Genomic DNA, 60,948 nt, shown 5'->3' on the forward strand with positions numbered 1-60,948 from the left:
TGATCCATAAGGTATCTCAGTCTTAATGGGACAGTTTGCTGAGTCTTTCAAAATTCAGTCTAAACTGTGCTAAATAGTAGTTTAAGAAGCAATAATGTTCCTTGCACAGAAGTTTTTGTCTTTATTTGCTCTAAAGTAAACATAAATCTAATTTTATCAGTAAGGTTTTTTTAGGCTATTCTAAGAATTTCTTAAGATACAAACTTGCAAGCTGCAAGGTGGAGAATATTAAGCAAATGCCCAAGTTTATTAGCAATCTGTGATGTTTTTGTTTTACTTGACAACTATTATCTGCTGATATCAACAGCAGACTGTCTGTTGCATCCACTACTCTTTTACATTCTTTCTTTTTCGCTTGAGTGAGGCCACCAAAACTAATTCCTTTGGGACTGGAATTTTTTGTGTAGCAAACTGAAAAAGAAGGAGAGGGTAAATAATGGGAATGTTTTCATGTGTGCTAACAGCTGCGTATTTGAGGTCTCAGTAGGCAAGTATCTATGTTTTGAGAAACACAGACCACACTTCGAGCTAACTGACATAGCTAAGTTCAGTCCTGTGTGTGCTTACTCTCACCAAATGGGCATTGAAGGTAAAACAGATAAATCTGAGTTCTCTGGGGTGCTTTGCTGATCTGAAATCTAATCCTCTTTTTATGACCAAATCCTGCTACCAGGCCAGTCTATCTCCTTGCTGTATATGCATGGAAATTCAGACAATAATGAAAGGAAAAAAATAGTTGTGGCATTCTTCATGTACTTGGTGACTACGTATGCCACACTGGTTTGGAAACTCAATGTGAGACAGTCCCCACCCCACCAAGAGTGGATGAAGCTTTCACTTATGAATGCCTATTTAAAAAACAAGCAAACAACAACAAAAAACAGGGTTTTGTAGTATAATTGAAAAACAAACAAACAAAAAAACACCTTTTAAGAATTGTTCAGTGTGTCAACAGCGGTTACTGGGGGAGTAGATAGGGTGGTTGTAGGGAAAGTGTTCTCTTCAACATCCTGCAGAGGGCTCTCCAGTCACATGTGCCCTGTTTATAGCATGGAAAATAAAGTTGCTTAGCTCATGTAATTAACACAAATCTGTGAACTGATGATCCTGTGCTTTTAGGAGGCACTGACTTAAAGACTGGCCAGCACTGATGGATGTCAGCACCTTCAAAAGCAGTTTCTCAGGGGACCTTGCTAACTAGCTCCTTGAGCAGCCTAAAGTCTCTTCTCCCCATACCCAGGGCTGAAGTTTTGGTGGCAGTTTTCCTTCTGTCGCCAAAAATTTTAAACTCAATCGCTTCATGGTCACTATGACCAAGATGGCTGCCAATTACCATGTTCCCCACAAGACCCTCTGGAGTCATCCTGGCCAGGTGGTCTGCAATAGACTCCTTAGCTTATCGCTGGCGTGCCTGGTTTTATCCCTTTTCCCCTTTGACTCTAGTTTAAAGCCCTATCTATCAGCCCTGCTAACTCCTGAGCAAAAATCCTTTTCCCCCTCTGAGAGGGGTGTATCCTATCTGGTGCCAGCAGGCCCGGTGTCATGTAGACTTTCCCACGACCAAAAAGCCCAAAGTTCTGCCAGTTGCACCAGTCCCGAAGCCACACATTAATGTGATGAGTCTGCCTGTCAACATTGATTCCCCCCTGCTGGAAGGACAGAGGCAAACACAACTTGTGCCCCTGAACCTTTAACTTGTCTCCCCAAAGCCCTAAAGCCCCTTTTGATTGCTCTTGGACTTCTCCTTGCTACCTCGTCGTTACCAGCCTGAAAAATCAGTAGCAGCTAGTAGTTGGTGGGCTGTACCAGTTGAGTGACTTTCCTGGCAATGTCTCTCACCCGAGCCCCAGGAACGTAAGAGAATTCCCTGTGGGTTGGGTCCAGTTGGCATATTGGGTCCTCTGTCCCTTTCAGAAGGGAGTCCCCCATGACGATAACCCTTTGTTCTTTCTTGACAGATGTAGTGATGCGGGGCGTAGGTTGCCTTGCCTTAGGCATCCTCTCCAACTGGGATGGGCTTTCGTCTACATCATTATTTTGACTGTCATGTTCTAGAGCCTCATAGCTGTTATATAAGGGTAGATGGGAAGGTGAGGTGGGCAGGGAGAGGGCTTGCCTACCACCCCAAGCAGGAGCCTGCTTCCATTCCCCCCCTTGTCCTAGGTCCCCTGCTACTGCCTGGCAGGGTGAGGGAACTTTTGTATTCTGTGTAGCAGGAGACACTTGTGCTGTGGCAAGCTCACAAGCCTGTCTCAGGGAGGGTAGAGTATGTGTCCACCAGTCAATTTCCCTTTCTGACTCCCTGATGCTCCTCAGCCTACTCACCTCCTCCCAAAGCTCCGCTACCAGGCCAAGCAATTCTTCAACCAGGGCACACTTCCCACAGGCATACCCCCTGCTGCTGCTGTCAGACACCGACAGAAGACTCGGGCACACCCTGCAGCCCAAGTTTTAGAAACTCCAAATCTACAGACAGACTTGGTATTAGGAGTTGTTTAGTCTCAACCCCAGTATCTGTTGTTTACTTATGAATTATTTGAATAATGAGATGCTTGAGTAACTGAAGTATACACAATATACATTCTCAGGACACCCTGAGAACAATTGTATACAAAGTGGTGTTAATTTGCAAGCTAACATAACAGTTACAGTTGAATGAGGTGTGTTAACAGACATATTTAGTGGTAACATTTGGCTCACCACACAGGCTCCTTTACAGCCGTATATTTTGGCTATGGCATTATGAAGCTCCACAGTAAATCTGGTAAATGTAGGATTTATTGACATTAATGACGAATTCAAGCATTACAGGCTGCTGATAGTGCTTCAGTTTTCTGAGAAGGTCAGAGAATATTTCCTGCAGAAGAGCAGCCAACAGTCTTCCTCAGATTTCTCTTATGACTAACCCCATGTTCAATAAGCACTATGGAAAGAAGTTAAGAGTTTACTTTATCCAGTTCCTAATGCTCTATGAAGGAGGTCATTAATATATATATATTTGTTATATTGCCATCTCATTTAACTGAATAACAGACTCCTACATTATCTTCCTAAAAGGTTTCTGCTTACGTATATTTGTCTTCCATGATGTAGCCTACAGGTCTTATGAGTAATTAGATCTTCCAATGGCAACTAAGAAAGGGCAAGAAGAAACAGCTTTTATTTAAGGGTGTGTCAGAGTTTGGTGCGAACATGAAAGAGGAGGGAGCTATGGAGGGGTGGGGAATTACCAGCCCTAGAAGCATGGGGAGTGGTTACCAGTGGGACTGTATAACGGGTAGGCTGGCATGGTTCACCTGTCTGGATGCAGTGTGGCAAAGCTTAGACTAGTTAATCTCAGTGCTGAATGTACATCTGGCTGCGCAGATGGCTCCACAAACTGGCTCCACTGAAAAGGAGGCAAAACCCATTTCAGCCTTTCCACAGCATCTCACTTGGGAAGAGATCAAAATCCACAATGGCCGTGGCCAAAGTCAGCAGCAGTGGCTGGTGATTGACAGGAATGTTTACGATGTCAGCACGTTTTCCAAACTGCACCCTGGAGGCAGCCGAGTTATTAGCCACTATGCTGGGCAAGATGCGACGGTAAGATGTAGGGTGACAGTGGAGAAAGGTGGTGCCATTGCAGGATGGCATGGTGGGACTGCAGCAGAGAACACCTGGGCTGGTTGGCATTGTGCTTGGTCAGATAATGTAGTGGATATGTCTGTGCTGTCTGTAAAAATACCATTCTGGTTACCCTCAAGGTCAGAGTTACTAGCTATGCAAATTGTAAAGCTCTTTGGGTGCATTAGCTGCTGATGTAAACAGCACATAGCTGTACACGTTGCCTTGCCACCAGGCATGATCAGGCAGGCTGTCTTCCAGGTGCCTGAAAAGTGTTCCTGTTGCAGCGGTGTGAACGGGAAGAGGGTGGGAGGTGGTATGCTCACTGTGGACTCTGAGCAGTGTTGATATGGCATAAGCAAGTGAAATTCAAAGAGAGAGGAAGGTGGTGAATAAGGAGGAGGTAATATTCAAGCATAAAGAGAAATTAATTTGAGGGGGGGCAATGGAGTGAGAAAAGCAGGTCATCAAGGGAAGGACGTTTTTTTTATACTGGTGGGTGATGGAAAACAGAGTCTTGACGAAATGTCTATTTCAAAGGATGGAAAAAAAGAAGTAAAATACAGGAAAAATGACCAAGAAATCAATAGAATGACATTTGACTGCATAAGATGAGGAAAAAAAATCTACAAATAATTATCAGAAAGTAGATTTTCCAGAATTATTTTCAAAAGCCTTTGATTTACAGGATTTCTCTAATTTATTGTTCACTGACAGAAATAACAAATTTTAATTAGACTATTTGCTAAAAGTTGATACTGAATTTCTGAATTGTCATATGCGCATTAAAAGCATGACCAGGATTAGGACATAAATTTACAGTATGGGAACCCAGATTTTTTTCTCGTCATGAAAGACTTTCTAACTCAAGAAAGATGATTATTCATCAGTTTTCAGTTTGTAAAATAGGATAGTATTTCCTAATTCATAAACCAAAATGGATCAGAGCAGTTATTACTCAAAAATCATTCCTTTCACCCTAGCTGAATATGAGGCAGAAAAATACTTATTGTTCTTAAATGAAGAAAAACTTCTGGGTCTCCTTTGTTTTTTTTTTTCTCTAGCTCTGGTAGGTTCACAGGCTGCCAGATACAGCATTGATCTAAAAGGAAGGTTGTTTGTCCACTGTCAAGCATCTGTATAGGATGATGTGAGGTTGCCAACAGTACTGCATCAAAAGCTGGCTGAAGAAGGGGCACCAATCTTGCCCACCAGCCTCTGTCACCTCTCTAACCAGCCTGTAATCTTCTCTGTCATTCTTTTCAAGTAAAATTTGTGTACCAACTCAATATAGTCTTTAAAAAGAGTTAAGCATGCTGCCCATGCTAAAAGTCTTTCTTTCCACAGAAACTGTGTTTTTAAAGATTAATATGCCAATTTTAAATGTACATAACCCTTCCAGCTGATGTTTTGTGCCATGCTGTAATGAGCTTGCTGCAGCAATAGGGACAAACGTTGAGGCTGTCAGACTTAAGAACATAAGACGAAACAGACCAAGCCGCTTTAGTGATCCCTGTTGCTGTCTCCTGCTGTTTCCTTTACTGGACTTTTGCAATAGGAATACACCCTTAGGAATACGGAATACTTAGAATGCTTTTTTCCCCAAGCTGTGCGCTCCCAGCTTTTACAGCCACCACTGCTAGGGACCTCTAGCTCAAGACTGTGTTTAGATTATCATGATTTATAGACACACATAGGTGTTATCAACAGTGAATTTGTCTGGTACGAATGAGTTCAAAGAATGACCCTTGATCTTGTGGTATTTCTTGTGACAATAGTACAATCTGTTTTTTCCTCATTGTGCCTCACTTTCGTACATTTTAAACCCTATTCCTGATCATTTTATGTTTTGAAATTGTGAATATATTTCCATTCTTTTCTCAATGCTACTCATGATTTTGAAAACTCTTTAACCTGTTACCTCTTTTCCAAGGTAGTCTTCCAGTAAGAAAGCTGTTCCAGAACTCTCACCATCTTTGTTGCCTGTGTATAGTTATACTACACTGTTTTGAAGACAGAAGGACCAGAACTACATGCAGTCATCCAGCACCATGGATTTATTAATTTTGATGACATTCTGTCATGTTTTTGATTTTTTTTTTTATTCAGCTAAACTTTATTATTATATTTGTTTTTAAAATGCTACTGAATCCATTGTTCATATATTCTGAGAAATATACACTTCTACATAAAAGTAGGACTGGAAATGTCTCAACAGTTCATCTAGTATATGACATTGCCTAAAGTCCAGGGTTTTTATTTATTTATTTTTTTACCAAGTACTGTTGACCAATACAGTTCATAATCTTATATGCATGGTGAGAATTATCTTCCACTATATGCATTACTTTGCATGTATAGACAATATGCTTTGCAGAGCATTACGTGGATGTCAAATGTTGGGGGTCAGGTGCCTTGCCAATGATTTCCTAAAAGTTAACCTCTCATAAGATGTTAATTAGAACCCAAGAGCAAAGAGGATAAACAACATGTTGCAGGATAGAAAAACTTTAATTTCTTTGATACAGATCTGTAATAATGAAATTGTGTATAGGAGCTTATACATAAAAGGCCTCTGGCACCTTTTTTAAGCTCCCGTATAGATATTTAATGCTTTATTCAGTTTTAGAATTCCTGGGAAGAGGAACCTACATAAAAACATACAAAAAACTGCAGGATGAAGAGCACAAAAACAACAGAAAGATTTCCCCAGACCTATGGGTCTGGACAGGGTTTCTGATTATTCAACTTGACAAAGGGCCACTAGGTGTCTGTTGAAAGCTCATCGGTTCAAAACGTCACTTTTCTCTGACTTCTAGACTATAATGCTCAAAGATGGGCCTTATCTGAATAGAGAGTCAAGAGGAATGACTGCATGAGGGAAATCCTATTCTCGTCCAGAAGTGTGCAGATTTGTTTTTGTCCTGACTAACCAACCACCCCCGTTTATTATCAAAGCTAAAATAAGCATGAGCATGGGTGGTCAGACACTGAGGGTTTTGCTGTAGCTACTCTTTCTGGAAGATAAAGGAGTGCAGTCAGTGTCTTCACTTTTCTTCCAGAACATTCACTGAGGAGATGAGTTACAGAAGAGCAGTGGTTTGTTTGGAGTTTCCTGTGATTTTTTTTTTAATTAATATTCTATATTTTATATTTCATTTTGAAACTGGTACTACGAATGGTTCTTGAACAGATCAGTTTGCGTCACTGGTGTAATTCAATTGCCCAGGATATCAATTATCCTGAAAAGAAGGAACTGTAAGAGATAACCAGTTATTCCTGCTGTGTATGGAACTTCAGCATACATTTCATTTGGCCCTAGTGTAATAAAGACAGGATTTCAAAAACATCATTGTATTCTAAGCATGGCAAAGAGACACATCATTCACTGATGTGTTTTCATATTCCTGAGTCCTATCCATAGGGCAGGGCTGCTGGCTGAAGCCTTCTAAGGAAGGACTGTGTTGAAACTAACAGATGAAAGAGCATGTTCCCTCTGCAAATAGTTTTTCATCAAACATGTTCATGCTTATTAGCAGCCTCACCCAGATGATTTTATGCCATCTAGTTTCTTGAAACTTTTCCAGCTTACTTGGACCTAGCTCCTGTTGATGGCAAGGAACTAAAGGAACAACTATCTGAAGGTCTCTGAAAAAAAAAAAAAAAAAAAAAATGAAATCAGGATCATGTATTATATCACTGATCTGGAAAAAAAAAAAAAAAAAAAAAAAAAAAAAAAAAAAAAGCTTAGCATCTGGCATTTAACAGTATACCTTTCTTATTGCATTTGTTTGTGTATTTATCAGGATGCCTTTATAGCATTTCACAGTGACAAGGCTCTGGTGAGAAAATACTTGAAATCGCTGCTGATCGGGGAGCTGGCACCAGATCAACCCAGCTTTGAGTCTAATAAAAAAGTGAGTGTCCTAGAATCTAGCTGTGGGAATGGATTGCGGTTCAGGAGGGGAGGAGAAACTGAAAAGAAAAAAAAAAAAAAAGAGGAGTAGCAGATATAATTTCTGAAACGGCATAACTGACACTGTGCCATAGGCTGGGTGGTGGGGAGGTAGCTGCCAGTAGTCACGCATGGAAACATGCAACACTGTTCCAGAAAAGCTAGATTCACACCTGGGTGTGACAAATGGCCAAAGCCTTCTCAGTTCTTGCTACTCTGATGTCTCACTAACAGAGCCTGTCAGCAACTTGTTTTCCAATTCCAAAGCAAAGCTGATATCTATTGATCTTGTGCTCATTCTTGCGCAGAGACCCTTCTGGTAGAGATCTCCACTGAGTTCCATTGCTACTCTGGGATTCTTGTGTCTGCTGCATTATGTTTTTAAAGTAGCTAGTCCATTAATACTCGCTTTACCCACAGAAATCACTTTTAGAGGACTTCCGTGAGCTGCGCTGCACTATTGAGAAGATGGGACTTCTGAAGCCAAATTACACCTTTTTCTTCATGATTTTTCTTCACCTCCTGGTATTGGACATTGCATCCTGGCTCATGATCTGGTACTTTGGGATATCCTTAGTGCCCTTCCTTGTTGGCATGGCATTCTTCACCATTGCTCAGGTAAAACACTGACAGCAGTTCATCAGCGCAGATATGTCATTTATTCAAGATGGAGAGAATTAATGAAATAGATTCCAGTCATCACTTTATTGCCTCCTCTTAGATCTAATAAGCTGTCTGAAGACAACAGCCATGTTCTACATCACAATTTTCATTGCTTCAAGCAAGTCTAGGTTTGCTGACAAGCTGCTCACCATGGCTGGTGGGGTGCTGTGAGGTTGAGCTGGCAGTTTCACAAGATGAGATGAGCTGATCTAATCACTCACACTAGAGAGAAGAGGCAGCATTCATTCCCAGTTCCTTTTCCGGCTCCATGCTCTGATTATTGTCTGATGGCTCTGGTGTTTGTTGGGTCCTTCAGGAGCTGACTCCACTTGCTAGCCCTGAAGAGTTTTCTGCTGGATTACTAAACTAATTCAATTCATAGAAAGGCATGAAACATGCCAGGGTCAGAGTAGGAAAGGAGGAAACAGGACTCTATGGCCCTTGGGTGAGAGAAGTTGGAGGGTGAGAGGAAAGCAAGACTTCCTTAGTAGTGCTGAAACCCTCTGTTTGTCCATCCATTCATGAAATGAGTGGAAGCTCTGGATTTAGAAAGTCTTACACTTTCTAGATGGTTACTTGTAAATTGTATATATTTGCAACGGTAGTCATATGCATATGCTGTAACAGCCATATTAATGTAATTATTTGTAATGTAATTAATTGTAATGTTGCTTTGCTGCTACAATAAAATCCATATCTGGCATTGAGCAGCTTTGATGGACAGTGGCCAGAAAGGAAGTTCTCAGCACTGAGCAGATAGGACTGCAAGTGGTGTTTCTTCCTCAAAGCAGAAGGGAGATGAACCAACGCTGTGGAGTTACAGAGGCTCCCATGAGCAAATTAATACAACACTGCTGTGATTCAGTTTCTCTGGTTATCCTATTGTCTTCTAGATCCAGATGGGCTGGTTCCAACATGATCTGGGACACTGCTCTGTCTTCAGGAAGCCTAAATGGAATCGTCTGCTGCAGATCATTGTGATAAATGTTCTGAAGGTATTGCCTCACTGTGGGAATATTCTCTGGGGCTAATCTGGTCGAAGCAATGAATGGGAGTGTCCCTGCTTTCAGGCAGCACTACTTGTGAGGAAAGTGCAGTGCAACATTCAATAACAGGTGAATAAATAGTGATGGAATTGCTGATACTGTTTGAATTTGAATTCCTGGTCTTTGACTTTTCCTGCAGGGGTTACCTGCTAGCTGGTGGAATCATCTCCACAACCAGCACCATGCCAAGCCCAACTGCTTCCGCAAAGACCCTGATCTCAATATGCACCCTCTCTTGTTCAGCTTGGGAAAGACACTCTCAGTGGAGGTGAGCGTGGGGGAATCTGGACAATGCTAAGTTATAGCCTGGAGAAGCAAATAGTCAAAAAGACTATGCCATAAAAGATTTTAAAGACAAAGCTATAGACTGAAGTATAAAAACATGGATTAAAAACATGGATAAAAACACGGATTGTCACTTTCTGCCTAAACCTGTGATAATTTCCAAAATGTTTGAAGGTCTGACAGTCTCATGGTCTATCCGTTCTATCTGTTGGTCTATCCTTCATGCCAAGGTTCCAGTTTGATGTATCTAACTTAAGCACCTACCTCAGACCTGGTTATCATGGTGCTTAGGCACTAGGTCCTGGGAAGTAAAGTCTTAAAATCAGTACTTAAGTTCTCTATGTTGCTAGAAGAGTATGGTAAGCACCTTGAAACACTTCCAAAGAATGAATCAGTCCACTTGATTATTGTTAGATGTTGTCAGTGATATTGTAGATAGTCAGATGTTCCCTTGTGGTGGTCTTTTTGGTTGTGGGAGCTGCTTTGCACCACTATAGCAAATTCTTTCTTAATAATAAATTTTTTACTTTCATAAAAATTAAAAACATGAACACTGCTCCCCCTCATTCCTGTGATTTGAGATATCATTGGGATAAATAAGGTCTCTTTATCTTTTCTTTCCCAGCAATTCTGTTTACTCACAGGGCGAAGAAAGGACCTCTTGGTTAGCTAAACTTAAAACATCCTCTTTAAATTATGTGTCTTTCTCCTTCAGCTAGTAATAAGCAAAGAAATTGCAGTTCTCCAATGCATGTAGAAAATTCCAGCTCCACTGTCTCAGACAGGCTCCTGGGAAGAGAGCTTATACAAAGTATTTATTCATAGAAAACTGTTAGCTGAAACCTGGAAGAATTTAGTCAGTTATCTTCTGAAAGATCTCTCATGGCTGTATATTAGCATGAACATGCAGTATCTAGAATGAAAGTGTAGGAAATTAGTTCTCATCTCTTTCTGCTTTTAACAGAAATGAGTCAGACACACTGTGGATGGGCAAAATGGATTTCAGTGGTTTAATTTAGTTAAATTTGGTTGGTTTCAGTTGCTTGGATCTAGTGTAAATATTTTTGATTTTTTTTCTCAGTAACAGGGGAGCTATGGAAATAGTTTGCTCTACCTCATTATTTTGTCCTTTGAAGAATAAGGAGCACAAAAATTGCAGATGATGTCAAGAATTCTTTTGTGTGAATAGTGGAAGAAAAAACACTGTGAAGCAATAAAAGTACTTATGCTATACAAATATTTAATCTCTTTGCTGTTTCATGAAGTTAAAATATTCGACAAAAAGGCAGATGCCTTTATAGAGTATTTACTACTTGGATCTTGTAGAAATGATTTTAGTCATTATAGGATAACATCCTAATTCTTATGTATTTTCTGACCACTATCTTCTTTACCACTCAAAAACCTGGGATGTTCATCAGCATCACCAAAAGCTTCCCTTGCAAAGTTCAAATGCCTTCTTAGCATTTTTGTTATTTTTGAGTATTTTTCTATCCTATCATGAGTTTTGGAACTCTTCCTAAAAAAATTGCTGTGTTCTGACATCTGCATGTATTGATATCTGGATGTAGAGGCTCATATGAAATCTGTTTCTCTCCTGCTGAGGTACTGCTTTGGAAGTTCAGTACCTACTTTTCAATAAGAGAGGTAGGATTAGGCAGATTTAAGTGGTATGTTAAATAAGTTTGTTATACAGGAATAAGGAATATCTCATGAAGTGTCTCAGTTCTCAAACTAGCCCACTACAATGTCTTTCTTTTTTTTTTTTTTTTTTCCCAGCTTGGAAAAAAAAAGAAGAAGTTCATGCCTTACAATTATCAGCATAAATATTTCATCTGTGAGTATTTCTGCTTTCTTGGAGTGCTGTAGGAACCCCACCCAATAATCACACCTGCATTTCCTTCCCAAAATTAAAGATACTCCCATTAAAGTCACAGCTTCAGGGACAATCACATTAAGGACACTTCATGTAAGGAGTAACTGCCCCTGATTATGTGATGTTGAGTACCATAAAAGGGTTAATCAGGTGTGAGGAAGAAAGGGATGGGAAAGAAAACTGGATGGGAAAGAAAAGAAGAGGTGATGGATGCTGGAATGAGAAGAGGAACAGCTTATATAGGAACAGAAAGGTTAGCATAAATGGGAGAAAGATCCTTCTTTGCAGTGAAAGAAAAAATGCTTTCTGTAAGATTTATGATGGAGTGTTATAAAAGATTTTCTGCTTTCATTCTTTCCTTCAGTACTGGCCCCACTTGCCCTTGTACCCTTCTTCCAGCTGTCTATATTCTACTTCGCAATCAAGAGGAAAAAGTGGTTGGTAAGCACTGCTTGCACTGACTAGAAATCTTTCAACCAATGTTGCCACTTGTACTGTATTTGATTGGGATGGAGTTAATTTTCTTCATAGCAGATCATGTAGTACTGTGTTTCAGATTTGTGACAAAAATGCTGATAACACACTAACATTTTTAGCTATGGCTAAACAGCTTCTGCACAGCATCAGGGATTTCTCTGTTTCTCAATCTGCCCCTCATCCCCCCACACCCACCAGTGACTAGTGCAAGATAACCAGGCAGATCACCCAAACTAACCAAAGAGATATTCCATGCCATAAAATGTTATGCTCAGCAATAAAAGGGAGAAGAAGGGGCTTAGAGGCTTAGCCATCTTTTGCTTGGGAACAGGCTGGATGTCAGGCTACCTGTAGGAGATAGCGAGTGATTGTTTTTGCATCACTTGCTTTGTGTTGTATTTTTTCTGTCTACCAATTCTTCATATATTAAGCAATATTTATCTCTCCCTACAAGTTTTCTTGCTTTTATTCTTCCTTTCCTCTTACCCCATCTACTGGGAGTGAGCAAGGGGCTGTGTGGTGCTTAGCTGCCCCTTAGTGTTGACCTACAACGCTGCTATGTGGCTACATCACCCTTCAGCTGAGGTGACTGTGGGGTCTGGGGTAGAAAAGGCTGATATGAGACTTGCTGCAGCAGGAATGCCACTTTCTCAACAAGTCTGGAGTGACTTTTTGGGTTGAGGCTTTCTGCAGCAGAATAAAAGATAGCAGAAAGTTATCAGACCTAGATAGAGTGGGATTACAGGTCTGTTTGCTGGTGTTTAGTTACTGATGGTAAAGTGGGGGATATGGGAATATTTCGGGGATACACTCAGGAGGCAGAATGATGATGTTACTTCTTGATTGCACAAAGAATGTATTTAATGCTGCAGTTCAAGTGAAGAGAAGAGGAGGAATTGGAGGGACAGAGGGACTTCCTCAACAAAGGCTTTTTTTTTTTTTCCTTTTAATACAGGAACTGTTATTGGTTGTGTCTTTCAACATCCGAGTTTGTCTCATGTATGTTCCTTTAATGGGATTTAGCAATTTCATGGTGTATTACTGGATGTCCAGGTAACACACAGCATACCCAAAGTCCCCACAACTAATATCAGTAAATAATAATGAGCACGAATGGAAATCAATAAACCTTAGTCATACTATGCATACTAGTCAGGCTTCACGAAATTGTATTTTTTCACAGAAACAAATAGTAAGCCAAGAAAAACACTACAAATTGGAGGTGGAGGGAAGGCTGCTCAGGGCCATCTGCAACTACAGATTTAGTAGCTCTCAAAAGTTGGGAGGCAACTCCTAAGAGGAGGGAAAGGAAGGGAACAGAAAATACTGAATTATGTATAAGTGCCCTGTTACATAAGACAAGACCTAAGAGGCTAGATAGATAAGTATTTTCAGGCAACTGATTTTTGGGGCCTTCTTAGTAACTGCCAGTGGAAGGCAAGCTTCTCCCCCCCACCCTACTCCCTGGCCCTTTTGTGTCAGTTGCCTAACTGTATTTTAATGACAAGTTTGGATGGGATTAGAGGTACTATAAATGTGTCCCTGTGTTTATCTGGTCAGGTATCTAGAGAGTACGTGGTTTATTTGGGTCTCGCAGATGAATCACATTCCAATGAACATTGATTATGATAAGAACAAAGACTGGGTATCTACTCAGGTGAGAATCTCCTTTCTTCTGGAAACTCGATCTGTTCTGAATTATAGGACAAAGATAATATTGTTCTTCTCATAGCTAACATTAATGCTTTCTTAATGAAGTTTGTCATTGCTGTTTTCTGCATTCAGCTGTATATTTCTGTAGTAGTCAAAAACTTTCAAACTCTTAAGATGGAAAATAGGACATAGATTTAAGAAACGTCTTTTTCCCCCCCCCCTCACTGAATGCTTTTGACACATCTTTCACAACACTTTTCCCTTTGGTAACATCATGAAAAAGTGCTGACAGTGACAGAACTTTGAATCAATCTTTTTAGGCCAGCTAAAGAGAAGCAAACTGTAATTAGATACCTTTTATTTTTGAATATGCAGGTAACAGGTCTTCTGCAGATAAATCTGACAAAATTTAGGTCTGATAAAAATGAGTATGTAAATACAACTTATTTATACAAGGCATCTATGCTGCTTAAAGCAGTATAATCCTGCAGAATGGGTTTTAAGCATACAATAAGGGGAAAAGACAAAGATTGGTATTCATCTGACCTGTCCTGAATGTCTACATCTGAATACTTGTAACATTAATTGAAGAAAATGAGCATTTCTACAGCATGATTCATCTTGCCCTGAAATATACATCTAAAACAGATCAGAGTAATGGCACCACAGAAATTTCTATTTTTCTCCATTGATGCCAAAGGGATTCTTAACTGAAGAGCTCAGGTGCAGATTTCAGACTGAAGATGTGTAAGTTATTGGAGAAGAAGCTCATCTGCCATGTGTACACAGATTTTGTCCTCATATTTTTCAATTTGATTCCACTTGTACGAGTTGGAGGAGTCCAGAAGAGTGTTTTTTGTTTCTTCTTCTTAGGCATCTTTTCTTTCTATCCAAATGAAAGAAGCGAGGAGAAGCTCTTAAACGAATCACATTCAGGCCTATGTGCATGTCAGTGAAGAAGCTATTCCTGAGCCAAGAACCAAATTAACCTATATCTTAATGATCCATTTCAATCTAGACTTTTCTTTAATTCTTAAGGGCAATGAAGGTAATGATCCCTGACACTGAGTTGCCTTTTATGCTAGATAAGGATGGGAAATGATTGCTGGGGTTCAATTATCTGGATTTTCAGAAAAATAATATTATAGCTAAATCATGTCTCTTTTCCTCCCAGCTCCATGCAACGTGCAATGTGAACCAATCTCTGTTCAATGACTGGTTCACTGGGCACTTGAACTTTCAAATTGAACACCAGTGAGTATGATTAGTGGGAATAATATGGGGCACTTAGAAGTGATAAAAGTCTTGTAGTCTCACGTGAAACCATATTCATCAGAAGATCCTTTGCTCTCATTTTGGGGGATGGCTGGGAAGTGCTTTGAACAGTGTGACCAGGGCATGGTGCAAGCTAAGCCCTACAATAGCTGTATCTTATTCAATTCTGCAGCCTTTTCCCCACAATGCCTCGACATAACTACTGGAAAGCAGCTCCTCTTGTGAAAGCCCTTTGTGACAAGCATGGCATTGAGTATAAAAGCAAGACTTTACTTGGAGCCTTTGTAGATATTTTGCAGTAAGTATCAATTAACTAACACAAGAGTTTTGCTCTGTAATAGCATGCAAGTGAGGGACGTGCACATAAGCAACCATTTTAAATTGATATCCGTGGAGTGATCAAACATATTTATTTTTTCCTTAAAGCACTTTTAACTTCAGCTGATAAGATGAAGAGAGAGGCCATGATCTCATTGAGAGAATGCCCAGTATTAGGTCCAATCATACAGTGTTTCAGCCCTCAGCCGTGGTACAGGCATCTTTATATATAGAAGTGCTGTTTCTGTTAAGGAAACAACATTCCATGTATCTGTCATGTGCTTTTTTATTCTGTTTAAAAATGTTTGCTAGGTATTTAGCATAATGCCTGGGATTAAAACTGTCAAGCCCACTCAGGGAAGCCAGGAGAGATACTCCCTTAATAGGAAGGAATTGTTTGAGCTCCCCTTCCACCACACCTTGCTGCATATGCCACCTGTCAGGAACAGGAGAAATGTCTGGTGTTATCCAGAGCCCAGATTCTGCTTTGTTAGCTCAGGCACAGTATATTAGAGCCTTTCCAGGCACTGCTGCTGTCTCTGACACAGCTTATTCCACTCATATGTTGTAATAACTATATTCTTCCCAGTTCTCCTGTTTCTAGAAGAAGTCTCTCAATGCAATTTTAATCTATTTTTCCATGTTTTCCCCATTTCAAACCATCTTAATTCCTTTAGCAAGTATATTCTTCCCCTCCGAACTGCTACTGTTAGCAATTTGTCTCCCTGAAGCCGAATAGTGCTTCTCTGTAAGTGTTGTGTTTTAATTTCTCTTCTGGCAGCTCACTGAAGGAGTCTGGGGAACACTGGCTTGAAGCCTATCTGCATGGATAGAAACTGGCAGCTCTCAGAGGGAACCTCTTCACCAGACAGATGCTGCAAAGAGTCAGTGCAGACAAACAGAGTGTCTGTGGCTTTTGGCATAGGAACCTGGGAGCTGGGCAAAGCTACTTTCAGAAAGAAAGGGGTGGGGAATGGATTAAAGATACCTTTTTTTTTTTTTTTTCCCTTGTTCTGAACCACAATATTTCTATTTTGTACTGCTCTCAAACTCAGCATTCAGAGTCATGTTGAAGTAGCTATTTAAATTTGGGAGAAGTAGCTCTTGAATCAGCTTGGCCAATTTACTGTGTAGGTGGGGGATGAAAGCCGCCCAGCTTCTTGCTTATGGGAAAACTTAAATGGAAATTCATAGTGGTTTTGGCTTAGTGGCTCAGTGAAAATGGATAGGACAAATCAAACTGCAGGAAGTCAGAACACATTAGGGATGATCTTTAGAGGATGTTCTAGAACAGATAAAATAGGTATACAAAAAACAAGATGGTCCGGGGTATGTTGCCAGCACTAGTGATCATATGTGCACTACTTGTTCTAACTAGTGAAATTTAGTGTTATAAATTGTACTGCTCATGGATTGCATAGGGAAGTAGATAACTGGATGCTAAGTTTCACACCTAAAATAGCTGGTTCAAATACAGTCCAAAAAGTCTGTATAGTATGTATTATTTATATGTATAAATACATGTATTTAATTGAGTGGTGACTGTGCTGTCTGATTAGCTTTCTGATTTGATGCTTTATACATTTTTGCTGATGTTAGACTACTTCTAAAACTTAATTTCAGTAGACCAGCTCTGCATGAGACTCAGGAACCTAGGCACTGAGGAGTGGTTCCAGGTAACAAGGTTATATAGGGTCCTATATTTGCTTTTATTGACTTTTATATGTATTAATTTTTATCAAAATACTTATTTCCAAGTGATTTCAAGGACATATGGGAATCTGCATACCTAGGCTGTTAGGCAACTAAGTTTCCTGTATCCAGAAAAAACAATTAAATCATACCTGTAAATCAAACTCTCATTCCATGCAGGCCTCTCTGGTTCTCACAAAACTTTCCTCTACTTCAGCATCTCCAGGAACCAGCTCATCTCTCCCTTCCAAACTTCCAAACAAAACAGGTTTTGTACCCTGTACTTAGCTGCTTGGCCCCAAGAAGGACCTAGCCCCTCCCTACGTATGATCCTGTGCATTTTCTGCTAGTGGAATGCTTAATGACAACCTGTGTGGAAGGCACAGTAGGTCTAGAGCTGAGACAAAATAGAGGATGTATGAAAGAACAGAGGTGGACATCAGTTAGTAGCAGGACAAAAAAAAAAGAAGGCAATAACAGCTGAGCAATGATAACATGGTTATTTGGAAAAGCTAGAATAAAGGGAAAAAGAAATCTAAGAATAACAATTAATTACCTCATGATTTTTAGATTGCTCATATCTGCTTTAGAAAGAGCATATGACCTCTGATTATTCTTGCTGACCTTGCAAAGGAACTATTGAATGATGTCACTTTCTAAAATGAATTATAACAAATATAGTCTATTATGAGACAACTGAGCCACACTAGAAGAACCTGTACTGTAGTGTATTTACCTAACTGACCTAAAACTGTGAATGCAGTCTGTAATGCCAAATAAGTAGACAACATGCCTGCAAGAGCAAAGACCAAGTGGAAGAAAAGGAATTCTTCTCTTCTGCCATTCAAATCCAGAACTCTGTACCTCAGGCTCTCAGTGGACTAACCACTCAGAAGAGGAAAACATAAAAGACCTTAAAGTGAAATATCACTGTGGACAAGCAGACACATCTGCAACCCATTGAGGAACAAATTGTATGCATTACAAGCTACAGACAATGTCAGTGTTCTTCTAAGTGACAAATATTACCAAGTCCATAAGTTAAAGATTCCAAGAGGAAAAAGCAGAAGGAGTTTGGACTTTTTTTTTAAGAACATCTCTGCTTTTTTTATTTATTTACAACTTGCGTGTGCAGGTACTAATAGCACTCATTTGTTTATTTCCTAAAAATAGCCAACAGATATCATTGAAAAGCATTTAGATTAAAACATACAGTTACTCAGAAACTGCTTTGAGTGTAATTTGAAAATCCCTTCTAACTACTACCTAAAATAATTCTGTTTTTCTAAAGCCTAGGTCAGTTATCCACAGTTATGTGTAACAGCAGTAACATTTTATAAGAAGTGTTTAAGAGATAGCAACGTCTTAAGATGAATGCAGGGGTTTCTGTGCCTCCTCTACTTGTTAAAATATGAAGACATCATAAAATGCACGTCCTGGTGAAGGTAATTTAAGTATTAAGGATCCCTATGCTGTATTACTAGTGAGACTTAAAAGCCGTGGTGATCTTGGGTCCTGCTGAAATTCTCTAAAGACAAGACTGGCACAAAACAGTTCTTCCTCATTTCAGTCTCTGAATCAATGTGATTATTCATTTCATTTTGGTAGTGTTCTACTTGTCTGAATGTATTAATTGATTGAGTCAGTCTTGCAACCTCCTTTTAATTAAAATATTTGTCTCCTTAACTGATCCTGTAGTGGGCTCTGTGTCAATATTGATTTCGCTCTTTACCTGTTTCGTAAAGGCTATTAACATGCATGAAGCTGGTGTAGCTTTGCCTAGTTCTAACATAGTTCACAAACTTCAGGAGTTTGGGGCAATTCCTGGTGAGCAGTTGGCAAGCCACTTAGTTTGGCATTCAAAGTTCTTCATAAACTTAATGTTCCCCGAAAGGCACTGTGTGTAATCTGGAATGCCTCGAAGAAGGAAGGAAATCGGGGAAGCAGTTTGCAGAATACTGCTTTCTTCATGAGTTTATGCTAAGATTTTGCTAGTACTGTTTTTTCTTATACAGATACACCAAAATTGTCAGATTCCCAGGGGTATCTCAGAGGATCCTTTCCCCACAAGTCAATGATGGCCACCCTGTTATACAGTAAACAAATATCAGCCTTCAGAGGGCTCTAACAGCAAGGAGGGTTGCAAGAACTGTAGAGCCAAAGAAACGTGACACATTTGTTAGGAAATGAATTGTGCTCATTTAAATATGATGTGTCATGCAGGTTATGTAGTGTGCTTTTTGTTATACAACAATCCTATTCCCAGATTCTCATAAGGTTTCAAAGTTTAATTGAAATAATGGGAACTAAAAGCCTGACAGAGTTCAGCTTGTACACCCCACTGTTTCTGCATCCTCAAAGTTTCTTTGCCTTATTCCAGTCATTTCTGGTAGATTTAAATTCGTAGTTATTTGATATGTTGTTAAACAAAAATGTTTGTTTCAAGGTGTTGCCCTCCTGAATAACTGAAACTATGGAGTCCAGAGACTTTTGAGGGGGGGGAAAAATAAAAAATGAACGTCCTGACCTCTCTCTTCCAAAGGAAAAAAATAGTCCCATATTAGACTTGTTCATTGACTCCTCTTTCCACCTGCCCTTGCAAAATATTACTGGAGTTCTTCAGTGTTATTTCATAAACTCTTAAATAATTGACTGGAGGACAACTTTGACATGAAGGAAGTCACAAAGTATATATAATAAATATCTGTTATGGGGCAATCAACAAGAAATAGACAACTTTTCCAATAAAGTTGGATGCCATATGGAGCTATGTCCTAGTCCCCCACCTAAAATATCTTCAAGTGTTGCTTGTATCTGGCTCAGTAGGTTCTGCTGTTATTCTAAAGCTCTTCAAATGCTGAGATACTTCTGTGCATGTACAGAAGTGTCTCACCAAGCAATTTTCCTCTTATCATCCACTTAAGGGTGGAGCATATTAGTTTTTCCTCTCTGCCATATTGCCTGAGGGGCCTAATCCCATAGGCATGCTTGAAACAACCTTGACATTCTGTGCTTTTCAAATAATGTTTATGTTTGTTTTCTTTCTAAAATGGATAAAAGAGGTGTTTCTCCACTTTTTCATGAGAATGGTTATGTGTGAACCAATATGCAGTTGCTATGCCACAAGAATTGCCTAGGTTCAATTCTCTCCCTAGCCAAAGGGATTCAAAGCTATGATGCCCACCCCTCTCCTACATGCAGTCTGGGTAGTGACGTGTTCCTCTCTCCTTGGAAGTTGTACCACAGTGCTAAAAAGAATTCAAGAGTGACAGAGCTGGCCTCTAATTTAGGGGGTTTCTTGCTGGGTTCTCAGCTTACTTCTTGAGTAGGAGTTCTATCCCCATTTTAGTTGTCCTTTCTAAGTCTCAGATACAATGTTTAGTGATAATTGCAAGAGCAGGATTGATATAATATCTAAACCATTACCTTAGGCACCGTTAAGTTGTACTTCTGAGCCTGTCCTTGCTTCAGTCTCAACCAGGTGCTAGAAAATGGTGTGCCAAGCCTAAGTCAATTGTTCTGATGCTGTTTCTTGACATCCTTCTTGAGGAAATTGCTCTTAAGGAACATGCCTTGTGCATATGCTGTAGAGTTTGAGAAGATTGGTGATATGTCTCTGGGGCCAGAACAAAGCATTTTAAAATGATGAAAGTGCTCTGTTTCCCCTCTGTGGTCATTACTGCCACCTAAAATAAGACAACAATGTGCCTTGAGTACTAGAGGCTGGATACTTGTATGCAGAAGTCAGACAAACTCTGACTGAGAAACAATGAAATTGTTGAAAAGACTACAGATGCTTGTGCAATAGAAAGTGGCAACTTTTATGATACTGCTGTAAGAGCCAGCTGGAAACTGGTATGTGATGTCTTAGTGCTTCCACTCTTACACAGTGCTCATTGTGTCAACTACCTGGTAGACTCTGAAATGTAAAAGTTGGAGTAGAGGCTGAACGAAGCCAACTTGCTAATTCCCTGGTTCTCAACAATGTGTTTGGTACTGAATATGACAGCTTTGCCTGTTTGCAGCAAAATCAAGAGCCAGGAAGGAGCTTTCTAACGAACCTTTGAGTGCAAGTGGTCACATGGACACAGGGGAATAAAGTGGGGAAGATGCTAGAGTGATGATTTGGCTTTTTGTGTGATATATCATGCAACAGCCAGAGGAGAAGTATTACTGGACCTGGTGATCACCATCAGGTGAACTGATTAAAGAGATCAAGATTAGATGCAGGCTGGGCTGCAGTGATTACTCCATGGGTGGAGTGTGTAACCTTGAGAGATATGGGCCTGGCAAAGAGTCAGGATCCTGAATTTTAGGATAGCAAACTTTCAGTAGTTTAAAGAACTAGTGGATGATATTCCCCGGGAAATTGTCCTTAGAGATAAATTAACTGATGGCAGCTCTTTAAGGACACTTTTCATAGAGCACAAGAGGTATCGGTTCCCACGTGCAACAAATCAAGCAGGGAAGACAGGAAACCAGTATGGCTGAGTAAGCACCTACTGGTCAAACTGAAGTGTAAGAAGGAAACGCATAAGCAGTGGGAGCAGGGACATATGTCCTGGGAAGAGTACATGGATGGGATCAGGAAAACCAAGGCACAGATGTAGCTGAACTTGGCAAAGTTCAATATGCAAAGAATAACAGGAAGGTATTCTACAGGTACATTAGCCAGAAAGGGAAGAGTGAAGAGAGTGTACCCCTCTGATAAAAAGATGGGATAATTAATGACAGCAGACATGGAGAAGGCCGAGGTCCTTAACAATATTATGTGATACGTTGAAAAATCAGAATGTTCACCTTTATTCACATTTATAGTGAGCCAAATAATCTTTCTGTGCCAATTAATCGAGTTGATTTATTTGAAGGTGTTGACACAAAGGTATTGACTAGATCTGTTATTGTGATCTTTGACATGTTAGAAGACACTCAGACTACTGAATTTATTAGGCAAATAACAACAGGGGTAATTTTTAAAAATAGTATTCCTTTTCCTTTGGCTTTCTTTATTGTATAAAATACCCAAGAAATATAATATGAACCTTTAAAATCTCCAGCATCATACTCCAGTGTGAATTAGTCTTTGATCTGTTTTAGAAACCCCGTTTCTTAGGGAAGCCATCCTTGTATGGTGACTGGTGATGTGAGTTCTCTCGTGTGTAGAATCATGTTGGCTGGTCTGTATCAAACTTCACAGTACAGTAGCAGTATTAATAATTGACAGATGAGCACAAAAGAGACTGTGTAAGGAAAAGCTGCAACATAAACTTTGTTCTTTTTGTTATGCGATACCAGAGGATCTCTCTGATTCTTTAATTTTGTGAGAGCAGCTTCACTCTGCTTTTGTTTAAATATCTAGCGTAAAAAATACTGTGAATTTTTATTTATCACTGCACAGTTCTTGTGCCAAAAAATGATGTGCTGGTACATGCAGTTTTATACCAGCACAGTATGGAGAACATTGTGTAAGAACAAGCTAATTATGCAAATCAAGCCTATAAGCTTTGCAAGACTTGCCACATTCAGAAATCTACATGACTGTAATTTTTGCTCTGACTCATAATTCCACTTTTGTGAATAGAATTGTGCATGGTAGTTACATACCATTCAGTATGTAACTGGGGCTTGCTTACATGGGCATGCTTACCCATATACAACCTGCTATATCAGCATCACACAGTCAGGTCAAAGCTTCAATTACCTATGTCTTTGGGGCTATCTACAATGATATTTGTTCTAGACAATCTGAAAACTATTTAATAAAGGTAGGTGCCTTGGTAAAGCAACACTGATAGCAGCTTTGCATTTTAATGTAAAGTATTTTACAGTTAGCATGTGGTGAGTGATTTTAAGTGCCTTATCTCTCACTACTACATAATATGAGGCATAACATACTGCTTTACACTGACTACACTGAACTTGACTGGGTCTTTCAAGTTTTGCAGTGAACAATCTAAAGGAGATCTTTCCATAATTGTTATACATTCTTAGCTGTTTAGGCTTTAAATCCATTGAATATATTCTTTAGAAATTTATTTATACGCCCAGTTCTAATACAAGTCTGGTGCAGCTTTGTCCTATGCATACATTCATCACTCATAGACTTAGGCTCATATAGGAAGATATAAAATCAGATTCAATACTGATTAATTACAATGTCTATTTTATTTTCATACATGGACTTACCCAGCGGGGAAAGAGAAGAGCAGCAACTCTGGCAACTGAAACTTTTGTTGGCAGTGATTTAAATGGTAGCTTTTCTCAGAATTTAGTCATTCCTCTTCCATCAACCTACTAGGATGTTTGCAGTCACACCCTCTCCAAGTCCTAGTCTGTCTTCTATTCCTCTTGAACTATGAATTAGCCATAGCAACTTTGGCTGGTTACAGTAGATATGATTTTACAAGGCTCTGGGTGCTCATGAAGATAAAAAAGGATTTGTCCTCTTTTCCTTTTTTTTTTTTTTTTTTTTTTTTTTAACACTTGTTGAAATGGGCACTAGGGTTATGCACATGATGAAGAAAAAAAAACTCAATAATAATATGTATGAAAGCTAATAAAATATATGAAAAAAATAATTACCACTTTGTTTCTGCATGATTTTTCCTTCCTGTGTTTTGAGAGAATGCACATCCCATTAAAAATATGATTTCAAGCTGATTCCCTTTTTTATCAACATTTTGCCGGGATGAACAGAGGTAACAAATTTCAGACTGTTGCATCTTGCCTTCCATTGGTGCCTGCTCATATTTCTGATGCAGTGTTTCAACACACCATTATGAAACTCCAATTTGCTGAATCAGAAATGATTTTATACATCACCTATACACATGAATGAACAAAGGAAGGGAGGCATGTACGGATCATAAAAATATTCATTATAATAGCTTTAAATGTCAGCTGTGGGACATAAACTAAAAGTTTGATATTGCAGCATACAAAATTTGCTCAATCTATGGGATGATGTAAATTAACCCTGTGAATATAGTTGCAAGCTGTGGGTGTGTGAAAATGAAAGAGATGTTCTCAGGGTACTTTCTAAACCTTTTTTTATTAATTCACTTGTTTTAACTGCTCTTACCAACCTTGAAACAGAAAACAATCTTTTGTAAGAAGCTGTGACAACTGATAGCCAGTGAGGTAAAACTCAGCCTTTCGTCACTGTGTATATTTTTTTAAAAAGCCTATACCCTGTTTCTTTAAAAGCTTTTTTTTTTTTTTTTAAAGAAAAAAAAAAAAAGCTTTAAAAATGTTGCTTTAAAAGCTTTAAAATGTGCTAGAACAGCATGGGAAGATTATTTAATTATTTATTGGGGGGTGGATGGGTAAGGAAATGGGGTAGTGTTGTGGAGAGGGTGCTGTTCCTAACTCCTATTTTTTTCTGCTCTCTTGAAATCTGTGAAGGTCATGGCAGAAAGAGGAGCAGAACATCTGCTCTGTCGAAGCATATTAGAATAATAATTCTCTTGAGAGATGTGAAGGAGAGAAGGCTTTGTCCTTCTTGCATTTCTTGAATATATGCTTCTGCTCAGCCATGCTGCCACCCAACACTACAGAGGTTAGAGAGGCTCTTTAGGGATTGTTGGAAGAAAGAGGGCTGCCCACAGGATTGTGATTATAGTCAGGGATGTACTATTACATAAAATGTTAGCAATCAGTGTAGCTTATAGTTTTTTTCAGAACTTCTAGCACTTACCATAGCTTACAGTTACAATGAATTTCTAGAATTCTCAGTTACATGGACTTTTTAGTCACCTGGACCTTCTGCAGATTGGGTCAAATCCTCATTTATTAGCACACAGTACAATAAAAATAACCTAGATTCCAGCTTTGCCTAAAAGAACATGAATCGCTCCCTCAGTCCTTGGAGGAAACAGACAACAGTGGAGGCATCCCTGACCTCTGGCAGGTCATGAGTTTTGCTATTCAGCAGCAGTTCCAGTCCAAGTCCCACTTAGGGCTTGGAGCTGCTTAATTGTAGAGGCAGCAATCTGTGTACTGTTATGACTCCCAGTTCCATGATGGGTGTTACCACAACCTGGTGACCCAGCACCTGTGTTTTGGTAATGCTATTGGATTTACATATTACAAGGGGTCAGGAGAAGGGATATCCTGCAAGCTCTAGGTAGGACTTAGACAGAAACTGGAGTAACGTGTTGCACTTGTTAGATTAAAAATCCATTCAGCAACAGTCATATTGCTAATGGTATCAGTGCTCCTTTTATATCTTCTTTCCACAGAATGAAGACAATGAAAAACCAAAATTTAGACTTTGAGCTTCACTTATGTTACTCGTAATTTGGGACTAATCTTTTGAAAAGTAAAAACAAATACATATCCATTTTTTTCTGACTGAAAAGGCAAAAATGCAAACATACTGTTCAGCTAAGCCCAACCACCAAGCACAGGTGAACCTATTTTTATTGTTATTACTTCCTGGGACTGTGCCTAAATACATCTGAACAGGTATATACTATATTGATTTTGGTGGAGGTAGGATGATTATAGCATTTTAGTTTGTAACATATAATTGGTACAGATGATTGAACAATTGAGACAATCATAATTAAGAAAAATTTAGATATAGTGTGAACACACATTTAAAATTGTCTCTCATCTCAAATTTTCAAGTAATTTAACTTCAAATATAATCGACCAATCTTTTCAGAAGATTAGTCTAGGAAGACTATACTTACTGCTAAGTTCTGGTTAGTCAGCACTTAACAATCGTGATAATCAAACCTTTACTTATTTAGTAAAGTCACAGCATCTATAATTATACAAACATGTTACAATCTCATTTTTGAATTTAAGAAATCAGCTCTCTAGTCTCATTTTTATTTTCAGGCTCTTGCTCAATTAAGGTTTAAATATAACCCAAAGACTTACAAAGAAGGCAGCAAATAAGAACACAAAGCTGATAAAGCAAATGTCTTGGTATATTTCTAGTACAACCGCTATTTAAGCTCCCCCTTATTCTCTGCTCCACGCTAAGTTGAATTTTATTTATCTATCTTAAATGAATGGATGTACTAATTGTTGGAGATTAGCCACTGGTTCCTGTTCTATACTCAGATCTCAGGGAAAGCTGAAATAACAGTATGTTGTGAATTTGCAGCACTGGCCAAGAGTGAAAAGGGCTGTAACCTAATAAGAAGTTTGGTGGTAAACACAGATAAATGGAGCTTGTTTCCTTGTAATATGAACAGTGTGTAACTTATTAATTCTTCCTTTTCCAGTCTTATACATTAAAAACTAGTTTATTTAGTATATAATTTTAAAATTATTTTTATTTTTCAGTTTACCACTTACAGAAAGAAACCACTATTGGCAACAGCAAGACAAAATATTTGAAGATGGTAGGCTGTATCACAGTGAAAAAATAGATTTGTATGTGTAGGTTCATTTATAGCTTTCTTTGGCTTGATCGTTTTGTAACAACATGGGTTGTTACTATTTACCTCCTGGCAGGTTAAAACTTGCATTATGATGAGTTAAGTGTGTTTGACTCTTATTTTAGATTTATAAAATAAAATGAAAGATGAAAATCATCCAATTAAAATTGTGTTTCAGTCCCTGCTTCTTAATCCTTTGAATTACACAGAAGACTCCACTTGCCATTAGTTGCTTCTAAGGCACATTGCATGACAGATGAAAGGAGGTCAGTGGATTGAAAGCCTGCAAGTTCAGCGTTGACATCTCAGCCTCACAGGTGTTGCATGAGTTTGGAGAATTTTACGTTTTCTATCAATACCTATTGTTTGCAAGCCTAAGCCATGTATATTAATTTTATTTAGTGTGCAGTTACACATGCAAGCAGGGTTGTATGCACGTTGAGTCCACAGCAATTATCTTATTTATAGTCTGCCTAATGCACACAGTAAATGGCCAGGATCAGCACAGTGCTAGGCAAAGCACCACATGCTCACCAATGCCAGTGAATGTCATATCCATGCAGTCATTATCTGGGTGGGGAAATGTCAACTGCTGCAACTCCTTGGAATGGGCAGGTCCCCAATCCTGCTGAGCTATTGTCTTCTTTCTCCCTGCTTTTATTCCACAGGTCTTTATTGTCTTTCATGTCAGTAATTTCCTCTTGAGTCCTTGAGGTACTTGCTGCTACTGATTCAATGAATTCTTCACTTCTGCTTCATTTTTAGTTTTCTTACCTTCTGTGAGCCTACTTAAATACTTACTTGCATCATCAGCATTTTATTCATTTATTTATTAAGCAAAATTTAATGAAGAAGAAAAAACTAAGGTTCAGCAAACTGAGGCCTACATCACAGACTGCTCAGTCTCACAAAACTGAGCCATGGGCTGCAGTTTCTTTCTTTGGTCTCAATGTTTTTTTGATCCTTGACAGCATGCTCAATCCTGGACTCCAGTATCTGTTGTAAGCCTGCAGAGTAGGTGGATGGTGGTCACCAGCAAGGTCTCCTGTTCTGGAAGCAGTAGTTACGCCAAAATTCTCTCTTTCCTCTACTGGTTCACTCAGGATATAACACTGCTCTGTTCTAACAGCATAAAACAACTGTTGTCTCTACTTAGTAAGCAAGCTACATCAAGGATAGAAATAGTAGAACATGTAATGGTAGAAGAACTGCTAGAAGATAAACTTAGGTGGTGTTATCAGAAAGAATTATTTCCAGTGATGACTAGCTGTAGAATAACTTCAGATATGACATCTTTAACTTACTTTGGGAATGCTGTATAATGACTGAAGTTTCTCTTTGTTATTCTGCAACTATGGTAGCTTAAGATATTAAACATGCTGCTACACTGCACAATGAAAACTGAGATCTGTACCTTAAGGTTATAGCAAATCTGGCTTTGCATTTTCTTTGGTCTCATTGTGAAGCTTTGCTTAACTAGTATCATAGTGTATTAATAACCTTAAAATACAAAAGGTGATTTCATTAGCACTGAAGTTTTGCTCTTCTTTAACTTGCAACATTTCTGTACAACATTCTAATTATTTTTGTCACATTAATAATTAAAAATTACAGTATATTGGAGACTATATTGTTATGTATCATTCTTCAAGCATCAGTGGTTTGTAATGACACTATGGATATGGGTTGATACACCTATTGCAACTGAGATCTGAAACCAATACACTTTTTTTTTTTTTTTTTAATCTGTTTTGCATAGGGTTAATAAAAGGCTAAGCCTTATTATCAGCTCAAACCTTAAGCTCATTGCTCCTAGGTGACTGGACTTCACTGCTGTTGCTTTGACTGGTTTCTCTGATTTCTGTGTTAACATGCTGCTATTAATTGATCTGTTGGTACTATTTTCTACTCATTCAACAGAAGGGAGAAATAATCTTTCCCATTTTTTTCTGCGTATCTCAAATTAGCAGCCATCAAATCTAGGTAACGTTCAGTACAGTGGAACTGAGATCAGCAACTGATGGAAATGTCACGTCTCCTAACACAATCTGCCTATCCTGTCGCATAACTTGCTAACACTGTTCTTTCATTCTTTGCTCCAGTTTACCTGAAAAGTCTTCTCCTGTCCTTGGGAGTGTGACCAGTGGTCTATGATATAATGAGAGGAATTGTTTGTAACTATGTAAAGAGGAATCTCTAGTATTCTTTCTTTTGCTCTAGAGAATAGGTTGTTTCTTAGAACTCTATATTTTACAGACTTAGCCCTTAAAAATGCTAAAGTGATAATTGTAAGTTCTCCTTATTAAACAGGTGTTATAATCCAAATAATTATAGACATCTCCTTACCTTCAGGGTAAGCTTTGCACATCTCAGTTGCAATACTTATCTGTTCTCATATTGAACATCTGACAACATGTTCTTGTCCTGTGATTATCTTCTCAGTCAGAAAGGGAAAAAGCAGAGCTAATGTACTGAAAGGTTGCTGTAATAAAAGATCAACTGAGCTGTACATTGTGCTCACTATCTCCTCTAACACTAATCAGTAGCTCACTGAGTTTCAGCATTCTCACTGGAATCTTGCTGTTGACTCATCCCCAGGAGGAAATGGAGGTCATTTATGGTTTGCTCGTGGTCCCCAGAAATGATCCTCCCAGGTTTTGCTTGGTGGTGGTGGTTAAGATTCTCCTACCTACGACAAGTTTCACTAAGTGTTAACAGCACACAGAATAAGGACTTCAGTTTCACCTGTTTTTCATTCTGTGATTTGCTTGTTTGTTTTGTTAAGGTGTTGTATCTGTAGCAATTCTGTGCTTTCCTCTTGACTTTTATTCACACCATTTTACTTGAATATATTTTTAGTAGCATAGCCTTACTGCAGCTAACGTATAAAGACAGAGACAGTTCGGTGCTATGAATTGTCCTTGCCTCCTAAGTGACAAAATGTATTGTGTGATAGATTCATCAGGAACAATGATGTCTTTGCATTGGATCAAACCTTTAACTGATGAGCTGCAGTACTCTATTTGTTTGGTCTTTTTCTGTGCATTTTGCACCTTTTGCTGCACAATGCCAGCTTTCTCAGAGTGAAAGAGACCTCTTAGATTTTCAGCTTGTGAGGAAGTGCACTGAAAAGTGAGGAGACAGCTTTGAGTGAGTTATTTAGTTACGAGGCTATTACACACATCATAAATGACATCTCTTTCTCTATGCTTTTTCTAGTAAAGATGGAACATGTGAGGGCCCTGAGTACACTAACAGGCCTTAATGACCCTGGCCAGCTTCACTTCTGACCTTCACCTTGCCCAGGGGCTCATATATTTGTCCCATATAAGCTTAGTGTTCGGTCTTCTCTCTCCCCCTTGAGCTGCATATTAGGAGTGCTGGGCTTCAGCTCAGCTGGCCCCTATCCGTGACCTGAGGACCCCTCTTATAACCACAAACTATTTTCATGCTGATCTGGCCTCAGTTGAACTTGGCTGTCATCGCAGGTCTGCCCTTCTCTTGGCCTTGAGATAGACCCTGGCTGACATGGCCCTGCTTGGCTGTGGCCCTGCTGGCTCCCCATCACACAGGGAGCTGCTGGGCTTTGCTGCATCCTGACAGAATTCTCTTCTATTTCTTGATCTGCAGCTAAAGCTTGTACCTTGAGTGCCACCTAGGTTTTTCTGTGATTAGCCTTAGCAGCTTCACTGAGTATTTGCAGACTTCTGAGCTGACTTATGTCCTGTTGTTGACAGGTCATTTAACCTCTTTACTTGCTGAAGCGTCAGAACAGGTGGGTGATCCTGGCATGAATTCCACAGGAAAGATTATTATTATTTTTTTTTTCAGTCTGAATAGAACACTATACATAGGTCCATCCGGTATCGAGGAAAAGCTTTAGGAAAAATATTACTAGTTTGCCCCCTTGTGGTACTGTCCTAGAAGTTAGTCCTAGAAGTGGATTGACCTTTCATTCTTTAATTTGTATGAACACCTCTCTGTTTACTGCTCAAGCTGGACCATCTGTGTCCATAACAGATAGCTTAGTGCTTCCTTGGCCTTCTGAACACTCTCAGTGCCAGCCAGTATTATTCAGACATGACAAAGACAGAATGCAGTTTTGCCTGCCTTTGAGACACTGATAATATACAATACTAGTAGTCTCGTGTTGCTTAACATGGAAATGTTATCCAAAAAATACACTGACCATCAAAGTAAGTGAGAACAGAGTACAGTTCAGTTGGAAGGGACCTACAAAGATCCATTTCCTTACCAAATTAGTGGCCAGTTAAAGCATACTAATGAGGATATCAGTGCCTCGTGAACATTGTCAGGCATGGGGCATCAGCCACCTGTTCCAGTGTTTTTCCACCCTCGCAGAAAAAAAAAAAATATTTCTTAATTTTCAGTATGAATCTCCCGTGGTGAAGCTTTGTGCTGTTTCTATGTGTTCTGTCACTGATTACCAGGGAGAAGAGATTGGTGCTTCCCTTTCCATTTCCCCTTCTCAGGAAATTGTAGAGAGCAATGAGGTCACCTCTTAGCCTCCTTTTCTCCAAATTAGAGAACCCAAATGTTCTCAGCCTCTCCTCATAGCACGTGCTTTCCAGCCCTTTTGCCAGATTTGTTGCCCTCCTCTGGACACTTTCAAGGACCTTAACATCCTTTCTATATTGTGGAGACCAGAACTGCACACAGTATTCAAGGTGAGGCCACATCAATGCTAAGTGTAGTTGGAAAATCACCTCTTCTGACCAGCTTGCTACGCTGTATGTAGTGAACCCCAAAATGCGCTTTGCCCTCTTGGCTAGCTCATGTTAAGCCTGCTGTCAACTAGTACCTCACTTCTTTTTCTGCAGAGCTGCTCTCTAGCCACGCATTTCCCACTCTGTACCTGTGTCTGGCATTAATCCATCCAGGTGCAGAAATCTGGCATTTACCTTTTCTGAACTTCATGCCATTGTTGATTGTCCAGTTCTCCAAGATATTTAGATCCCTCTGCAAGGTCTCTCATCCCTGCTGGGAGTCAACAGCACCTCCCAGTTTAGTAACATCAGCAAACTTGCAAGTGATTCATTCAACTTTTGCATCCAGATCATTGATAAAAATGTTGACCAGGACTGGCCCTAGAACTGATCCCTGATGAATATCACTAGTGACCAGCTGCCAGCCAGGTGTAGCCCTATTTACGACAATTCTTTTGTTAGCACCCAGGATAATCTTCTTCCTAACTTTTCCAAGGATGGAGGTTAGACTAACAGGGCTGTAGTTTTCTGGGTCTTCTCTCATGCCCTTTTTGTATATGGGTATAACATTGGCTACCTTCCAGTCAGCAGGGACTGGACTTCAGGCTTCTAAGACCTTTGGTAAATTGTTGAGGGGAGTCCAACTATGACATCCACCCTCCCTCACTACACCGGGGTGAATCCCATCATACTGCATGGAAAAATCTGTTAACCACTTTCCACAGCCAATTGCCATGTGTAACCTCTGCATCAGCAGCGGAAAAATAAGTGAATATTTTAAAAGCTGTGTGTAGTAATTCTGCATATGGGTACTTAGCAGAAAGTACTTAAGCAGGGAAGTGGCTTGTGCTTACTGTGCATATTCAGTGCTTGGCCTTCTGCTTCCAGGGTAGATGAAGGCTCTGGTTGCATAAGGAAGAACAGCAAGTAAAGTGAGGTGACAAGTGGCTGGGTCACATATGGGTCCATAGATTCCCTATGGTGTGATGCTGGCAGGACATCAAAATCTGGTTCACTGTGGAAAACTAATGGCAAAATCACAGTGACTGCAGAAGGTGTTTCCTTTGAGGTAAAATTGTAATACCTTAACCTGTTCCAATCTGTCTCATGAATGATGTGGGAACACAGGAACATTGTCAAAAGTGGATTCCCGCTTCCTCATGCAGGTTCTTTTCTGGAGTCTCTGAAATCAGTTTGTCAAGCCCCAAGATTCAAGTGACAGAACTCAATAGCTTAGGGCTTTTTAAAGCTTTAAATATTATAAAAAATAAGTGAATGTTTTAAATGCTGAAGTACTCCTACTCTGACCTCAAAAAAACATCTTTGAGCTCTGACTGGTTTTTGGGTTCCTCTTAGGCACTGAGATCAAAGTTTCAACCTCATCTGATCATACAGAAGATGGAAAATTATTGCATCTCTTCCCCTTCTCTCAATTCCATTCATAAATACAGAATTCTACTCATTTTTTTGACTACTGAGGGCTGAACTGTTAAGAACTCAGAACTGCAGAGCTCACAATAGAATAACAAATGCTGGTACCACAACGGAAAATGCATCCACAAGAAAAAAAAAACAAAAAAAAAAAAACGAAAACAACTCAGCTCAGTGTCTTGGGCTAAATGCCAAAGCATTAGAAGTAGCGGGAGTGCTTCAGCTCTCTCCTGATTAGGTTAATGTCTAGTGGCAGACTATGGAGAGAACGGATATGGTATCATGGTCTTGGAGTAGTTTGCGTCTCCTTTGCTCCCTCTGTATAATATACCCTGTGACACTCTAGCAGTGGTGATTGGGACCGACTCCAACAGTCTAGGCTAATGAAATTCCGTTCTTTGCCTCAATCTGCAACTCACAAAACCACTGTATGCCTTCTACAAAGGAAAATGTAATTTATGTCTCTGATATATTTAAATTAATTTAATTATGTTGCCTGTAGCCTTCTGTCTAAGGACACTGGGAGATCTTGTTTTATAGGTCCTACTTCAAGATTCAAATTATCCAGGTGTAATCCTAGCTGCTGTCAAGCTCTATGCTTAATGTCCAAAAGACAGCACTTGCAGCACTGGGCCAACCAATGTGTTGTGGAGTGCTTTGCTTGTCTGGCATCACCTCTTCCTTAGGTTTATAGTCTGTGAGCAATCAGTATGTAAGCAACTAGTAGCTGCCCAGGGCTAAGATTAAACAATTAGTACTCTGCTTGGATCTTTAGAGGTAACCCCCAGGTGTAGTCCAAGGCCTCTGTCTGATCAGGCAGGATTAGGAGCAATTAAGAGAATTAAAATGAAATATGATAGCCACTAATATCCATCATGTTGGGCTACACTTATGAAGACTAAGCATTTTTAAAATGCTATCAATTTCCTCCCATGGTTAACCGTCCAGGTGGATCACAGTACATCTGAGGACAAAACATTAGAACATGGTGTCTATAGACATAAAAGAAAAAGAAAACCATTCAATCTCATTAACCTATGTGACAGTAATCCACAAATCCAAGCAGACATCTAGGGTTTGTGCCTCAGTGAGCCAGATTCAGCTAGGATAGCTCTTGATTCATTGGTTTCAAGGATGTAGATCCAAAAAGAAATGGACTGCAGTCCTGTGCCTGAAATTCAGTGAAGGACTACATACAAACTCTGCTTCATGTTATGTAGGAAGTAATATCAGCTATCAGCTATTTTGTGAGTCTTTGCAAAAGATGAAAAACAGACACATAACAAGGGTGTTGTTGAGGACAAACTATTTTCTTTCACAGTTATGTTGTTTCTCCCAACTACTTATAAGGAAGTTCACAGTGTCCCTTCTCTGTCTATGGCCATGTATGGATTCACCCTTTTTGAATCATACCAGAGTAGAATAGCATACAGCTTCCCATGTTCAGTAATAAGGCTGGTCTGTATCATATTAACTCTAAAGAGCATTTGAGAATGGTAGGACCTAGTTGCAGTGATTCAAAAAAAAACAGAGAACACCAACAAGAAGAGCATGAGTGGTCTTGGGCCTTTTCAGATATGGAGGTCACAGTTTGTTGTTTTTTTTTTTTTTCCTAATTCCAGTTCCCATTTTAATTGATCCAAATATCCTTTCAGAGATCAGTGCACAGAGGACTTCCAGCCCACCAGATAATGGCCTGTTGCTATAATGGTTTTAGGTGTTCATTTTCCTAACATTTAATATCATTTATCTGTTACATTGACAAACCAAAAGGATAGTTCATCTGCATGTTTCTTATGGCCCAGGTGTCTGCTGGACTAAATGGGTCAGCCTTACCAAAAGCCCTGTTCCCTAGAGTTTGGCTGTATGTTCAAGCCTCTGTTTCAAGATCTCACTTATAGCAACTGAAAAATGAAAAATACACTGAAATCTGACCTCATGGAACTGATGCATATGTAAACGTGGCATTATAAAAATGCCAAGTTTAAAACTTTTTGGGACATAAGACTATGTATCCAATCCAGATATCCTCTATATCTGGTTTTACACTTTTTTTTTTGTTGTTTTGTTTTTTTAAACAAACAAACAAACAAACATTCTGTGAGGTCACTGATCATTTTAACACCTCTGTGCTGTTTCTTTTGCAATGTCTTTGAGCAATTTCTGTATTTCCTGTAGATGCTCAGGTGTGAGCCTTTCACCTTCATTGCTCGGGGCTCCCTTTTACCTGGCTCCATTAGAGTATGGAGAGGGTCTTGTGAGATTGTTTCTAAGATATCTGATGAGCATCTTAAATTACTATCCATATTACACTCTGATATAATTGCTTCTTATCTTCACATTATACTGGTTGACAAGATGTGAGAAGCATTCTTCTGAGACACAACTTCCAACAACCTATCACTAACCAATGCTCATTACACAACAGATATTTTCCCAGATCCTTATTTGAGTCTGGCTTACCTCAGTAAACTTAACTTTTCTTACCTCAATAATAGCTTTGTCAACCTCAGGTGTAACTATTTATATTTTTTTAATCTTTTAAAGGTTGCTTTTTTACCTTTTTACCAAAATCTTTTAACTTTTTTTTTCCCCTTAGATATTTTCAGATTATGCAATACTGTTTACATTACTTCTGAGAGCTAGGATTAGTGTGGAAGGGGAGAAGCCCTTCCTTAGGGAGAAGCAATTTTGGTTTAGAAACATATTCTTTAGAAATAGTGGTGGAATACATATTAAGATTTTAGCTGTGCTTCAGCATTTGTTTACACCTCTGATACACAAAATCAAAATGTAAATTGAAGCAAGACAGCAGAAGTACTGTGGATTTCTTTGGAAAGGTGATGGTATGTTGACTTCTGGTGGAACCACGTGAATTCATGAAGGCATTATGATACAGAGCAAGTATCTGAAGTGGCTACTCCCAAGTCTGGAATATGAGAATTAATAGAGAGTTTTGGCTAGGTACCTAACTTTGAAAAGAATATGGGTAACTTGATACATCTTTATTCACTGCAGAAGTGAAAGGTGTTCCCATATATGCAGAGAGTAAAGAATCTGTTTTGCTTATAGTTACCAGTTTTTAATATAGATTTTCCCAAGATAAAATTCTACACGTGCTTAGTAACGGGGTTCTTCTATAATATCATCAGTTCTATTGATCTGGTGGTCATATGCAAACCTAAGCCTGGACTGTCTCACAGCAACGCATAAAGGCCTTTCAGAATACAGCTCCTAGCTCTACTTAGTTAGCCTTCCATATTCCAGCATAATTGCGTAATAAGAACAGAACTGAGCTAGACAGATGAATTTAATAACACTCATTCCATACACAAACAAACCTTTCTTTAATGCCTCATTTCCCCTCAGATCATTACTCGCAATTCTCAGTTGTCTTTTAATGTATCATTTAGTTAATTCCTACAGAAAAAAAAAAAATTATTTGCCATAATTTATGAATGTTTTTTCTTATGCCTGCTTGAGACCCATCAAACTTTCCATAAATGACCACTAGGACCAGAGAGCTGAGCTTAAACTCTGCATAGAACAGTGTACAGTTAAACTTTATGATAAGGGGCCTGGTAGCAGAGACATGAAATTAAAAACTTTACCATACTAGTTATGAAACTCATTGTAAATACAATAAAATTGGAGCAATAGCTCTTGAATTATTGATTCTAGTAGTAAATTCAATTTGCTGTGTTCTCCTACATCCTCACTTAGCAAGGAAGCAGAAAATCTGAAAAGAAAGGATGAATTGTGATTAAATGTGGATCCAATCATTTCGGGTTACACCTGACAATGAGGTAACCTAGTAGGTGCTAAGCAAAGGTTGTGCAAGAAACCAGTCCAGCTACAAAATATAGATCCTCCCTTTTAATCTTGATAGTGGTTCCAAACTGACAGAATGAATTACTTTGCCCTGCTTTGCTCCCCCTTGTTTCCCTCAAATAAAAGTGACTAAATTGTTCTCACAAAGTGAGTAGGTGTTTAGGATTTTGTAAGACAACTCTTAAGTGTTCAGTGCACCAGTTCTCAGTTGAGATTGGCTGAATGATTGACCATGATTTTAATATTTTCTTTTCCTTGCGAAGAATAAGAAAAATCAGACTCATTACTACAGCTGAGGTGTGATGAGTGCACATGGTAATTGTAAGAGGGCAATTCTGCAAAAGTTTGTTTGATTTGTTTGATTTTTCTATTTCTTAAGACTTTTCCTGAAATTTGTTTTGATCATTCAGGGAAACATAAACAAGTGTGGTAAGAGCTGAAAGTACAGTTCCTTAAAGACCTCTGTAATTCCATTTATGAAAGCAAAGGTGCAAAGGTAAGATCGTCTCTAGATCAAATTTATGCTCTCCATTTTTCTCAAACGATTACAGAGAAAGAATAAATAAGTCATTTAGACTATGTGGTTTTAGTCAAATAAAGCTAAGTGAATGAATTCATTCTTCGTACCTGAATTATTCCAATGCTCACCTTATCCTGTTTTAGACAGAGCGATGCCATGGAGCACATTCTATCTCTGCACCACTATAGAGAAAAACTTTCTGATACTGAAGAGCTATATTCACTAAAGCACTAAAGGATTTTTTTTTTTTTTAAGTTAAAAAAGAAAAAAAGAAAGAAAGAAACCACTACCACACACACACACAAAACAGATCTGATAATGGGGTAAAATTCATTCATCCATTCAAAATTAAAACTGAAAGTAGCATTCAGTCTGTAACATGAATATCATCATGAAATAAGGCCAGTTTGCCTTATAAAGCCCTTAAATCAAGTGCTACTTGAAAACTAGTCCTACTGGTATGCTTCAGTCTTCCTTTTTTTTTTTTTTTTTTTGCTATGATTTTGTGGTCACGTTTTTCCATTATTTCATTTTCAGGTCATTCTGTTTCTATATTAGTCAGTCATAAAAAGAACAAAGACTGCTGCTCAAAGTACTTATCCAGTGTATTTATGCAGTCTGCACATTCATTATTATTCATATAATGCCTGAGTGCCCTCTAGAGGTAGAAAGTTGTTGTTGTTATTATTACTATTATTATTATTATTTGCAGTGTTACCATACTGGATAAATTACCCCAGGAAAAAGTTGTGTAGCTATACTTTTTCCAATGCCTCAGTTATCTAAAAGAGTTAACTCCAGAGTCATATGAGCTCAGCCTCACTCAAGTTAACACGTTTTTGTTTGTTTAGAGTACGCATACGTGTACACTGAGTTTTTCCTTTGTCAACATGATATGTCTGGGATCACAGAGGAATTCAAAGTCTGAGGAAGAATGTAATAGATTTCCAAATTGGGGAATAAAATCCTAAGTGCTGTCTTTGTTAATGATATCTTAAGATGGACAGGGCTACTGTCTGATAATAACCTGGAAGCAAAAAGCGGGGGAAAGCCTTGGGAGACCAATGACCTCTGTGATCCAATACTGTTGTTGCCTCTATGAAAAACAAAAATACAAACTTAGAAACCATCAGACAAGAAATTATCAGCAGTTAAAGACAAATGCTAGGGCTCTTGTACAAAACTAGGAAAATCTCTTCTAGATGACTGTGCAAACTGTTGGTTGCCAGGACCCCAGGAAGATTAATTCAAACGTGAAAAGGGGCCTCTATTAGGTAAATCAGAGAATTGCGGTGTTGCTCATATGACAGGAAACAAAAGGAACCAAGCACATTTTCAGGTTGTTTTTCTTCAGTATTTTTCTCCAAATTCATATATGTGTAAGTAGGTATGTATCTAAATTCTGTCGAAAAACAATGATTTTCAGCTGTTCTTTGAAGGCTTAAAGAAATGCTACATTTACTCTCACTGATGCAGTGCTTAAAGAAAGGAAGCACCTTTCATGAGATCTAGTGAAAGAAGCACGTATTATGTCTTTATTGTTGCAGAAGTGACTTCTCATGAAGATAAATTATAGCGTTATGCAATGTGTTTTCACCTACTATTTGATGTGACTTGTCTGTACCTGTTGACATACCTCACGTGGGAAGGCAGGGTGGATCTTTACCTTGTGGGTCAAGTTGTAGTAATCAGTTTTCTCCAACTACTAACACAGAACAAGCTTTCTCCAAATGATATCTGTGAGTCTATGCAGAATGTGGACACAAGCTATAAGCTCCATGTGCAGGAAATCTTTACTGGATTACTAATATTGTGCTGTTTTACCTCTTGAAATTCACAACTCCTGTCCTTTGTAGGTGCACAAGAAGGTGCAGTGGCATGTATGTAAAGAATACTCCTCTTTTTGTCTTTCTTTCCAGAAGAATATGCACAGTAATTGTGGACACTGTCACAACTTTCTCTCAAGAGTTCGTCTAAATGCATGCATGATTCCTGGCTTCTTAGCACTTTCCCATCCCTGCTACTGGTGTGATGGTAACAAAACTATTATCCTTAGGAAGCTTCTCTGCTGACTCTCCACTACCAATGAGAAGCATGTCTCACCTTCTACACCATATCATTTGAGATTGTTTTTGTTCCTTTCCTTTCATCATTTTTGTTGTTGTTGTAGTTGTTGCTAGACTGTTTTATTCAGCCTTTTCCATATACTATCCACATCGGAACATCAATCTCTGAAGATTAGGAAAATAAGTAATATGGTTATAAGACACATTTATGAAAACTGAGGACTAAGAAAATAAGTATAAGTATATATGCAATAGTAATCACTCTCTCCACAGACTGGCAGTGTGAAGTGGAAATCAGCTGGAAATTTTCCAGGTATGCCTTCCAAGTGAATGTTATTATAATAATAACCCAATAATTAATCAATAATTAGTCAATAATCCAGTTAATGAACTGGATAATGAGAGGGCATCTTAGCGGTGCTGTGATAAAGGATTATGTGGAAAGACTAAGGTTTTCTATGGGGTTTCAACCCCTCTCTCTGATGTTTTGCTGAACAGATGACAGTGTTACGTGCGTCCTTTGAAACACTCAGTCATAACTCATATTTATGCTGTTTTGCATAGATTATATCAAGTAGCAGGAAATAGGGATTCTCGTGCTGTGGAGATTACCAGTTGTTTGGTCTGTGTTTTTGATTCTAGAGAGGTGAAACTGTGGTGCCAGGATCATGGCCAAGAGGTTAAAAGGGTCCAAATTTTGAGTTAGTGTGTAGAGTAAGATACAGCCTGCCAAAAATTGAGTCACCCACTCAAGGCATGTATTCTCATTGCACTAGCCATGGAGAGTCTAAGTGGCCTCTTAATGCAGGAAGTTAATTGAAGTTAGACACTTAAATTTAGGTATGACTCTAGACCTAAATATTTGTCCTGGTATGGAAAATATAGACAAGTTCTGTTCATTGTAATACTAAATTAAATTGAGTATGTGTGTATGTAGGGGTAGAGAGAGAGAGAGAGAGAGGAGCTGGCAGAATAGAACATCATTCAAATAATATAAAGATCTGGGTATAACTTTAACTCTTTTTTTTTTTTTAATTTTTTTTTAATTTTTTTTATTTTCAGTCTTTTCATGCATCCTGGAGTAAGTAAGTGATCATGCACCTAATTTTGTGTATAGATTTGAGTAGAAGTGTTATGTGATTGTTTAATATGTCTTCCTTTTCTACATTCTTTTGTATTAGCAAGATAATTGTTGTCAGGCATTGTAAAGTTTGAGATGTGAAAAAGAAAGCTGATAAGAGAAATCATATCTCCATTAATGTTACAATGTCTGTTATCTTATGCATCTTTAAGTATGTGACTACAATAATCTCCATAAGTTTTGGTACTTGGCTTCTTTTTCAGCTTATCTTCCATTTGCCATATTAGCAGCACTAGAATTTATTCTATGTTAACATACCCCAGGAACCAGAGGAATTCCTCTAACAGAGGAATGTCCATTTCCTTTGCCATGTTGCATGAGTTGGACAGAAACTTGAAAAATATTCAGACTGTTTGGGTACTCGCTGATCTATCCTTCCCCACTTGCAACATGTAGTGATAGTTCCCCAAACCACCATGCCACAAGGAATATACATTCTTTGTATATTGTATTCATCTTATTCATCCTATTCTTCTGACACAGTATTTAGAGCTTGGCTCAAATGACTTTTAAATTGTTTTCTGAGTTTCCATCACCTTGAAATGCTTCTCCTTCAACTTGACAAACTAAAGTGTTTGTTCAGACATGTAGAGACACATATTTAGTAACTCTTCAGCACTGAATTTGTGACAGGGAACTTCTGGTCTTAGATAGAAATATAACAAGAATGTTTTAACTGGTCACCTGGTGCTTTGACAAGCAGTCTGGAATGAAGTAAATGAGAGCAATGCAGGGTTTTCTTAAGAGTTTAAAAAGTTAAAAGAGGGGACAAAGTGTGAGAGTGATCCATATGATTCCATAATTTCTTCAGGGGGTTAAGGCTTAAGTCCCAGTGACTGTGGGTACAGTTATCAGCAAAACAGAGCATAATCAGCTGTACTAGCGAAAAAGGGTGTAGCATGGTGTGACAGAAAGGAGATGATATCACTCTTTCTATTCAGCATATGTTTGTACAGCAAATCTTGAGTCATACACTGATGCTTTTTGGGGGGGCAGTAGATAAGATCTGTTATTATGAAAGAACACATTGCATCACATGAAGATGCAAGGTGTTACAGTGTTGTTAATATAATAGCACAAAATAGCATAGCATAAAATAGCTTAGCACATATTAATTTAAGAGTGGAAGAGACCTACAGAGGTTATCAAGTCCAACTGCCTGACCACTTCAGGGTTAACCAAAAGTTAAAGATTATTATTATGGGCATTATCCAAATGCCTCTTGAACACGGACAGGCATGGAGCATCAAACACCTTGATAGGAAATTTATTCCAGTGCTTGACATCTCAGAGGAGTGGGCAGCCCAAGTTCTGTCATTACTGTGAAAGACTGAGGCAAAAAAGACATTAAATGCCTCTCTCTTTTCCTTGTCAGGTGGTTGATTTCATCAAGTATCAGTCTACTATTTCCTTAGACACCTCTCCTATAGATATCCCATGGAAACATGAGAGCCATAGCACAACTGTATGTGACCATCTTGACTGCTGTGCAGCAGCAAGGTAATAGGTGTAAGCATAACAAATCTGTCAGTCAGAATATTATCTTTTGCATATGCTTTGCCTCTTTACTGACCCCCACTGGCTTACTTTATTTATTTTTTCAGAAATTTCTGCAAAGTAGCACAAATAGAAACCAACTTTGCTGTGTCATTAGCAAGAGGACCTCTCAACACAGTGCTAGTTAACCAGTTGAGCACACCCAAATTGTGTCAAACATCTGGAAGGAATATGTCAGCATCAGCTCTGTGCCACATCAGCTGCTCTAAACACTATGAGAGGCTTGCTCACTTGAGTCTTTTCTAAATCAGTGATCAGGACCATGAAAAATGCTCAGTGAAGAATTTCTAAAGATGTACAACAGGCCACTGCAGAAGTGGCTTAGTGCTCCATAATGTGCTTCTGCTGTGTGGCTCTAGAGGAGCTGTTCTGATCAAGCTACATGCCACTGGTAATCTCTAAAACATGATCTTCAATTCACAGTAGAAAAAACAGAGTTCATGGTCAGCATTTTGAACTGGAGGGGAACATGGAGCAGCCTGCTTAAGCCCTCATGAAAGCTATGAAGAGTTTAAGAGATGTTCTGTTATACTTTTATATGAGTCCACCACTATTGACATTTATCCTCAATGAAAATGAAAGTTAAAAAGCACAGGATAAGGACACCTGTCTTGAAGATGAAGGACGTAATTTTTGGTTAGTTGTCAATGACAAGTCATATTTAGTAGATGTTAATTTGTGCAGCACTCAACAGGAAAGGTAGAGGGGTTATTTCTTTGTAGAGATTTGTTCATACCATCACTCACACTGGTTATTTACGGTGTTCATTAGCATTCTTCTAAGACTTAAAAATACTTTGAAAATAATGTTTATGCAGCTCAAGTCCTTGATACTTGAGTAGCTTAGCTAATGAGCAGATCTTGCTGAATCACTTGATAACAGAAATGTGTACATTTGTGTGCTGCAAAACTACTAGACTTTTTAGAAGCTCCTGGTGAGGCTACTCTCTCCTTCCCACTTAGAAATATTTCACAATATTTATGTTGTTATGTACTACCTTGCCTGGAGCCTAGACACAGTGTCTTGTCTAGCAAAAGACATGAAGACATTTAAGCCTTCAACGTCTCTTTCTCTACCTTCTCCCCACCCCGTAAAAAACCTGCTCTGTCCTTATCACAGAAGCCCCTGGCTTTTTCCATGGGCACTCCTGGGGAAAGAACTCTGAGTCTGCCTCCTTGAATTACACGAATTACACTCCCTGGAGCTCCTGCACCAGGGAAATCAGAATAGCAACAAACTTTTTGATGCTGTCTATATAGACAAGGTATCTTGGAGGGCAGAAGATCTGTATCTTCTACAGACCCACCAGTTCCAGTAAAAACCACACTGTTATGGGTGGCCCAGGGCAGCCAGACATGACAGTATAGGCTGCATTGGAGATACTGCAGACAGCACAGGACACTGATGCTGGCTCCCAGGACCAGGAGTGAAGCAACCTGGCTTCCACGCTCTGGAGCTCTACCAGAAAGTATTGTGACCTGGCATTGTTGGCCAGGCAGGAAAGGCATGTCTAGGAGGACAGCTCCCCCAGTGCAGACTACAGCAGACACAGCAGTTTTAAGAGCTTTGAGCAGTGTTTTCTGCTGGCTGACAGGAACTGGAGCATGGGCGTCACACAGCTTCATGTCAGCTCCAGCCACCAGCCGGTGCAGGTGGAGCGAACATAGCAGACTTCCCCATGCTGTGGGTAGTGAACAAGTTGATTTTCTGCCTGACCTCTACAGGTCAAGGATATCTGTCCCACCAACTCTCACTAATCAAAAAGAGTAGCTCTAACACCTTCCTGCAAGGTGAGAATGTGCTGCAGCACTTTTGTTTGTTTCTGTTGTTATAGTTTGTTTGCTTGTTTGTTTGTTTGTTTGTTTGTTTGTTTTTTCCTCCAGTTTGTGCATCATTTTGCTGTGTTTAGAGATCCCTGTTTATGGAGATTTTGGTGTCTGCACTGTGGCTGTTCTGGCTATATACATCAGTTACTTGTATTGAAATTCACAGTGACATAGTGAAATTGTTACCATTGCCCACACAAATGTAATGAAGGAGTAAGCCATCAGAAAGATTTTACTCAGTTACAAAAACAAAGGAAGCAGTCTACGCAATACATTGAATTGATTTTCTACCAGTCCAGAATAGCAAATGCAGGAAGGCACATTGAGTCTGATATGCTGATTATCAAGCAAACCAATACCTTATCTTCTTTCTTGTCATTCAGAACAATTCAAAATATTTGTCGTAGGCAAACCATTGCAAATATGTTGTCAGTTGCCCCTCCTGCCAGGGTAAAAGAACATCCCCCCAGATAGTGTGTTAGCAGGTAGGGACATATTTAGTCTAAAGCATAGCAGAAATGCAAGCACTATTATAGTTCTCATCATCTTGGATTACTTATTAGGACATTTTCCAAATGTAGAAATTGATTATGGAGTCCATCAGTATTCAAGTCATAATCTGTATGGAAATACAAGACTATTTTTTCAGCATTTGTGCATGCTAAAGAAGGCTAAAGACATGACTTTGGTGTCATTCATCTAGCTAATGTTTCTCTGGTGTTCAAGAATCTGCCATGTGGTCCATGGCCTGCAGAAAGGGAACCAACAGAGTTCTTCTCGGAGTCAGCAAGTATTTGAATCACTTATGAGGTGCAACAGCTCAGTTTTGAAAATCAGTGTTCAGACTCTAACCTGTATACAAGATTCATTTAGCTCCACCCCAAAAACTATTTTTACTTTTAGGCTTGATGATTTACACATTGACATGACACAAGAGTTTAAGAGAGGACCATGATGCAGGTTTGTTCCACTTCACCCTGATGAAAGTGGAGAGGAAGAGTGGATTACAGAACGAGATGTGGGATACGTGAGAGAACTGGATAGCAGGTAGGTAGATTCTCCGGTCATTATTTGATGTTTATCTTTTTAGCAGCTTGATCTGTTCTTGTGAAATGACATTGCAAAATGTGAAAACAGAGAGTAGCAATACTGTAAATACCTAAGTTTAGCTTAATGGCGGGTGGGAGGGTGTTCCAATAAAAAAAAATTGAATAGCTTCATGTAATAGATAGCTGTGACTCTGATTAATGACCTGTTTGTTACCAAATGTATTGTTCAATTGTATCAGTTGGCTGATGCATTAGCAATTATTATTAGCATTTTTTTCAGAGTAATGTCTATAGACCAAGAGGAATGGTGAAGTCATGAGTTCCATACAAACTACATGGCAGTTTCTTCTCTGACTGTATTATGTGGTGCGTTCTGGAGTAATTAAAAGTTCAGTTATCCAAGGGTTCAACATACATACATACATATGTGAAAGTACTTAATAGATTGGCTAACTATCTCCTGAAAGAGGCAGGTTCTCAATGCTGCTTTATACCTCTCACTAAAGTTTCCAACCAACAGTTTCTGAATGAATCATGCTTTATTTATTTATTTATTTATTTATTTTTTTAGCCTCACACCTGTAGGAGTCTAAAGGCATACACATCTTCCACTCTGGCCCCATTCAAGAAGCTTACCAAGTGCAGCTAAGCACTCAGTAATAGTGAGTACTTAGTGTACTAAAAGCCATAGCATACAGGGGGGAGCTTTTCCACACCCATCTTAGTTATCCAGTGGTACCTGCAGCTTTATGTAAAAGATGATTGGGGAAAAAAAAAAAAAGGTACTTTCTCAGGTATTTTACTTAGTAACCTGTGAATCATTAAAAAGTTAAAGTATCAGAGGGATGTGACTTTAAATCTCTTGTGTACTGCTAGATTTCCCTGGCCATCTCGGTATCCTCAGAGAGGCAGAGATAAAGTTGAAACAGGAAAAATAGGAAATGTCTCAGTCATATTGTTGAAGTTATTTAAATTCATGTGGAATTTATGGTCAGAAAAAGCAGATAAGGAGGAATCAGCTAGGGCAAGAGGAGCTGAATTCTTTCTTTATTGAATATTCAACATTGAGTATTCAATGTAGGAGGGATGTTGAAAGGAACACGTTGTGCTGTAGTCCCAAAGGCGTGTACTGGTGCACTGGAGATGGCTTATCTCAAACATAGTCTGTAAAAAGTACCAAAAGTAAGACTGAGGGATGGCAAAGCCCAGAAACAAGAAGAAAAAGATGTTTTCTGACTGCCTACTGCAAAAGAAAAGAAGAAACAAAACACATCGATGATAATGACTGCTAAACTTTTTCTAAGGCATCTTATTTTATTGGCTGTCATTGGCAGCTGTGCTGAGAATTCAATTAGAGTCTTTTCACCTCTTCTTATAAAGGAGAAAAGCCATAAACACTATTTAAACAGCTTAACTGTGTTAGCTGTAAGATTTCTGATGGTTATTTGGATCTAATAATTTTCTAACCAGAACCATGGACTGCAGAATTATTACTAAGTGAAAACTTTGTTATCCCAAGCAGACTCAAAAGTAAAGGAAGAAAAATGCAAGTGTGTGAGAAATGTTACAAATGTTTAGGAATTAGATCAAGTGGAATATTGCAAATTATGAAATAGCGGTAACTCTGACAAATTAATTTTTCAGATTTGATAACATCCTTTGAAAATTATCTGAATTGTGTGCTTCTCCATCCTGACTGATGTTGATACAGGCTTTAACATGAGTTCTCTTTATATGGAATAATGAAATCATTGATTCAGGTGTGTTTTTACAATATTTTCATGACTTTATGGCCTGTTGTTAAATTAAAAGAGAAAATTATGTGAATGTTATCACCTTTTTAAGAAAGATAGGAAAAGCTGAACCAAGTGCTATTTTGTAATTAATTCTAATTTCCTGGAATTAATAGTACTATTTTTCCCCTGACAGTTTACTTAGTAATTTTAGAAGTGGGAGGGAAGGGCAGGGGGAGAAAAAAACAGTTTAATAGCCTACCATCACAACCTCACATAACATTTTGTGTTTGCCATCTAAAGTTTACCCGAGGTAAAAAAAAAAAAAAAAAAAAAAAAGAGCATAAAATGTGGAGGTCTGAGGAGACTTTCCAGTGCAAAGGGCACCGTGGAAGCCTCCTCCTCCCTGCCCTGCTCTTGGTATATAAATCACCTTTTTTACAAAGAGGTTCATAGGCTGCAATATCCCAACAGAGATACAGAGTGATATTTTTGGGGAGAGGTAACAAGTTACCTCCTAAATTTTTCTTCATAATGTGAAGCCTGTGGGCCTAGTTGCTCCAGCCAAAGTATCACTTCTTCATCCATCTGTTTAGCAACTGGGCTGTGGACAAGAAAATCATCTTCAAATTCTCTGCTACTCCAGTGATACCAAGGTAGTACTACTGCTACAAGTTAAATCTGACAGAATGTCTGAGAAAAACTCTCCTCCTCAAGGATTAATTCATCCTGTGTTTGGAGCTGTAGAAACCTGATCATTCCCATATTTTTGGAAAGTTGCAGTGCTGCATGCTACGTCTCTGTTTTGCTGAATATCTTTTCTTTGTTCAATTGCATCAGAAAACAGTGTTTTGATTATTCCTGAGAATATCCTAACTTCTCCATCCCTGAGAAGAATGTTGATTTTGGGGAATCCTTCCCATTTTTCTCTGCATTCTGGGTGTTCATTCTTCTTGGAGGAGGTAACGAGGTATATTTTAAGCAAGATTTTCCCTGATGGTTGGAGAGCCCAGTACGCACATCTTGAGAACAGAATGAGCTAGGTGAGAAAAAGTGGTCTAACACTCAATAGTAGTGCATTTTTTTATGCCTGGGTTGCAATGCAGGGGCCAAGACAGGGAAGAGGAGGCTGTGAGTCTGTCTGTCTGCTTGTTTTGGGAATAGGTGAAGCCCAGAGGGGCTCTGCCTGCATCCAGGCACGCTCTTCAACACTTCTGTCATTTCTCTCAGGGCTGAAAAACTGAGGGAGGCGTGGGCTGGGGGGGCGGGTCGGGGCTTGACTCATCCCTTATACACCTGGGGAGACACAGGGCACGGTGGCTGCCTTTGGAGGAGAAGCAGCAGGAGGATGGTGCTGCTGCAAGGCGATGGGGACTGGGCAGCTGGAGACCAGGACCAGAAACAGGACCAGGACCAGAAACAGAACCGGGACCCGGACCCAGAACCGGTGGTGGCTTCTTCAGCCCTGTGGTCCCGCCGCTGCTTCACCTGGGAGGAGATTGCGCAGCGCTCAGGTTGGGGTCCGCCACCCCAGGACCGGTGGTTGGTGATCGACAGGAAGGTGTACGACATCAGCCACTTCTACAAGAAGCATCCCGGGGGTGCCCGGCTCCTCAGCAGCCATGCCGGGCAGGATGTCACGGTGAGGGATGTCACAGGCTGGGGATGGATGGAGAGGGCAGCGAAGACAGGGGGCACCAGGGTTGTGGTTGTAATCCAGATGAAGACTTCAGGATGGCTCTTATCTCTTGAGCTCACTTTAGAGCTACTGGAAGCGTACTGTGGTGGTTGCATATGGTGAGGAATCTGCAAGTGGTACTGCAGCAGTCCTGTGGCAACTGCAGCAGTCGCTCTCCTTATCTTAGTAAAGGAATCTCTTCCAAAGTGCTTCCCCAACTTAATTTGGAAGGGAAGGGAAGTGAAGGTGGTATGCTCTCCCAAGCAGTTTTCTAGGAAAGTCGCTGCAGTTACTGCCCATAGTCCCTCTGATACCTGGAATGAACCAAATTGGACGAATCAGATGGCTAGCTGATGTCAAGCTGCTGGTCAGTTAGTCTGTGGGCAAAAAGACATCTGCTCATCACCTTTCCTGTTTGACCATTATCTTTAAAGCTATGGAAACCTGTAGGAACACAGGAAATTGTTCAGCAAATTCTCTGGACTTCTGGTGTTCTAGTATGTACAGGTTATGCTGAAAATAATAGTAAATCAGCATCTATACAAAGATGTGACAAACAGGATTGCATCCTTGCTCTGTATTTTGAAAAGCAACTCGAGGCAAATAGGTTCTAAATCTCTCACACATGGGGGATGACTGATATTCATGAAAAAAAATATAATAATTTTCAGTCCACTGAGTTTAAACTTCAAATTTTATATTAGCAACATTTTGTATTCCATATTTTCCATCATTCATTTTCTTTAGTTAGCACTGTCAGACGTCTTTCATTTAGGATAGCCCTAGATAATGGATGAACTTGAAAAATACAGGTGCTTTGTTTCTAGGATCTGAGCTAGCTCTTACGGGTTGATGCCATATCCAAATAATAAGCCCTGTCAGAATTCAGCCAGTTTCGTGTGACAAAAGCTCAAAGCTAATTGATACATGTGATACTGGAGTATCTTGTCCTGCTTGAACTGTGTGTGCTTGCAGGCTGTGCATCTCGGCCTCAGAAAAAAACGTGAAAGCAAGTAAAAGATGGAATATTTGCTATAGGCACGGCTAGACTGCAGGATCATGGAGCAGAAAGAGCCAAGCTGGCACTGGTCAATCTATAACAGAAGCAAGATAAATTAGGGTTTGTGGAATTCGGTACTCTACTCTGTATCCTGTTTATATGTGAACCTGAACTATCTTGTTTGGAGCAAACTTTATTTCCACACTGAGTTACAACCTGAATGTTGCAGGGAAAGTTAACATCCCAGACAGACCCAGTACAGAAGTAATTCCTCTTCAGTATTCAGTGGAGTTTCATGAGATGGTATGAATCTCACAGGCCCTTTAGTTGTAGTGGATGCAGACAAAAAGAGGAAGGAGCATTAATTAACAAAATTGAGAAGAGGAGTGGAAATACTGAGTATGATTAATGCCACAATATTAGCAAGGGTCGCACCGCACAAAACTGTAAAGAAGAGCCCTGTTACTGCTGATGCTGTTGAAGTGTCTTCGCACAAAGTGTAGAAAAGCAGAGTTAAGGAACGAAGTAACTTAGGAAACAGGAACAACTGTCGTGAGGCTGGGTTGCAGTTTAACCAAATTTGCTTGAGTTTTGAAGGCTGTAATGATGTATAGTGTTGTATGAAATACAGTTACTTGCTGTAGATTGTTTTGCAGAGACACTTCTTGCTTGTTGTTAAAACTGGGATTTATTGCCAAATTTCATTGCTGGAATTGCTGGCAGAGATTCACTGTGATAGTGACTGTGTGCTCAGTACTTAGTCTGAGGTGTATATGCAGCATAGTTAGTCATGCAGTTGCCCAGGCCTGTGTTATTTTGTTATTTCAGAATATAGGACAGATTCTGTAGCAGTTCACTCAAAGCGATTAGCTGAACAGTGTTTTTTTTTTTTTTTTTTTTTTTTTTTTTTTTTTGTCACACAACCTTTCTTAATTCACACTTGCACAGAGTAGCCCTGCAGGGTTGGAACACAGTAAAACACTTACTCTGTTCGGGTTAGACTAACAAAAATTGATGCAGACGAAAGATGGTGCAAAAGCAGACATGCCAGCAGAGCAGTAAGATGAAGTAAGTTTGCTTGGTTGGATAAAAGCCATTCTCCACAGCTGGAGAATCTTTGGGAGGAGTTTCATTCCCATGGAGTGAATTCACAGCTCAGCTCAGCCTCAGCTGTGGCATATCAGCATACTCCTGTCTTTTTCAGGGCTCCAGCTACTCCCTACATGCTCTCTCTGTCAGTGAAGTTGTTTCCTCCTCTGTGTTTCTGCCCTTTCTGTCCCTAGCCCTGCCTGGAAGCTATCACACTGTTGTTTTTTCATGCTTTTATCTTTGTGAGAGATCAGTAACACCTAACCAGGCTTGTTCATATAAATTGCATTCTTGCATTAATTTCTGTACGAATATCTCCAAGTGCTAGAAAAAAGCTCCCTACATACGTCACTTAGTCCTCAACGAAATCCATCCTGTATTAGTTAATTTGGGAGTGGATTTCTCTTCCCAGGGCTGGTTGGATTGTTGCTGTGACATGTTTCCTAAAGCAGGCTTCTCATTGCTATCACCTGTCCATCTCCTCCTCCAGAGCTTGTATTACTTATAGTTTAGTTTTCCATCATTACTTAGCCTTAATATAACAGAAGTCTTGATGCTATTACTTGACTAGTTGAGGAAAAGCAAGAATTTACTCTTTGATAATGGTATATTTCTGAAAGGTCAAAATCCTTTATGTCTGTGAATAACAACCACCATTTTTTTTTTTTTCCTTTAAGAAGTTGGATTTAAAAGGCAAACAGTCTTCTGATAAATTTACAATAAATATGTTTTTAGTTTGATGATGGAAGGTATTTTGGACACCTGACTGTCAAGGGTGAGTGAAAGGTCACTAAAATTGGGGTTAGAAGGGGAAGAAAGGCAAGGAAACTAAATTCCACTTTAGACATGTAATTGAGTTCAATTCAATTTTGTATTATGCAGCTTGCATATCCATAGTAATTTAAGTCTTTGAAGCCAGACCTTGTCTGTTTGCCAGTTAAATAATAAAATCTCATTTAAGAAGAGATTAGGGTAAAGGTGATGGAGGGGAAGATGTAAAAAATGAGGAGATATAAAGGTCTTTGTTACTGTGGTTCCTCCACCGTGAATGTTTTAGCATGCACAGCATATTGAGGAGATCGGGGTCAGTAACACGATGGTTTTTCTTGTCTCTTTCTTTACTCTTCTGCATTTGCAGGATGCATTTGTAGCATTCCATGTTGACAAGCTACTGGTGAACAAGTACTTGAAGCCACTGCTGATCGGGGAGCTGGCACCAGATCAACCCAGTATTGAGCCCACTAAAAATGTAAGTTTATCCTCATAAACCAAAGATTAAAGGCAAATATTCTGAGATTATAACTTGATTTTCTAGATCAGTGTAGTTTCTAGAACAATGTGATCCAGGTTCTTCACAATTTTTTGTTACTACTCAAAAATCCTAAATGAGTATTAGTCTAAATCCATATTATTTGTCAGAGAATGAGATTCCTAAGGAATTTTTATCCCAGCAACTGCATAAGGTATAGAGGCTTGTTTGGCTCTCATGAATATTTGTTATCAACTTTTCTTTCCCCTGCTTTGAGAAAGATCTAAGCAACCACTCAGTAGTTCTCTTCAACAGATAGTAACTTTTCAGACTGTATTCCCCTTCTGTTGTAGGTATCTGTAGGGACAGAATGCAGGTAGAGTGCATCAGCCTTGACAATACACTGTGAAACTTAATTCATTGCCCTTTTGGACGGCCTACTGTAGCAGTCTCAAGGTCAAACTGTGTAACTGCTGATGCCAGTGTGTGAATAACCAATCTTACATGCCAAAGAGGGGTGCAGACAATAGATCAGAAGCAGTCTTGGAGTGCAATTGTCCACAGGGTTGTATGCACCTAATTCCTTTCCTATATCCAAGACTGTTTTCTTCTATTCCTCCTTGTCTGCCCTGACTTCCTTTGCATAATTTCATGCTGAAGGGGAACAAGGTAACGTGCCATCATGTAACCCAGGCATTAGAAACAATTCCCAGAACAGCAAGTTCATAATTCCTATATATATGGATAGAATGTCCTATCCATGTGAGGCTGTGCCTTGCCAGTTTCCCACAGCTGGCCTGCAGTAGAGCCTGCATGTGCCTTGCTCCTTACAAACTCCATTTCCCAGAAATGACTGGCAAACTGGTCTGGCAGTCTCCTATGGGCTGGGCTTCATGGAGACAGGAGCCAGGCTTGTGAGGTATCTGCCGAGCTGGTAAAGACAAAGGTAGGTTGGTCTAGTACCTGGACTGTAGTCACTTCTTCCATATTACTTCCTCAGTGACCAACGTGAGGCCAGCTGGGCTATGGGTTCCATTTTTTGTACAGACGTTTGACCCTCCCCTGTTAATTGTGGGAAGGGTAAAGTGAAGGCATGCATTGTTCTGGTGAAAGTGATGGCACAGGAGGATTAATGTCATCATATGCATACAGTATGCCTTCTAATAAGTGCTTTACACACATGCACTTCTTCCCCTAATTTGACTATTTGAGGAAAGGTTCTGGATGTCTTTTTAATCTTCATGCCTTCACTATTGCCTGGCAATGTTTGAGTAGTGCTGGGCTCTGGTGACTATGGACCAGTAGCATTCAGAAGATATTACAGCCCTAAACATCTGTTGCATGACCCCTGTGTTATTGCCAAGGAGATGGTGGAAGAAGCACAGGTGCTAGACATAGTCTTAGGGGCTGGGGGTACAGACATTTTGCTCTGTAATAGTTTCTGCTGCTCTATGTACTTTATTGGGCAAAGGCATAGAGAAGTTGTAGGAGAACAGTGATGAAGTTTACTGGTGTGCAAGTCCAGCTTTTGTCCATTTGAACAGACTTTGATCTTTCTTTCCTTGCTTGAAATGTTTATTGGCTTTTAAGGCTGCAGCGCTACACTCTAGGAGCAGGGAATGTGTAACACTTGTGCTTTCCACAGAAAATGCTTGTAAAAGACTTCCGTGAATTGCGTGCCAGTGTTGAGAAAATGGGACTTCTGAAGCCAAATAAACTCTTCTTCTTCTTGCACCTTGCTCACATCCTCCTGTTGGATACTGCTGCTTGGCTCGTTCTCTTCTACTTTGGAACATCCTTAATGCCCTTTATTGTCTCTCTGGTGATGCTGAGCACTTCTCAGGTAAGCAATAGAGTCCACAACATGTATGCATGGAATTATGTCAACTTTCATACACATACTATGGCAGTTTCGTAGCTCTCCACTACCTTATTTGGTATAGTTCTCCTTTGCTTAAGATGACAACTTCTATATGACTTGTGTTTCACAGAAGATGCAAAGAAGAAATTCTTAATTGTGGTGAGCTCCCAGTATGCCTAATCTGTAGCTTTTTTTTTTTTTTTTTTTTTTTTTTTTTCCCCCAAGATGTATTCACAGAATCATAGAGTGGTTTGGCTTGGAAGGGACGTTAAAGGTCATCTGTGACTTTTTACACAGGCAGATAATTTAGAACCATTCTTCCTTGTCCTTGCACTGAAAGAGGGGGGGCTTAGATTAGATGTTAAGAGAGAATTCTTTACTCAGAGAGTGGTTAGGCACTGGAACAGGTTGCCCAGAGAAGCTGTGAATGCCCTGTCTCTGGAAATGTTGATGGTGAGGTTGGATGGGGCCCTGGGCAACCTGATCTAGTGGGTGGCATTCTCCCCCAAGGAACTGGGGCTGGAACTAGGTGGTCTTCAAGGTGCCTTCTAACCCAAGCAATTCCATGATTCTGTGATATGATTCTATGATCAGGCCATTGACCACAAATATGAGTGTGGCTATCCAGCTATTTCCTTATCCACCAAGTGGTGCATCCATCAAATCCATGTCTCTCCAATTTAGAGGCAATGATGGTCTTGACTCCCCTTTTGTGCTACTCCCAAGATTTCCTTTTTCCTCTTTCAGGTCCAGGCTTCATGGCTACAACATGATTTAGGACACCTCTCAGTCTTCAAGAAGACAAAGTGGAACCACTTGCTGCATAAGTTTGTCATGTGCCACTTGATTGTAAGTGATTAATCCTGGAACAACTTGCTTGATTTGATGGCCTTTCTGCAAGTGTGTGTTCTGAAGATTCTGTAGGAGTGTGCTCAGCACTGGGTGAAGAAGGGAGAGAATCTGGCTCTGAGAGCATTGTGGTTCTCATGCTCTGTTCTTCACTTAAACAGGGAGCATCAGCCAAATGGTGGACTCTTTTGCATTCCCGACACCATGCCAAACCCAACTGCTTCCAGAAAGATCCTGATATTGATATGCACCCGTTCTTGTTTACTTTGGGGAAGAAATTCTCTGTGGAGGTCAGTGTCTGTGTATGCATGTGGTCATATACTAGCAACTGAGAAGAACACCCTACTCAACAAAAAGCACAGTATATCATAAATATCTAAAACTGTAATCACAGTTTCTGAAAAAAAGATTTTCATCTGTCGATTTTCTTTAGACATTGTGAGCAGGTCATAGTTTATATTATACTATTTAAAAGTTGCTCAAGCATTTGAGAAGTTGCTGTAAACAAATAAGAGACAAATGTTCATTACATATAGGAGGGAAAATCCAGTAGGAAAAGACTACTAATGGTTATAGCAACTTAATGACCTACTAGGTTTTGTAACAGCTCAGTAATTACTGATTATTAGATAACTTGTGAATACTAATATAAAGCACGTATGCAGTTAGTCTGGGATTATTTCTTAATATTAATGTCTAAGGCTCACAGATGCAGGCTGCTCTGGTTTGTTTATGCCTTGATGTGAAAGGCAGCTGGCACAACAGTGCTGAAGAAACAGTGGCTGGCTGTTTCTGCAGTTTTCTGGGACTGGTTATTGTCAAGTGCCTCTCATGTGCAGAAGTCATTTGACTACATAAGATGCTCTCAGCTTGTACTGCTAGGTCACTGCCAGCAGCAACAGCTGAGGACAATGCTGCAGCCCTTTTACTGCACAAGTTAATCAGTTTTTGAGGCCTTGTCAGAAGAACTACAGCAGAGATTTTATTTTTTCTTCCATTGAAATTGTCACTTAAGTTTACAGAATTAAAGAAAAAAGTAGAAAATGAAAACAAAGACTGGTTTTGACTGGTAGTATAATTTAGTACTGTGGTATGTAAGCTTGTGCTAAGTGACTTATGAATGAATAAGGAACACAAAAACAAGAGATTCAACAGTTAAAATTCACCTCAATTTACTCTCAATTTTTATCATAACTCATGCTTATGGGTCACATCATCTTTTATGGTGAATGTGTTTGGATAACACATTCAGGTATAGCTTTTACTACCTTATTCCTTTCCAACACAGATAATGGTGGTATCTGACAGTAATTTATTTCCTACTGTGTCCCAAGGTATGTTTTAAGTATATGCAGAACTGCTTTTCAGCAATCACATTTCACTTTTCTCCTACTGAAGAAAAGTCTCAGGTTTGCTTAACTGCTTATTTCTGTAGGACTTCACAGAGTAAAGCATTAAAGCAGTCACTGGAGTGAGGGTTTATACATATGCTTTTGCTATGTAAAGTAATAGGACAGGTGCATGAGAGGGAGACAGTAATGATGGTTGTGCAAAGTGTGCAAAAAGGGTGCTTTCTGGGGAAGAAAGATGGAAAATGGCAAGTTACCTGTACAGATTACTTAGATTCCACTCATTGTTTTATTGTTTATTTTCACAGCTTGGAATCAAAAAGAAAAAATACATGCCATATAATCACCAGCACAAATACTTCTTCATTAGTGAGTATCTTCATTCTCCTGCGACAGTTATTACTAATGGGGCTTATAGATCTTACTTTTGAGCTGCAGTCAAACTTCAAAGAGCTTCTCATATTATCTCTGTTTTACCTCCTGAGACCAGCAGGCTCAAGGATCACTAAATGTTAGTCTTCTTTGATGCATGTTAAGATCATCCAGAAGTTTCTGGATGATAGCAGCCCTAAAACTCTTCAGACTACTATCTATATCGAGTAGTTGTTCAGGGATCCTTTGCTTCCAGTATGCGATTTGATATCTGTCATTCAGTAAACGATATTACCAGTGATAATGATTTCTCCATTACAGCTCTTCCTCCGCTCCTGTTTCCCACCTACTTCCACTGCCACACATTTTATATCGCATATACCAAGAGGTATTGGGTGGTAAGTATTGCTGTTTGTGCAACCATGGGGTTAGCTGTGGGCTTCCAATCCTTCTCCTGAACATGGAGCCTACTTCTCCCAAGAGTTCAGGCCCTGCTGCATGACCCAGCTTGCTCATCAGTTAGGCCTAATAAGACAGTCAGGTTGGTGTAGCATTTTTCAGTGGCTATGTATCCTTTCTGCTAAACACATTATGTTCCCCAGCTCGCTGATAAAGGCCTGGAAACAAGCAGTGGGCTATTTGACCTGCATTGCCTTGTCTTGCTTGCAAAATCATGGAGTGCATGTCCACGGTGTTAAGAAACAGGAGAATGTGGATTTGTAGGAGCTGCTGTCCTCTATTTGTCAGCAGTATGCATATAATTTGCATTGCTTCCTATTCCAGGCAGACAGTGCTTTTGCTTCATTTTTCCTTCTCTTGCATGTGTTACAAATACAGAAAGGTAGAGCAACCTCCAGGCAAAATGAAGTAGCTGGTCTAGTACTTTGTTCACTGTGGAGTCATTGTAAATGATTTGATATGTTTATTTGATATATACTTGGGTTTCTGAATGCCTAGCTATTTGCTAACATATTAATCCACTTACTGGGAGTAAATGATAAAATTTAATCCAATTATAGAGTGAAAAGAAAGCATTGATACTTTATTGTAACTTGGTTTTCTCTAGTTCTTTCAATTTAGCAAACAACTACAGCAAAAACCTACAGAAGTTGAATGTATAAAGTTCTCTTTTACGTATAACATGATGCTTAGAAAAAAGATTTAGGAAATGCAGTTTCTAATGATTTTATTGTCTTTGGGTTTGGTAGGACTTGGCCTGGATGCTGACCTTCTATATCAGATTCTTTTTTACCTATGGATCATTATTAGAAATAAAGAGTCTCCTGGCATATTACTTTATATTCAGGTAACATCTTTTAAAAAGATTCTTCAGCCTTCCTTTGTGTATTCTTTCCATCTGTCTGCCTCTTCCTTATTCTTATTCTTCTGTGTTCTCTTTTACCAACTCTTTTTTTGCTGTTTATTTTTTTTTAAGTTAAACTCTGCTTAATCATTTTCTGTGAAAGCAGAGATGTAACCAAATGATTACCAAATAGAGAAATGCTCACCTTATGTAATGTTCAGTGCTTTTGATATTGGTTCTGCTACTAATTAAAGAATGTTTAACAGGAAAAAGGGTTACCCTGGGCTTGCAAATGTTTTAATCAGCAGCATAGCCTTCAGTGGACATACTCTGCTTAGATCATTTTACTGTTTCTATCTAGTTCAGTCCTTAGTTAAAAATAAAACCAGGATGAATGCCAGGCTACTTCAGTTTCATACCAAGACATATTAAGTAATGATGAGTTTTATAAGGAAATATGAAACTTCCAGGTGCTGGATTAGTCAGGCTGGTGCTCTCCCATGCATTTGTAAGCCTGGCTATGCTGTCATTTCAATGGCTCATCATTGACTCATTTACTTGTTACTGAATTCTGGCCTCTTGTTTGGTTGTGCAGGATGCTGGAGAGCAGCTGGTTTGTCTGGGTTTCACAGATGAACCATATCCCAATGGATATTTACTACGACAAGAATTTGGACTGGGTGTCTACCCAGGTAAAATATTTTCCCCTTGGGAACTGTGGCCATACAGGTACAAATTCTAACCACAAGACGAGCAGCTACTGTATTGCACTAAGGGTGAATCCTGCTGGTAACTGGGAAGTGAAGGTTAATAGGATGACTGCAGGAAAAAAAAAAAAAAAAGAGTTGCTGGAACATGTTTAGAGAAGAGCAATGAAGCTGGTTAAGGGACTAAAAAGCAACATGTGAGGAGTGGCTGAGGGAACTGGGCTTTCTTAATCTGGAGAAAAGGAGTCTGAGTGGAGACCTCATCAGTCTCTACAACTACCTGACGGGAGGCTGGAGCAACATAGGTGTTGGTCTGTTTTTCTCAGATGACAAATGATAGGACACAAGGAAACAGCCTCAAGTTGGGATAGATTTAGATTAGATATAAAGAAGAATTTCTTTGTGGAAAGGGTGGTTAGGCCTTGGTATAAGCTGCCCAAGGAAGTAGTAGAGTCCCCATCCCTGGACATATTTAAGAGATGTGGATGTGGCACTTAGGGATGTGGTTTAGTGGTGAACCTTTTTTCCTGAAGAGATGGAAGTTCATGTTCTGCTCTGGCTGAGCTCCTTTGCACCAACAAGATGTCAACTACTATCCCCTCTTTGCACAGTGACTTACTGGAGGCTAGCAGTAAAACCATCACAGAAGCACCTGTCCATATCTGCTTTTTCTGGAGATGCAGGTTTGAGAAGACTCAGAACATGACTGTGTTATTCATATGCATTCACAGGAGCACAGAGCCAACCCCTAGTTTTACCACGGTCCATGCTAGCTGGTCTGTATAACTGCTGCTACACAAGGGAAGGAGGGTTATGATTCTTGCCTTGAGGTAGCTCAGCTTGGGCTGAAAGAGAACAACAGAACAGAGTAGCACAGTATAGTGTGCTCTTGAGACAAATGGAAAAGGCTGCAGTAACAAACCTGTACTAACTTTGCCTTTCTTTTCCCCTTCTCCAGCTCCAGGCAACATGTAATGTTGAGCAGTCCCTGTTCAATGACTGGTTTACTGGGCATCTGAACTTTCAGATTGAACATCAGTGAGTATACACCCTGAGAGTGGTTGTTTTTTTTCAGAGCACTATTCTCTGCTCTGAATCCTACAAATTGTTGTTGGCACCAGTGAGTTTGTCTAAATCTGAAAACCCTAAAGATCATGATAGTTAATTCAATACCTTCACTGCGGGCCCACAGGAAGACTGGAATTATGATTGAAAATGGAATATGGGCAGGATCTGTGGAAACATACAGGTAGCAACAAGTCTTATTCAAAGTGGTAGTTCATATGCATCTGTGAAAATGTGTGTGCCAAGGCAACCTGTTTATACCCTGATGGAGTAGTGAGATATGCAATTGAAGGATGTACCCATCTCCATTCCTGTGCTGACTAGTTATGGAGATGATTACAGCTGGAGAAAGGGGGCAGAAGTGGATTCTCCTAGTTTATGGTATCACTTAATTTGGAAAAAACAGAGATATGAAAGACAACAGTAGAAGAATAAGGGAGGGGTAAAGCAGGAAAATATTATGAGTTCCTTGGGCTACAAGCACAACATAAGGAAAGAGGAGACAGGAGCAGCAAAAAGTTCTGTTTAGTGTGGGCTGTAAGAGTCCTAGGAAGTAGTAATGAACAGAACAGGAATGTTAGAAAGGTAATATTTCTTGTGGGGGCACTGAAAGAGAACTTGTCTCCTTTCACAGCCTATTCCCCACAATGCCAAGACACAACTACTGGAAGGTGGCTCCTCTTGTGAAATCCTTGTGTGCCAAGCATGGCATTGAGTACCAATGCAAACCGTTGCTCACCGCCTTTGCAGACATTGTGCAGTAAGTAACAGTTAACACATAGGGAACAAAATTGAAGAAGGATATAGGAGAGACTGAATTTTTAAGAACAGGGGTTGTCTTGCTCTTTCTAACAAATCTGCATGTGGAGATGCTTGTTTCCCTTGTCCTCACCAACACTCCCTTAAGCACCTACATGTAATGTGCCCATTTTCTCTCTCTCTCTCTCAGCTCTTTGAAGAATTCAGGAGAGCTCTGGCTTGATGCCTACCTACACAAATAGGAAGACAAAGTTTGATGGTGCCACATATAGCCTACTATGTCTTTGCATCCCCAGTAAGCTGAGGAGCAGGGACAACGAGGGACTAAGGAAGAATAAAATGGATAAGAACTGAAGGATGCGATTCCAATCAATGTGAAGTTATCTGAATATTTCTTTTGTTCTTTCCTGATATTTTGGTTCAGATATGTTAAAAGTGAATAAGGCCAGCAGGAGCTGAATGGTTAGATCAGGGAGAAACTTTTTGTTAACAGTGTCTGAGTAAACAAGGCCAAGAAGCAGTTCTGAGCATGTGTTCAGGTCAGATCTACGGACTGGTGTAGCTGCACACACAAGTTCATGGCAGTCTCCTCATGTGCAATGTTTAACACCTAATACAATGTTTCCTTACTTGAAGTCATTTGAAATTGCACAAGATTTTGAATTAGTGTGGTGTCCTAACAATGCACTTACATCATAATAAACTACAAACTACACTTGGAGTATAGCAGTTGTAATATGTAGTTGAATAACAACATAAGCGTTGCTCCTATTATTGCTCTCTAGAGTATTTGCAACAACACCAGGCATTCCCAGTTGCCACGCAAAAATACAGTTCAAGCTCAATTCACTTTTCAAAATTTCTTTACTGCCTTTTTTTTAGCCTCCTACTTAGGTACTCTTTGGAGCATTCCTCATGTGTGTTTCTTTGATCTGTTATATTTTACAAATCTGATCCAAGCTCTTTGATAAGTAAAATAGCTAACTTTCTTTTGTATTTCTTTTTGAAGGATTTTTTGAGGAATTATAGCAAAGGAGGCATTAGTAAGTAGTAAGAGCAGTGAAAGCCAGCTGCTAATATAAAACACTCAGATTGGTTTAGTGTTTTCTATCCATAAACTATATTTATGGTTATTAGTCATAAAGATAAAAATAACAGTATTATTATCCAGTAGTGTGTATAAGTAATAAAGTAAGAAGTAATGCAACTGAATTCCTGGAACCGTGCACTTGCAAGCAAATGTGTATTAGTGCTAGTAATTTTCTAGTAAGAAATAATCCTAGTTTCTTTAAGGAAAAAAAATGCATTCTCTTCTGTTTAATGAAGGCAGAACCGGAACAGATTCTCAAATATGCAGCCATACTCTATTTCCCTCTTGAGGGAAATGCTGTGATTATTGGCATTCTTAGTCCCCAGTACACTTCCAATATATTTTCAAACTAGTACAAAATGATCTATGCATTTCAACATAGTCATTCTGGAAGTGTGTGTGTGGGGTGGATACATTACATGTATCTACATGTATGCCTCTAGAAAAATACCTCC

At 39.4% G+C, this 60,948-nt stretch overlaps 2 protein-coding genes across 2 annotated transcripts; both read left to right on the top strand.

Annotated features, from left to right (window-relative positions):
* Window positions 1-3,366: 3,366 nt before the first annotated feature.
* On the top strand, window positions 3,367-18,532 carry LOC311437583 (acyl-CoA (8-3)-desaturase-like; the record flags this gene model as incomplete). The annotated part of the gene is made up of 12 exons (XM_084521006.1): window positions 3,367-3,585; window positions 7,413-7,523; window positions 7,982-8,179; window positions 9,118-9,219; window positions 9,410-9,538; window positions 11,335-11,392; window positions 11,796-11,872; window positions 12,864-12,961; window positions 13,469-13,565; window positions 14,736-14,815; window positions 15,009-15,134; window positions 15,936-18,532. The coding sequence occupies 12 exons, from the start codon at window positions 3,367-3,369 to the stop codon at window positions 15,985-15,987; spliced, it is 1,347 nt and encodes a 448-aa protein (XP_084377132.1). The 3' UTR covers window positions 15,988-18,532.
* Window positions 18,533-47,430: 28,898 nt separating this feature from the next.
* LOC311437582 (acyl-CoA (8-3)-desaturase-like) lies at window positions 47,431-60,399 on the top strand. The gene is made up of 12 exons (XM_084521005.1): window positions 47,431-47,764; window positions 51,028-51,138; window positions 52,784-52,981; window positions 53,747-53,848; window positions 54,010-54,138; window positions 55,506-55,566; window positions 55,891-55,967; window positions 56,778-56,875; window positions 57,468-57,564; window positions 58,538-58,617; window positions 59,279-59,404; window positions 59,594-60,399. Exons 1-12 carry the CDS (start codon window positions 47,471-47,473, stop codon window positions 59,643-59,645), a joined length of 1,425 nt encoding a protein of 474 aa, XP_084377131.1. The 5' UTR covers window positions 47,431-47,470; the 3' UTR covers window positions 59,646-60,399.
* Window positions 60,400-60,948: the final 549 nt, after the last annotated feature.

This window comes from Aythya ferina (assembly GCF_964211825.1).
Source record: "Aythya ferina genome assembly, chromosome: 5".
NCBI lineage: Eukaryota > Metazoa > Chordata > Aves > Anseriformes > Anatidae > Aythya > Aythya ferina.

Excerpts from the sequence above, each read along its gene's own strand:
- LOC311437582 (XM_084521005.1), top strand. The coding sequence starts at position 47,471 with ATGGTGCTGCTGCAAGGCGATGGGGACTGGGCAGCTGGAGACCAGGAC. Across the intron at positions 55,567-55,890 it reads GCACAAATACTTCTTCATTA|CTCTTCCTCCGCTCCTGTTT; the intron begins GTGAGTATCTTC and ends TCTCCATTACAG. Across the intron at positions 59,405-59,593 it reads GCCTTTGCAGACATTGTGCA|CTCTTTGAAGAATTCAGGAG; the intron begins GTAAGTAACAGT and ends TCTCTCTCTCAG.